Source organism: Panicum virgatum, chromosome 1K (assembly GCF_016808335.1).
Source record: "Panicum virgatum strain AP13 chromosome 1K, P.virgatum_v5, whole genome shotgun sequence".
Classification (NCBI taxonomy): Eukaryota; Viridiplantae; Streptophyta; class Magnoliopsida; order Poales; family Poaceae; genus Panicum; species Panicum virgatum.
Window position 1 is genome coordinate 40,514,473 of NC_053136.1, and position 68,852 is coordinate 40,583,324.

At 49.8% G+C, this 68,852-nt stretch overlaps 5 protein-coding genes across 10 annotated transcripts; 3 read left to right on the forward strand and 2 right to left on the reverse strand.

The window, feature by feature from the left end:
* The first annotated feature begins 14,283 nt into the window (after window positions 1-14,283).
* On the forward strand, window positions 14,284-18,084 carry LOC120708018. Of its 3 annotated transcripts, none has more exons than XM_039993102.1 (6): window positions 14,284-14,468; window positions 15,447-15,502; window positions 16,361-16,552; window positions 16,762-16,812; window positions 17,436-17,500; window positions 17,594-18,084. In XM_039993102.1, the coding sequence occupies exons 1-6, from the start codon at window positions 14,416-14,418 to the stop codon at window positions 17,669-17,671; spliced, it is 495 nt and encodes a 164-aa protein (XP_039849036.1). In that variant the 5' UTR covers window positions 14,284-14,415; the 3' UTR covers window positions 17,672-18,084. The 3 variants fall into 3 exon arrangements, with proteins under 3 accessions (XP_039849036.1, XP_039849045.1, XP_039849051.1); XM_039993111.1 differs by having other exon boundaries at window positions 15,447-15,478; XM_039993117.1 differs by lacking the exon at window positions 14,284-14,468 and adding an exon at window positions 14,546-14,575 and having other exon boundaries at window positions 15,447-15,501.
* A 711-nt stretch (window positions 18,085-18,795) lies between these two features.
* Window positions 18,796-26,688, forward strand: LOC120708002. 3 transcript variants are annotated; one of them, XR_005689216.1, is made up of 9 exons: window positions 18,796-19,104; window positions 19,215-19,309; window positions 19,515-19,635; window positions 19,733-19,851; window positions 19,936-20,122; window positions 20,232-20,378; window positions 20,714-21,052; window positions 25,210-25,281; window positions 26,419-26,663. XR_005689216.1 is itself a non-coding variant. In XM_039993090.1 (8 exons), exons 1-7 carry the CDS (start codon window positions 18,868-18,870, stop codon window positions 21,002-21,004), a joined length of 1,197 nt encoding a protein of 398 aa, XP_039849024.1. In that variant the 5' UTR covers window positions 18,796-18,867; the 3' UTR covers window positions 21,005-21,052; window positions 26,419-26,688. The 3 variants fall into 3 exon arrangements, 2 of the variants coding, with proteins under 2 accessions (XP_039849024.1, XP_039849013.1); XM_039993090.1 differs by lacking the exon at window positions 25,210-25,281 and having other exon boundaries at window positions 26,419-26,688; XM_039993079.1 differs by lacking the exons at window positions 25,210-25,281; window positions 26,419-26,663 and having other exon boundaries at window positions 20,714-21,143.
* A 1,780-nt stretch (window positions 26,689-28,468) lies between these two features.
* LOC120708048 (receptor kinase-like protein Xa21) lies at window positions 28,469-32,852 on the forward strand. The gene is made up of 3 exons (XM_039993141.1): window positions 28,469-28,829; window positions 28,987-29,652; window positions 32,447-32,852. Exons 1-3 carry the CDS (start codon window positions 28,596-28,598, stop codon window positions 32,597-32,599), a joined length of 1,053 nt encoding a protein of 350 aa, XP_039849075.1. The 5' UTR covers window positions 28,469-28,595; the 3' UTR covers window positions 32,600-32,852.
* Window positions 32,853-34,087: 1,235 nt separating this feature from the next.
* LOC120708037 (protein PIN-LIKES 2-like) lies at window positions 34,088-36,275 on the reverse strand. Its single transcript, XM_039993129.1, has 2 exons — window positions 36,104-36,275; window positions 34,088-35,838 (listed from the first exon to the last, which is right to left on the reverse strand). The coding sequence occupies exon 2, from the start codon at window positions 35,665-35,667 to the stop codon at window positions 34,324-34,326; it is 1,344 nt and encodes a 447-aa protein (XP_039849063.1). The 5' UTR covers window positions 35,668-35,838; window positions 36,104-36,275; the 3' UTR covers window positions 34,088-34,323.
* Window positions 36,276-37,876: 1,601 nt separating this feature from the next.
* Window positions 37,877-42,675, reverse strand: LOC120708057 (wall-associated receptor kinase 3-like). Of its 2 annotated transcripts, XM_039993160.1 has the most exons (6): window positions 42,210-42,392; window positions 41,783-42,127; window positions 41,452-41,539; window positions 40,106-40,634; window positions 39,391-39,546; window positions 37,888-39,284 (listed from the first exon to the last, which is right to left on the reverse strand). In XM_039993160.1, exons 1-6 carry the CDS (start codon window positions 42,245-42,247, stop codon window positions 38,035-38,037), a joined length of 2,406 nt encoding a protein of 801 aa, XP_039849094.1. In that variant the 5' UTR covers window positions 42,248-42,392; the 3' UTR covers window positions 37,888-38,034. The 2 variants fall into 2 exon arrangements, with proteins under 2 accessions (XP_039849086.1, XP_039849094.1); XM_039993152.1 differs by having other exon boundaries at window positions 37,877-39,284; window positions 41,783-42,675.
* Window positions 42,676-68,852: the final 26,177 nt, after the last annotated feature.

Sequence of the window (68,852 nt, forward strand, 5' to 3'; positions counted from 1 at the left end):
CACCGAATCTGATTTTTGCATGTCGAAGTCCTCCGATCGCGGGTTTGCATAATCCCTTAGTGATTTTTCTCCTTCCTCCACGTGTTGAATGAGATGGGCCATCTAGACAATCAAAACAAAAACAAAAAAACAAAAATTTTCTAGAGAAAAAGGTTAGGTGTTAGTAACCAACAAAATTAATACAAAGTTAAACGTAGCAAAATCGCTTGCTCCCCGGCAACGGCGCCAGAAAAGCTTGTTGACGCTCCTTAGAGCGCCAATTTACGTACCGCAAGCGCACGGATTGTGTAGCTTTTCCCTTAGAGTATTCCCCCAAGGTTTATCAATCCACAGAACAAGTGTATTACTATGCTTAACTAAGCACTAATGATGTTGGTAAAAGATCTATATTGAGTGTTTGAGTGTGAAATAGATCTAATCTAACCAATCTAATCTAGACTAGTGAGCAATGATAGATGTGTGCAAAAGATATGAAGAGCATTTGTCCATAGGGTTTAGGATCACTAGAGATGTAATCGCCAAGCAACGAAGAACGGATCTAATCTACCAAAGGTGTGTTCCAAGATCAAAACCTTTCCCTCCCGCATACTGTCACTACACGAGGATAATCGGTAACGAATCAACAAGAATATGATAGTTGATATAATCTAAGTAAACCATGCAGGAACAAAGCAAACCCAAAGCCAAGTCGCGAACTATTAAGCATCAAAGCATCATCAACAAGAATCGTGATAGATCAATCTCATAAAGGATTCGGCAATTACAACTCAAGATCTCCTTACAACCCCATGAACAAACGAGGATTTTACCCCATGAAGCTAAGCGAAGCGTAGTCGATCATGGTGACGAAATCTTCGGCAAGGGATGGATCCCTTGCTGTCCTCCAACTTGCAGCGGCGCCGAGGGACGATGAGGCCTCCGGTGTCGCCTTTCTCTTGTGTCTAAATCGAATGGATCTCTGAAACTCATCTCTGGATGCTCTCTCTGCGATCCTTCTCTTTGACGGCGGCTTCGGGGTATATATAGGTGGTTCTGGTCGGTGGTTTTGGTAAAACACAGATTAGGGTTGACACATACTTCGCGCTGAAGAAAATTGAGGCCGATTGGGCCCCGGAATAGGCTAGGCCGGCCGGCTCAGAGGGCCCTAGGCCAGCCGGCCTGGGCCCTTTCTGGCCCCTTTCGGTCCCATCTTTCGCGTGCGGCCTCTTCTCCTTATTCCTCATCTTAGCCCAGTTGTGACCATGCGTCAAAACATCTCCGAAAATGTCCAATTTCCTGCCAAAACACAACATGCTCCAAAATCCAGGACAAAATCGAAAACGGTCAAGTTCGGGTGCCAAGTGGCGGGTTAGTACATGAATCATCCCGAAGAAATTACCAAAACCACTCCTAATCATATAATAAAATGGGTACTTAAGGAGCACCAACAGCTGTCCTGTCAGAGTAGAGTCTAGCCTCTGTAGCTACGCGTCGAGATCATGATGAAGCGCCGAACTACTGACTCAGTCCACTGTAGCAGCGTGCACTGTTGCTCCAATCAGTAGCTGGTCATCATGACTCGTCGCCTATGCGCGCGGCGCTGAGTCTTTAATGCTTGCCTTGGTAACTGACGAGCTGCCTCGGTAATTGGCGATCCATAGTGTGGACTGGCAAAAGCTGCCCCGTGCCCAGCGGCAGTAGAGCACGCCTCAACCACTCGTACTTAATGCGGGTGGGTGAGGGAGCTTCCAGCGGAAGACTTGCGCCCGCGCCCGCGTCTGTGTGACACGTGGTGGCTCCGGACCCCTCCCGAGCAGCTAGCTGAGCTGAGAGCTCACGGGGGTCCGGATAGGCACGTGGAGGTCCCGGACCCATCTGCGGGAGTCCGGATGGCACGTGGAGGTCCCGGACCCACCTGCGGGGGTCCGGGTCCGCGGCCACAGGTGCTGAGCATTTCCACCTCTGGGACATGTGGTGACACCAGACCCGTCCCCGAGCTAGAAGCGGGTCCAGGACCGTTGGTCCAGTGGGATGGAGTCGGACCCCAGGGGTCCGGCTGCTCAGCTCCTTAGGGCGTAGTTACGGATAACTACGCGAGTCTTGGCATAGTAGGAGTGGGTACCCCAGTTGCAAGGTACCGACAGTGTTGGTCTTCATCTTCACGGGCAGAGAAGCTCCTTTGCCGCTGCCCTGATTGCAGTGCCACGGAGCAGATGTCGATGGCCACGGAGAAGATGAGGCGCTAGCGCACTGCTAGCCTGCAGCTCGACGAGGAAGCCGGGGGTAAGAACAACGACGCCGCTGCCGTCGCACACTTGCGCTGCCGGTGGCCGCCTGGCCGGTGGGTGCTGGCTTTTGTGTCGAGATGCGCTGTCGGCCTCACCCTCATGGGGGGAGGATGGGGACTTTGGGGTGGCGGCTGGATTGGGAAGCGGTGGTGGCGTGCGGGGGCGCAGAGGGCGCGGCCGGTGGCAGTGGGCGATGGCGCGGTGGGCGGCTGGGGCTGGGCGCTGTGCCTGTGGCGTACTGGCGTGGGGGGCGGCGCGGGGTCTGGTCTGAGGGCGCGGCGCGGGGGGCTGCTGCCTAGGGTTAGGGGCTAGGTGTTGGTGGTGGGCTGGGCTGCAATAAATACAATGAACTAATATACTTGGGCTAATGGGCTGGCCTATTTTTCGGGTAGATCGGGTATTTCGGATAAGGACCTAAAACTCGAATTACCCGTATTAATTTTGGGTACCGTGGGTTGAAACCCGGATTAGGGTTCAAATTTTTCGGGCTCAGATTTTTCAAGTTCGGGTTCGGATTTTTCGGATTCGAGCTTCAGTTTCGGGTGTTTTTTCCAGCCATACCCATGGATTCCTCGCCTCCTCGGTCATTGCAGACTTGCAGTTCCCTCGACAGTGACATCGGTGAGGCGAGCACATCCCATTTCCACACCCAACACTCCGGGCCAACACATCAACGCCCATCTCAGCCCACTGGTCATCCACCTGACGGCCTGAGTCACCTCCACTTTCCTCCTCCTGTTGACGCAAATCTCGGTCAAAACACGAGAGCACTCGAACGTGCGAGTCGCAAAGGGACCGAAGAGCAGCAAGGTCACTGTGACACCCCAGGCGTTAATTAGATAAACCAGGGTCATTAGCACCAAATCATGCCTCCTTAACCCAGAAACATTGAAATAGATGTGTATGTATGTGTGTCTAAGTGTATAGGTGCATAGGTCGAAAACTTTAAATAGTTTTTAAACTGATGCAAGTTTGCTTGTGAAATTTCATAGGCACCTCACTAAAATAATAATAAACCAAAGTCTAGTTGAAGCCATGGGAAGAAAGTGAGTTTTTGCACATGAAATGATAAGTCGATCCACATTACATTTTTCTCCCATAATTAATTTCAGAAAATGCTGAAAAGATCCGAAAATACAAAGTGCAAACCATAGCTTAAATTAATTTTTGCCCAAAACAAAAGTTGTAGAGTTTCATATAACAAACAACTTTCATGTTCAAAGTTTTCAAGTTAGCACACAAAATTTGGAGAAAAATTCGAAAAACAATGGGTATAGGGTAATTTCTTTTGCATTTAAATTTGAATTTGTAACCTTCAAACGAAACCTCAAATGGGAAAATGCTTGAAACAAAAGTTGTAGATTTCGACATTTTGAGCAACTTTCGTATTCAAACTTTTTCAAGTTTCAATTGAAAATTTTGAGAAAATTTAAAGTCAACTCTCTGATTTCTCTCTCTCTCTCTTCTCTCTCTCCCTCGCTCTCCCTGTTCTCCCTGCGCACGCGCAGCCACTCGAGCGCGCACGCCCGCGCTGCTGCCTCGCTGCGCCGTGCCATCAACACCCCACTCGAGCACGCGCCGTGCCCTGGCCGTCGCTGACTTTCCGCTCCGCCCGCGCACGCCACGCTCGGCGACAGCCGTGCCCAGCCAAGCGCCGCTCGCGCCACGGCCGGCCTCCCTGCCCCGAGACCGACGTGCCTAGCCCCTCTCCTCCTCCTGCTCGCCCATAAAAGCCAAGGCAAGCCTCTGCTCACGCGCCCGCAAGCCACAGCTGCCGCCATTGCCGTGCCGCCGCTCGACCTCGCCGTCGAGCTGCCCCCTCCGCTCGGCCTCCACCCCTGCCCACCCCGGAGCAGCTTCACCACCACCCACTCCACCTCCCAGGGCTGCCAAACCACCGCTCCTTGCCCCCACCGAGCCGGAACGCGCACGCCATCGCCGGTGCCCACCATTGCCGCCGCCCCTCCCCCTAGCTCAACGCGGAGCCCCCTCCTCCGCTCTCCCTCGGCTCCAACCGACCTCGGGAATGGCTTCACCTCACCCCAACGGACCTCCCAAGCCCGCTCACTGCCGCCCCAACCCTTCAGAGCGCCGCCGCGGCGGCTTGCCGTCGCTGCCGCCCTCTGCTCTCCGTGGCCGGCGCGCCACAGTCCACCCAAGCCCCTACCGAGACCATCTACAAGTGCGGCTCGAACTCCTCTCCATTTCCCCCAACTTTTCCCTCGCCTCCAGGGCTGGACCTCACCGAAAAACGCCACTCAAACCTCTCCCCTGTTCTGTCCAGTCCGCTAGGGACCTTTCCTGAGAAGAAACAGAAGTCCAGGGCCTCTGCGCAAAAAGAGATCCTTTTTCCTTTTTGTTTTCCAAAGTAGTGAACTTGTAAAATCGATATAAATTCATAGAAAAATCGGAAAAATGCAAACTCAATTGATCTGAGTTCCTTGTTACTAGATCTATTACTTTCATTACATGCACATATTTATTTTTGGCCTATATTTTAATCTAGGAAAAATATTAGATTCCATAGGCTATAATTATTCTAGGAGTTATACTCGGTATCTATGGGTGATTTTTGGTTGGTAGCTACTTCATACTATGTTTAGCTCTGTGTAAAAAATTGAGCACCATATAAGACTTGTAACTAGATGAAACCCTACTCTTTGTTGGATCTAGCATAATACTTTGCATTTTTATTATTGATGTTATAATAAATATTTATGGATGAAACTTTTTATGTACACTTAATATCCTGAAATAACAGTGCAGTAAAAGTTTTTAAAGCCATCACATGCATCTAGTTATGGTTTTGATTTAATCCATGTTTAATAGTGCTATTTCATGATAAATAGTTCTGTTAACTAGAAAAATATGAAAAATTCACAGCATACTTTACACCATATTAGAAATATTCAGAAAAAGTTTTAACACCAGAACTTGTATATATTGTTACGTATAAATAGGTTTTGTTTCAAGCAGTGTCTAATTGTTTTATTTTTCACGATTAATTTGCTGAGTAAAATTTGTTGAAACTTTTACAGCATGATTCTTAGCATATCTGGAAAACTCTGTAAAATCATGAGCACCATTACTATCATATTCCGTCTTGTAGAAATGAATCTTGTTTATAGAAGAATCTGTGTATTTTAATTTTCATGTTAGATATGATTAATGAAAATGACTGAAACTTTTATGGTAAGCTTTTTGTTTAGTTTTGTTCTCTGTATAAAAATTTCAACACCATAAACTCTTCCTAGTAATGAACTAATTTTCTATGTGAAAAATGACAAAAGACAAAAATAAGACATCCAACTTGCTCTATAAGTTTAAGCCAAGTTAATTACTACTCTATAAACGATTGCCCAAGTAGATGTAAATGAAATATTTTACAACTTTATAGTGAAGTAAATAATAAATTGTTACGATCACACAACTCATGCATGTGTATTTCATATAGATACGCCTACTCTCGCCGACGGTACGTACGAGCTGGTGTCGGAGTCCGAGAGTGAGCAGCGTGAAGCCCAAGCTAATCTAACTGAAGCCGCCGAAGACCCGAACCAAAGTTCGGAAGAGCCCAAGGCTAACTTTGCTTAGCAAGGCAAGCCCCGGAGCATGTCCTATCTATTATAGATTTAAGCAACTGCTTATATTTCTATATACTTGTGCATTTACGTTTACAGGAGTTGATTGAAACCTTAGTTGCATGATCCTAGGTACCTATGCTTGAACACTAGTTGGTTTAGGTCGCTAGTTGGCTAGGCTTATGGTTCGGTAGAAGTCGAGTGATTTCCTGTCACTCGCGAGAATTATAGGAATTGAATGTCCACTACATATTGCAACTATAAGGCTCACGGGCAGGGCTGTGGTACTTGTGATGCCCCGTCTGTTTAGTGAAAATGGATAAGGCCGCAGTGTGTGGTAGTGGTGGTTAAGCGTTTGAACGTACTAACCACATGCCGAGAATATGGTAATCGGTAAGCTTAAGTACTGGATTGAACCGAGGCCGGAACATACTCCCCACCGTCTTGAACTCGTTCACATCTAGCTAATGGCGAGTACAGAGTCGTCGTACTGCTGTACTTGAGGGTGGTGGGCCTGTTCCGTGAAGCGGGAATTGAAGGGAACTGTTACATGGGTGACTCTGTTCCCATGCGTGTGTTTAGGTCTGCCTGGCCAGATTAATAAATTCGATTCGAATCATCCGCCTCTCACGGATATTGGGACTGCTTAACCCTTTTGCCACATAGAGTAAGAAGTGGAACAATGAGGATGATGAATATGGTTGAATGATGAAAGATAATTGTTTCCCAACATATATGCTATTGGATAGATGCTCACCTAGAATGGTTAATTGAACTAGAATTTGGAAGCTAAAACCTGAAATTAAGGATCTACTCTTTACTGCTTTTCGGCAAAACAAACCCCTCAAGCCAAAAGCCTTGCATGTCTAGATTAAGGGCTAAGTATACCCTTAGTCGGGTAAGCCTTGCTGAGTATTAATATACTCAGCCTTGCTTGTGGCTCAACTTTGTTTTCAGGTGATACGTTTGAAGATCAGATAGCTAGCTTGACTTGGCCGTGTACTTTACCTCCTGGTTGGTCGGTAGAGTGGGATACGCCTCCGGCCAACGATGACAATGTCGAGTGATGTCATGTACGGGCTTCATCATGACATCTTGTATCGTCGTTTAGAACTCGCTTTATTTCCGCTGTAGTTGAACTCTGAACTTCTTTCAATTTGAACTTCAAGTATCTTTCTGAGATTTCGAACTTGGTTTGTAATAGTTAAGTTAAAACTCTGTAATGTAATGTAATGTAATGTAATGTATTTGTGAAATGTTGTACTCTCTGGACTCACCTTCGTGTGAGTTGCATGTAAGGTTTGGGTTTCGAATGCAGATCATGTGGTTTTATCGGGACTTTACCCGACTGGACTGTCGGATTACTCCGTTTGAAGTGCGTGTTAGCCGGGATTACCTTTATGGTGATGGTTAGCGCACTTGAGCCGGATTAATTCGGGCGGTACTGCCATAGTCACACGGACCGGTTAGACCGGTTGAGCAAACCGGTCAGACCGGTTTCTAGGGTTTCGCTGGAATCGGTCGTCTCGAGGGATAAGTATCACACTTACATGGTGAAGAGCGGCAAGGTTTACGAGCAAACCAGCAAAGGATAACCAACGCGCTTACGTGACGAAGAACGACTAGTTTACGAGCAAACTAGCAAAGGCCGTCGAAGCTCTCGCCCGGGAGGGACCCCGTCGGGGCGTGAACGTCGCCGGACGTGCCCTAGGTCGACCAGCGAGCTTAGGACGCCATCAATGGCCGTGGAGATCACGATGGACAGCAAGGGAGATTGGAAAAGACTAGGGTTTAGAGGTAAAAAGTAGATGTATTTTGTATTGTTCGATTGGGTGTGTCTCAATCGGCCATAGCCCTTTATATTTATAGGGTGGGAAGGTCTGTACCCGTGGGAGGTCAAAAATTTGTTACAAACCGACCTACAATCAAATTACAACTCTAATTCGGACTAATCTGCTAAAAACCGGTCAGACCGGTCCCTAAATCCGGTCAGACCGGACTCCTCGTGCTGCACAGCAGCCAAAACCGGTCAGACCGGTCCCCAAATCCGGTCAGACCGGTTTTGCCCAGATAGGCGAACTTCCTGGTGCCATAACTCCTACACCCGGACTCTGAATTAGGCGATCCATATGTCCGTTTCGATCGTCTCGACGAGGGCTTCGTCTTGGTGCATTAAAACCCATGATTTGACCTCATCTTGATACCTTTTGTGCCCATCTTTGTCTCATTGATGAAAATCATATCCAGAATATCCCAAAATGATCTCCATATCCTGCACAATGGTCATATATGCCAAACTTGTAAAATAATAAGAGTTAATATTGAATTGGCTATTTTGGCCTTTATCTTGCCTACTTCAGGTCATGCCAATTTTGAGTGTCAACATATGCCCTCCTGTTTCTTGGTAAAGTTTACGTACCAAGAAACATCTCTTTTGGCCAAAATCATAGAAGACCGATGACTAATACTAGTACATCATCTATGTTTTTATTCTAAAACCAATAAAACTTCATCGGCCATGTTACTTGGTACTAACCAGGATAACAATATCATCTTTGCTGTTTTCATTTGCACATGATGAGTGAGATACAAGCCTGAGTACACACCACCTCGGCTATGAATACTTGATGCAATGGCTAGAACCATCTTCACCACATATGCCTAAATCGACCAAATCATTATGAAAACAATCGGTCTTTGCAATGCTCCTCAACTTAGCATACCTATCGGACAATCCAATGCACTGCCGGACTGTCCGGTAGCTAGAACCGGACTGTCCGGCGTTGGCAGAGTCAGCCAACATCGGTCTTGCCCCCCGAGCATCAAAGCCATGCCGTGATTGGGGATAAATACTTAGCACGATGATGAGAAAAAAATTCATCGGCTATGTCAATCACTGAGAACAAGGATACTTTTTGAACTATATAACTTGCTCACATGGAAAATAACACATTAGCCAAATCAATGATACACAAACTCGAATTCAGACATTGGCTATATGATCAACATAATCAATTTACTTGAAATCAATCGGCTATATCAATTATGCATAGGTGTTGCAATTTAAACAACAGCCGAATATTAACAAGCAAATATAACGAGCATGCTCATCCCAAGAATAAATATAACCGAAGTGAAGCATAACAAGTATTATGTAAACAATAACATAATTACCAGCAACTAAAATACTTCGGCCTTATAAAAGTAGCAAACATATTGCAATTTATCTATATGCATAATAATTCAGTTGCATCCCTCCATAGCACGAAGACATATATGGATTAAAATAATGCCACGAGGGATAACCGAACATACCTTGGGATGACATACCTATATGTGGCACGACTGCGAAATATGGATGATGCGATGACCAATAACTCTGATGATTTGGAGCAAACATTTCAGTTGAGATCTTGGCCTTCTTCTTTTTGCTTGCATCCATCTCACTTTTCACACAAGCACCATCCTTGCTTTGAGCTTGAGAACTCCCTTTAGGAACCCAAGTCATGTTCCTTTTCTTCAACTCACATGTACTGAGTTTCTCTAGCTTCTTCTTGTGCCAATTTGATAAACCGAGTGAGCTTCTCGGTTGTGATTTAGTTTTGGACAGCAACACGTCTTTATCAACATTTGGTACATTAAAATTCCTCGGTTCAGATTTAGTGCCTACAATATTGCTAGCTGATTTTTCTACTGTTTTGGCACTACTAGCCGAAGTATCTAATACTTTATTCGGCTTTGCAACATATGAATTCAGATCTGAACCTTTACCTTTTCTATTATCCTTCTTCACCACATAAACTTGCTTGACCACTTTATTTTATTTTGAGCTCCAGACCGATTTTTAGGAATAAAACGGTCTTTGTTATATGGTTGTTTTCCAAAATCAGAATTGCTAGGAGCTGAATACTCTACATTATGTGGTCTAAAATGTGAAGAAGAATATGAATTTGAATCATACCAGCCCCAAGATGAATAAGGATGAAAGTACGTTGGAGCTGAACCAAACTGCATTGGCATTGGCGGCCCAAAAGGAGAATATGTTGCTACTGCATGAAACCCTTCTCCTTGCCAATCCCAATCTTCAAATCTGCGCATTGGAGGTGATCTTGAAGACTTCAAAGGTGTTTTTGATGACTTGACATTGCCGGTTTGATCAACACCCTTTGCCTCGTTCTGCCTCAGGTACTTAGCCAGAAGTTGCTCAAAAGTAATCTTCGGCCTCTTACCTTTCTGCTGATTACGACCTGTACCTCCAAAATATTTTAAATTTGGCATATTGGGCATATCTGGTTTAACATGCCCCCCACCGGACAGTCCGGTAGTAGCTGCCGGATAGTCCGGTGTTGCACCGGATAGTCCAGTGGACATCACCGGACAGTCCGGTATTCCCTGGCTAGCAGGGTGAATCGGTCCCCGATTCAGTGAAGAAACACTCTTCTGCCCCCCAGTACTTAATGTCTTCTCTACAACCTTGGAGGAGTCATTGCAACTTGTAGAATTCATATGCACATCACAAACACTACCTCCACCATCACTTGGGGGACTCGAACTGCTTTCCTCATCAATCGTCTTTTGATCTTTGGATGAATTAAGACGATTTGGTTTACTACTGCCATCACGACCAATTGGACTCAACTGGTCATCTTCCTGATTCTCAGCAAATCTCAATCGTCCTTTGTTTATAGCCGATTGTATTAGCCGACGAAACATATTGCAATTACTAGTGTTATGATCAAAAGAATTATGCAACTTGCAATATGTCTCTACTTCTAAGCTCTGAGGTGATGGCATGACTCGGTGATCAACTATTCTAATAAGATTATGCTCCAGCAAGGCATCAAATATATGATCACTCAAAGTCAAATCAAAAGTATACTTAATTTTCTTTAGCCGATCCTTTTGTGGAGACGGCTTTAGAGCTGGGCAAACGAATGGTTCAGATTTCTCACAAATCCATTCGGCCATACATTTGCTTCTTGGCACAATGATTTAGAACTAGCTAAGATATTATCATCGGCCTTCTCGACACAAGTCATCTTTGGTTTTCTTCTCTTAGATTTAGGATTACCACAAACAAACCAAGTAGATAAAAACTTTGGCAATAAAGATGGATCAAACTTAAAAGTCAACATATTACTATTATCGGCCTTTCTAATTCGAATAGAACATCGGCCGATCCCTTTTGAAACCATCTTATTGTTAACAAGCAAATTACCAATCTCAATCGATCTTTCAGAATTATGCAAGATAATATCACTAATGGATTTATCAACAGAAGACACATGATCAGATTGAGAACTAGGTAAAGCGCTTGTAAGTTTTACCTTGTTGAACGTGCTAGAGAGACGCGTCGGCTTCACCCGAATCATGTCTCGTCCTTCCTGATGATGGCGGTGATGCTCCATAGCCTCCCTCTTGTCTTTAGCTTTTGGATCCACAACAGATGTGGCTGCCTCTGTGGTCTGAGATGTTGAATCAGGGCCTGCTGCTGACAACATCTCAGCACCGGACAGTCCGGTAGGTGCCACCAGATAGTCCGGTGCACCGGATAGTTTGGTGGTGGCCACCGGACAGTCCGATGTTTGGACTTCATTCTGATTAGCCGCCTGGGCAGGAGCTTCAGCGGCTTTCAGTTCCCGTTGTCCAGGAGAAAGCAAAGGATGTGTCTCTACTCCAGCAACCGAACATTGTTCGATTATATCACATTCTCCATTACGATCACCATCCTCTCTAACACGAGTCAAACTAGCCAAAGTAATGGATCCTTTGGCTTTAGAGAAATCTAGCTGAGCTGTCCCTTTATGCTTGACACGCTTTTCTACAACTAGATCTATTTCTTTTGACAAAACAGATCCGGAACAAGAATTAATACTCACATCCGAATCATCTTTAACATCGTTAGAAAAGCGGTCATGAAACTTTTGCTCTAACAGGGACCACGTATAAATCTCATGATCAGATAATGATTTAAACCATAAAGACGCAGCTTCAGCTAATGACCAAGGAAACAAAACAGATTTCACAAGATCTGTAGCACCTTCCAATTTTTCTACATATTGATTGATATGTTCCCAGGTGCTCGCGCCATCCCCTCCATTAAACTTGACAAATTGTGGATCATAAATTAAGGTGCAATGCTTACGAAAATCAGGCCAAAGCACATCCATATCAAGCTCAGATGGAGAAGGTGAGTCACTCAATGACAAACATGCCCCTGCTGAATTCTCATGGGTTCGGCTAGAGTTAGGAGTAACATGCGAGGCCGAATCATGAATACTGGAAGTCACATAAGGTGCTGAATTCTTACTAATTCGGCTGGCATTATGAAAATCATAGGAAGCCGAATTATTAACACTAGGAGCTGCACATGATGCTGAATTTGCATTAACCCGGCTGTCATTATTGAAAACATAGGAAGCCAAATTATGCATATTAGGACTTAAATATGGTGCTGAATTTTCAATAATTCGGTCAGCATTATTGGAAGCATGAGATGCCGAATCATAAATATTAGGATTCGAATATGGTGCTGAAATTTCATTAATTCGGTTGGAACCAGTAATAGCATAAGAGACCGAATTATGACTATCAGAGCCATATTGTGTAGCATATGACATTTGAGAACAATTGGCCGGAGCGCTGGTATTAGCATGGCCAATTTTCTCATTCATCGGCATGCCCCCCGAGGGGTTCACAAATTGTATGTGTGCTGCCGATGAATAAATAGGTGAAATACCTCCATGTATATTATAAGAATTAGCGGCATGAGATGTTTCATACTGAACGGCCGAACTTACCACACTAGTTTGGCCTTGGTAATTATACATCGGTACTTGACCTTGTTCCACCGATGCGTAATGATTTATGTGTTGCATGTTACTAGCAGTAGAATTAAATCCCAAAGCAGACATATTATGCGACATAGGCTTTTGCATACAATTTTCAGCATTATAATATGTAGCCGACGCAATAACATATCTACTATCATGACTAGCAACATCAACACGAGAATTCATGGTGTTTGCAAAATTAATGCTAGAATTACTCAACTCATTTGCAAACTGTGCCTCAGGCGTGTTGTAGTAATATTGTTGTGGTACATATGAATAACCCGCCATGTATACTTCTTAATAGGTCTTGATGCTTCTGGTATTGTAATCAATAAATCCAGATATATTTGATAATCCAAACAATCAATAACCAACACTTTGTCTTATCTTTTGGTCTTTGATATACAGCAGCAAGCAAAGTAGAGTGCAATCGGCTTGAGCAGCCTGATGCAATACCACAATTATATTTGCAATCGGTCTAAAGAGACCAGATGCAATAACAAGGGCGAACCAAAATAGTAGATCAATTAACACAGGGCTAGGGTAGAAAAATTCGGTTACTTTAATAACCAGAATTATCTTCCCCAGCGGAGTCGCCAAAATATGTTGACGCAAATCTCGGTCAACACACGAGAGCACTCGAACGTGCGAGTCGCAAAGGGACCGAAGAGCATCAAGGTCACACGGACCGGTTAGACTGGTTGAGCAAACCGGTCAGACCGGTTTCTAGGGTTTCGCTGGAATCGGTCGTCTCGAGGGATAAGTATCACACTTACGTGGTGAAGAGCGGCAAGGTTTACGAGCAAACCAGCAAATGATAACCAACACGCTTACGTGACGAAGAACGACTACTTTACGAGCAAACTAGTAAAGGCCGTCGAAGCTTTCGCCTGGGAGGGACCCCGTCGGGGCGTGAACGTCGCCGGACGTGCCCTAGGTCGACCAGAGAGCTTAGGACGCCATCAATGGCCGTGGAGATCACGATGGACAGCAAGTTAGATTGGAAAAGACTAGGGTTTAGAGGTAAAAAGTAGATGTATTTTGTATTGTTCGATTGGGTGTGTCTCAATCGGCCATAGCCCTTTATATTTATAGGGTGGGAAGGTCTGTACACGTGGGAGGTCAAAAATATGTTACAAACCGACCTAGAATCAAATTATAACTCTAATTCGGACTAATCTGCTAAAAACCGATCAGACCGGTCCCTAAATCCGGTCAGACCGGACTCCTCGTGCTGCACAGCAGCCAAAACCGGTCAGACCGGTCCCCAAATCCGGTCGGACCGGTTTTGCCTAGATAGGCGAACTTCCTGGTGCCATAACTCCTATACCCGGACTCTGAATTAGGCGATCCATATGTCCGTTTCGATCGTCTCGACGAGGGCTTCGTCTTGGTGCATTAAAACGCATGATTTGACCTCATCTTGATGCCTTTTTGTGCCCATCTTTGTCTCATTGATGAAAATCATATCCAGAATATCCCAAAACGATCTCCATATCCTGCACAATGATCATATATGCCAAACTTGCAAAATAATAAGAGTTAATATTGAATTGACTATTTTGGCCAATATCTTGCCTACTTCAATTTTGACCGTCGACACCTCCCTCTTGCGACTCTCATCGGGGGGCAGCAGGGCAAGGAGGATTGGAGGGAGGCGCCGCACCCACCACCGACGGGTCCTTCCTCTCTTCTCCTTCGCCCGCCCCCTGCTACCTCGGTGCCCTCGCTCGGATGGCGGACACCAACCCGGACGCCATCAAGAGATACACCCCGCCCGTGCACAGGTGAGCTCGCGCCGCGCGTCACCATGGGCTGGCCGGGTTCCCGCAAGATGCAAGCTGTGCTGATTTGCGGGGGCATTTCCTGGTAGCTTGGCATGGCTGCGGAGAGGGTAGGCTTCCGTTGGATTTGACCAGTTCTTGGAATTTCTTGGGCCGTTGTGCATAGATTTGAGCGGTCAGCGACCATCTGGCTTCTAATGTGGAGCAGCTTTGATGGCCTTGATCTGAGATAGCACCTGAGGAAGTGTGCGTTGTGAATAATTGCTGTCACATAGACTCCATAGATCAAAATCCTCTCTTTTTTCTTTTTGCCTTATTATTGTTAGTACCTACCGCCCGTCTTTTGTTAGCTCGGGCAGGATGTACTAGCACGAAAGGGGCTTTTGCAAACGTGCAATCTTTGTCACTAGCAAGCTACCGTTTTCAGTTTTCTGGTTATCCTTTGGTATGCTGATCTAGCCTAGCTATTGATAGTGTGAATAAAGGATTAAGGTTGGGTGACTTTCATCCCCACAGGCAACTTTTTTCAGCTTTGCTCAATCCGTTCAGTTTGCAGTTCATGCATCTATTACTAGATCTGATTTCTGGCTTCAAAGGCACAATCTTATATTTTCTTGGCAACGTAAACTGCTACATGCTGTCATCGTCCATGCATTGGTGATCTTGCATAGCCAGAGGTGGAGTTAAGTGTGAAGAGCAAGTCAATTTTTTGTAGAAATTTTGTGCATTCGCTGATCACTTAGTTGTCAGTTGATATAGCATCTTAGTCCTTTCCGTAGGAGTTAGGATTTCTGATCTAATTATGCGATGTCTGCATTGCTTCTCATTATCTGTATGTTGTTTGAATGTATAAACCATCAAATCAATACTTGGATCCTTATTTTGCTGTATAGATGAACATTTTCGTTAGCTTTATATCTTGGTAGATGTCTATGCTTATGATCAAAGCTTATGGCTATCTTTATTCTCATTATTGTTCAGGAATCGTGCAAACAATCGGCGGAAGTCTGGAGGTACATTCCTTCCAACGCAGTTAGTTAAGTTCCTTTATGCTTTTCAGGCACTTGTTCTGAATAATTTTCGACCAATTTAGTTGATATGATCTGATTCATTTACTGGGTTTTATGGTGCATTTCTTTAGATGCAACCAGTTGGATTTGGAGATGATTTTAGGCACATGCAATTTTGCTTTGTGGTCTGTTGGTTTGATGCATAAGGTCCCACTGTTGTCCAATTTAGGCAATATGATCTGATCCAATATCTGGGTGATACATCATACATTACTATACTTCTAAGTTAGTCCAGGAATATGTTTATAAAACTCCACATAGTCCAACATCTGGGTTCGCTCTGCTGCAAATGGACAGCCTATTACCATAGTTTCAGCTTCATAATTCATAATACATAAGGATCATTTAACAAACTAACATTTTTCTGTGAACCTTACACACCAACAAATAAGCCAATGCATTTTTTTGCAACAGTCAACAATAAAAAAAGCTAAATTGAAGTCACCCTCAACAATAGTGTCTATAGTTACCATTTTAAGAATAAAGTTGTTATTTTTGTCTTGTGTGAACCCACACTAACCAACAAATTAGCCAATATGTTTCTTTACAACAGGAAAAAAAATGTAAACTGAAAAGTCACCTGCAACAGTAGTATCTATGGTCAACATTTTAAGAGTAAAAGTTTTTACTTCTGTTGTACTGAATGATCATCCTGATAAATTTTCAGAAACCTTAAGTTTGCATTTTAGACTTTTCTGTTTCCTATAATTTTTCTATTAGTTATCATGTCTCTTAATAGTTAATATTCTACTGCTCAATGTTAAGTTGTTAGGCAGTTCTGTTCAGGTTACTTGTTATGAGACTAATTGTTGTTCCACCAAACAGATAGGGCCGATAAGGCTAATTACTCCTACAACAATGATGGAGAGAAGAGCCATGTTCCTTCATTAAAGAACCTACCTCCAATTTTTCCTCACGAAACATTTTTCAGCAATGTTCAGAATGACTACAATCAAACAAGATTAGTGCCTTTGGAGGGATGTTCAGCCAGTGAGGCATCACAGCTTCTCAATGACCGTATGTTTCTCTGCAAAACTGCACACTCTTACTAGAAAACTTCTGTGGTACAAGTTCTTACCTTTTGGCTGCTCATAGTTGCTGCATGCTACTGTGTAATACATGTATTTAGGGGTGGATACTAAGAAAGTTTGAGTGGTAATAGTGTTTTGATTTGCTTCTGTGTTCAACCTAGGAGGGTGCCTAAAACCTTGATTCTGATTTTGTAGGTTGGACTGCTGCAATGAACTTGTACAATGATCAAACAATTGACTGCTCTGGTGAGTCCTCTTGTTGCTATGAACTTTAAAATTCTTGATGGTAGCCGATAATGCAAATACTTGAGTCTTTAGTGTTGAAGAACCACTGTGGCAGTGAGAAAATTAGGACCTTACCAGTGATGCACAACAACTTGAAAGTAGACATTATTTTTATGTTACGATATGTCGGTATCATAGCTCAATGCATCAATAATATTTATGTTCTTGTATCTTGCCTCAACCTATTGCAGCGGCCCTTAAGAATTGAGAAATTCATAGTAAGTGTATGTGCGTATACTTTGTGGCAACTCTTAGAATTTAGATGCTCATATTGGGTAGATAACTAGAGAATAGAGATGCTATGGTGTTATACCATGCTCTGCAACATTAAACAACAGTAGTCAAGCAAAATTGGGAATACCATTCTTTTAGGGATGCTACTTGCTACCTGGAAAGGTGTCTCTTGGTGAACTGGAGATTTTAATAACATTTTATGCCCATTATAAGTACTATATTCTGTTGAACTCAGGGTATCAACTTGACACCTCAGTTAGATGCCCATGTCTGTGGTGCCCATATGAAACAATAAAACAAAAGGTGCACCTGTTAATGCTGTTAACTGTCTTATCTTGATGTTTGTCCAGAGAAACCAGTAATGTATTCTGGATCTACTAGTTCATCATGGGGTCACCTGAAGCTTCCTCATCAGGTATGAATTGGAGTAAAATCCTTGCCGTGATTTTCCTCCTGCATTTCGTTTTGCAATATCCTAATTGCTTGCTGTGGATTATTGGGATTATAGATGAACTTCCTTGAAGAGTTGCGTCATGCAGTTGATGCTCATACGGAAATTGCATCACCTGTCGACTCCTGGAACTAATGGAAATCAACATCCACATCATTACTGGTTATGACTAATTTATGGAAGGCGGTCTATTCGCCAGTTCTATGTACTTGTATCTGATCCACGCATGCTGTGCCAAAATGCTTTCGTCTAACCTGTAGCTGCTTGGGCTTCTTCTGGAATCAGCATTTGTAAGGTTGTACCACCATATCCTGGCCTTATGGATGAAAATCAGCTTGTTGCATTATGTAAATGACACACCGGGTACTCACACCACCGAAACAGCTTGGTGGTTGTATGCTAGTAGTTGAAGAATCGGTGGTTACCATCCATTTTCTCGACATCAGAGTTTTTGCCATTCTCTAGAATTTGTAGAAGGCAACGCTTATTGAAAACCTCAGTTTCAATATTTCAAGTTTATTAATGGTGCTTTTCTCTGCACTGAACCACTCAATCTTCAGAACTCAAGGTCGGCGCATGGTTAAGCATTAGTGGCAAGTAGTATATGTTAACTAAGGGGGCATTTGGCTTACAACCTTGGCCGTCTTCTCCAGATTTATCGTCTGCGCACCACTCCAGCTGTGATTATTGCGGGCAAGAACAATGTTGTGCATTTAGGATAACGACGCATGAGGGCAGGGAATTTTTGTAATGCATTCAATGCACCTTCAGTCCAACATTAAAGTTAGCATGATATAGCTAATAAGGTTAGTCCAGTCTCAACGGGGTTTTATGTATAATTTTATGACATTAAATTTTATGCTACATCTTCAATTTTGTTGACATAGCAAGGAGAGATGAGAGAAGTTTTATTTGTATAAAACTCATCTGACACAGTTATTTAGTTTTTAGTCTTGGTAACTGTGTAATGAAAGAGACTGACATTATTCACACCAAAACATATGACATATTAGGGTTTAGGGTAATATGACATAGATCGATATTTAATATTTTATTCTACACATCTTCTACGATTTTGTCACCATGCATTTTTAAGTCCAAATTTACATCTTCCGTGGGAGTACAAAATCTCAATCAAGCCTCACGAAGTACGTTTTCCAGGAGATTGTACGACGCGAAATACGTGTTCCAGGTGCATTGACGCCTGACGTATAATAAACAACAAGATTAAAAGAAGATTTCGTCTTCATCGTCCCTGGGCCCTTGGTGGGCGATAAGGCTTAACGGAAAACAACAGCAGAGCGCTCTCCCGCTTTCCCACCCCACTCGCCATGGCCGAAACCTTCGCGGGCCTCCGCATCGTCGCCTCCGCGGTCCCTCAGCCTCAAACCCTCCGCAGCCGCCTTCTCCGCGCCGCGCTCCGCGGAAGCCCGTTACGGGGCGGCCGGCTGCGCGCCCGGGCCGCGGTCGCGGGGCCGCCGGAGGTGGACGACGACGATGCGATGAGCTTCGACAGCCTGCACCGCTTCTTCGACCTCAACATTGGGAGATGGAACGGATCCTTCTACGTACGCCACTCTCCCCCGCGCGACTCCTCTGACCTTGAAGCTTGGCTTCCTGTTTCCAGATTCGTGATTGCGCTGAATGTTGCTTGCGCGTGCGCTTTTGTTTGACTTAGCAATTCGACGCGCATGGGAGGGTGCTGCAGGACATTAGCACGCGGTTGTCCGTGAGCACGTACGGGGAGGACGACCTCATCAGCCTCCTGCAATCGTAATGCTCCCTCCCAGTGATATTTTTTTTGAGGGGACCCAGTGATATTTATGACTACATAATCATGTCTTCAACTTGTTTGTTTCGAATTTCTAATTGCGCATAACGTTCCTTGTTTATGTAGGTTCTTTGAGCAATAATTAATTATTCAGTTGATGTGCTTTGAGGCCCAAAATGATATATATTTATTTTTTGTGATTTTTAGGCTGTATATCAAGCAGGCTTCCTCTCAGATATCAGTTGTAGATGAGGATGATTCTGAACCGGAGTGGGTAGAGTACAAAATCAAAGAGACAAACATGTTCACTGTGGACAAGTATCAGCAGGTGCACTGAAATTTGTAGGCTTCTTATCCTTTCTTATCTTGTAAATTATGTACATCTCTGAGCTTAGATAATGATTGGTTATTTTTTTAATGCACAGATAGGGTTCTTTCCTGAAGCGAAGGCATTTGCTCTGAGGTACCAGACTGCAGGAATGCTGGAGACTGTCCTTAGGGTTGGAGTGCTCGGGGAAGATGATGCTGGTGAAGAATCCCCCAAGTAAACATTACTGGCCACAAACTTAAGTGTTTACTGAGTTGCAAAGCTCTTATATGTGTAACATATCTGTTTTATCTTCATCAGAAACTTGAAGATACCTTCTCGTAAGCCATCTATTGTATGTGAGAATTGTCTTTACTCCCTTGAAGGCAACGGTCGAGTGAGGGCTTTCCACATAATGGACCCGAAGGGAGTGCTCGACACACTTCTTGTTTTCCATGAAAAGCAGGGAGTGCCACAGGCACTTGTCGACTCTTCAGTTGATCCTAAGGTGAGTCCTTTTAGTCAATTGCTGAAACATTTGTGAAAAACAATCTTATGATGGGGCACAGGATTGTGCTGAATGAACCCAACATTTTATTTTATTCCTTTGTCGCTAGAGTGCCAGCAGTGATAGGATAAATGCACTACTCGGAAGATGGGAGGGGCGTTCTGTGACCAAGAGGAGTGGGGTGTATGGAGCAACCCTCGCTGAGGCAGATACAGTTGTTGTCCTCGAAATGGACAGCAATGGCCAGCTGATTCAGGTACGCTTCATAGCTTTGGTCTGATAAATATATACTTATGCACTTTGTACATGCTCTCATTGTTTGAATCGTAAAATGGCAAAGGTCAACCTAATGTTTTGGCGAAATGGACCTAATCAACTGACCTTTGTGCATCAGCATGCTTCTGCCCTTTCCTTTAACTTAGTCAAATCTTTGTTTACAAGAAGCATGCAAACATTTAGTCGGACACAGCTTATGCTACGTGCCGTATTTTTTCAGCATAAAAAAGGCTCTTAAAGAATAGAAATGGTTACTTACATCATTGCTAATTTTTTTTCAACTAAATGCGAATATGTTGCTACTTCTGTTCATAGGACACTATATCAACAAAATCTGGAACTAGCACGACAATAACTGTCAAATGGACAGGATCAGCAAACAACAACTTGCTTCAGTTTGACAGAGGATACGAAATGACACTGCTACCTGGTGGAATGTACATGGGATATCCATCAGACATCAGCAAATGTGTCGCCCAGTTAGACTCTTTCCATCTGGAGTTCTGTTGGATGGAATCGCCAGGAAAGAGGCAGCGGCTTGTGCGCACTTACGACTCTGCTGGTCTCGCTGTTTCATCAACCTACTTTCTGGAGAGCAAAGTATGAACCACATCTTCCACACGGACCACACCCAAACCGAATAGCAACGGTTTTGTAAGTTCCCTAGCAACCTCATTGATTAGTTTTGCTGTATGTTGCTCGGTACGATGGTACATGATAATTGAGTATATATTATCACTTGTCAGACATCATTGTCTACGCAGAACACAGAATCAAACGAGTTCTTCATTCTTCTTTTTTGCTCATTCTACCCTTTCAAGTGCCCATGTGATCTAAACTGAACATTAAAGCATCCTTCAATCTACATGGGCAAAATAACCAAATTCGTCCCTGAACTATCGCGCTCGGCTCATTTTCGTCCCTAAACTATGAAAACGAACCGCCGTCTGCGTCGCTCTCCCTGGGGTAGCTCGGGCGGACCTGCCTCGAGCGCAGCCACACCCCACCCAGCGCCCCTGCCCGTCTCGCCGCCGCCTGAGCCACCACCGGAAGCCCGTGCGGCCGCAATGAAGGCGGCGGCGGGGCTCCCCTCCCCCTCGTTCTCTCCTTCCCTTCCCCTCGCCCTCTCTTGGTAGCTTGCCATCCATGGCGGTGGTGGCCGACTCTGGTGTCCAACGGCAAGATCTGCCTCCCGGACGGCCGGATCCACTCCCTACGCCGCCGGATCTACCCTCCTTGGGCCTCGGTGCAACAGGGGGCGCGGGGGGGGGGGGGGGGGGGTGGCGGCGCCCGCGCAGCTGCGTGCGGCAGGTCGCGGTGGCGACGCCGGCGTCCTGTGCGTCCTGTGTGTCGTGAAGCGGCAGCGGCGGCACCTTCCGTGGTTGGCCCGCTTCGAGGTGTAGCGGCGGCGGCGCTCGCGCGGCTGTGCGCGGCGGGGCACGGCGGCGGCCCCGATGTCTTGTGCGCGGCGGCTGTAACATCTCGTAATTTTTATGGAGTGTTAAATTCTCCAAAAATGCGAGTTTTCAAAAACTTTTTGTGTGGAAGTGATGATAGCTAGAATAATTTAAGAGTGCCTTCTAATTCTCCCTAAATTCCCAGAAAATAAAAGATATTTAAACATAAGGACCCTATTGCTAGTGTGATCCATTTGGAGTTATTTGGTTTTTATTGAGTCTACCTTGTTTCAAATCCCTTCAGAATATTTTCTTTTTGTTTGAAATTGTGTGGATTTCAAATTTGAATTGAGCCATTCAAATTTGAAATCAAATGCTAACCCTAACTCTACTTTTGGGCCGAAACCCACCTAGACCCGGACCTACCCAACCCAACCTTCCTAAACCTCTAACCCAGCCCAGCTCTACCGGCCTGCCAACCCCTTGCACCGGCCCGATACGTCGCGCGCAGCCCAACCCGCGCAAAACCCCGCACGGCCTGCTTCGCCACCCCGCCGGCCCGTTTCCTCCCTTCCCCTCACGGACGGCCCGTTGCCAGCCCACAAGCCGCAACCAGCCCAACACCGGCTCGCCACCCCTTTTCCCTTTCCCTGAGCCGCTGACGGCCCGGTCCCACCTGCAGCTTTCCCCTCTCCATGTTCCCCTTTCCCCTTTGCCTCGCCTCACACCGCGCGGACGCCGCCGCGGTCTCACCTGCTCCCGCACCCATGCGTGCGCCTGTCCTCGCCTCGCGACAAAGCTTACAACCACCCGGTCGCCGCACCGCGATGCCCGCTGCAAAGCGCTCAGCCTGCCCTGTCCCCTTTTGCTTGCGCGCCAAACCCCACCGCGAAAGCCCCTGGATGGCCGCCACGTTGCCCCGAGCTGCAGCCATCCCATCACTGCCGTCCTCGATGTCCGGGCCTGCGCCAAGCCCTAGCCCGCCTCCTATAAGACCCCGAGCCACCACTAGGGAGGAAACCCTAGCCAATTGGGGTTTTCTTCCCACCACAGCCGCCAATCGAAGGGAGCGAGCCGGGAGTAGAGGAAGGAGGAAGGGAGCAAGAAGAAGGAGAGGAGGAGGAGCACCGCGAGGAGGACGCCATCGAGCCTGCGCCCCGATCGGCTACTTCGACGCCCCTGCTCGGCACTGCTCTGCGACACCTCGCCCCTGCTCCGACTCACCGCCGCGTCGAGCCTGTCCTCCCCGAACCACCAGGTAGGCCTTCGCCGCTGCCTCACGCTCCCTTATGTTGCTGCCGGCCTTTGTGCCGATGAACCACCGTAGGTAGCCCAGAGCCTCGTGCCTAGCTCGCCCCATCTTGTGCAGGAGCCCGTCGATGCGCTGCCGTGAAACCACACAGCCCGCCGTTGCCTACCCTTGCGCCGCCGTGGCCACTAGGCCGGCACGGCCGCGCGCGACCTCGGAATGCCGATGGATCGCGCGCGTGTGCGCACGCCCATGAGCCCGGGGCAAGGCCGAGCCTTGCTCGTGCCGCGCCCCCATCTGGACCGGCAACCATCACCCTTGACTCTGCCTCGACCGCCGCCTAGAGGTCTCAACGCCATCGGACCCCGCCGGCGCCGCCAGATGGCCGCGTCGCCGTCCGCCTTGCCCGCGCGCACACAAGCTCGCCCTGGCACGCTCGAGCCTCCTTGCACCTTGTCCCTATCCCCGCGCACTGCGTCTCGCCGCCGTCGCGTCGAGACGACACCGTGGTATGGTGGCCGCGCTCACCACCGTGATGTCGCGGCCTGGCGCGCGCGTGCACGCACACGCCCTTGGTTCCGCTCCACCGTGACCTCGCCGTTGCACAGCACGTCGCTGCTGCCTTGTAGCATCGGACCAAGCCGCTGCTCTGCCGTCGCCTGCCGCCGCGGCCTTGGCTTTCCCAAGTGCCCGCGCGCACCATCCTGACCATGGCCGCGCCGCCCCGTTCCACCTTTCCCTGTCCTTGGCCTCACCCGGACTTCGGCAAGCTCCGCCTGGCCTTCGCCTTGCCCGCGGGGCGTCGAAGCCATCCGTCGCCATCCGCCTTGTCCCCCGCGCGCGCCCATGTCATGCCAGCCGCGCCGCCGATCTTCCGAACCGCCCGGTCCGCTCTGCCCTGCTGCCCAGTTCGCCGCGGCCCGGCCTCGTTGGAGTTACGCGAGCGCCGCGGCCAAGCCTCGACCTTGGTCTGCCCTGGACCAGACTCGTGCTCCCTGCCGTAGCCTTTCTAGCCTTGTCCCGTGAGCTCTGCCGCCAGCCGCCCCATCGTCGCCGCCGTGGGCCCGGAGTACCGGATTCCTCGTGCGCATCATGCACGCTGTCGCCTCACCGTTGTTTGCCTGTGGCCTCGCCGTCGGACCCGCCGCCGCACCACCTGGCCTTTCTCTGCTCCACCCCAGCCTAGCCCTTGCCTTGTTCTACCTCGGCGCCGCCACCAGGAGCTTGCTCCACTGCCGCTCACCGCCGTTCCGCCTAGGACGAAGAAGCCAAACCCGAGCCGCCGACGACCCTCCGCCACGGCGCCGAAGGACCGCGAGCACGACCGCGCACAGCAAGAAGACCGCACCGGATCTGAGGGAAGCCACAAAGGATCCTGCAGACACTGACAAGTGGGGCCACCCTGTCAGAGAGAGGAGAAAAGAACCTGCCCGCGGGCCAGAGCTGTCAGTCGAAGAAGGAGAAGAGAAGAAAAGAAAGAGGAGAAGAAAGAAGTGGGCCGCCGGCCCGTTTCGTCGAGCTGGCCTTTGAACTGAGCCAAGCTGAGCCCAGTAGTTTGAGCCGGCCTTCCGAGCCGCGCGCCGAACCAGCCCGAGGAGCCAAGCCGAAAACCGAGCCGGCCTGTGAAGCCTAACCCCGAGTCGGCCTGCAAGCCGAGCCGGCCCGTTGTACCGTTTGAGCCCAGTAACCCTTTAAACCCTTTTCTTTTTCTTTTACCCTTTTAACCCGCGGGACCCACGTGTCATCCTCTAGTGTGAGACTGACTAGTGGGCCCCACTGACCGCGAACCCCGCTGACCTGGCTGTGGACCCGTTGATCGTTGACTCGGTCAACGTTGACCGAGTCAACCTGACGTCATGATGACGTCTGCAGAGCCTGACCCCGTGCTGATGTCAGCAGGAGACGTGGCACTCTCAGGTGCTGCCACATGTCAGCCTGTGTTTTTCTTTTTCCGAAAACCTTTTATTAATTCCAAAAATTGTTTTAAGCTTCAAAAATTCATAATAAATCAACCGGAGCTCCGAAAATTATAAAACCAGTTTCATAATTCTTCTAAAATCATGATCTACGCGTTAGAGTAGGATTTGTTGTGAGTTGGATCTTATTTGAGTAGTTTTGTGCATTTTTGCACTTTGGCCTCTATATCAATCCATAATTACGAATAGGTCCTGCTGCTGAAGAGAAGACCGACGACCAGGACTACCAGGAGTCTCAGGAGTTCTACGAGGAGCACTCAGGTTCACACCCATCTACAACTTGAATACATATTAGGCATTACTTGCTAGAAATGCTATTGCTCTACTTGTGTGTATGTGAGATAAGCCTGCATGGCCTACTTATACCGTACTCCTTGCATCCCTATTATACCTTGATTGATTCTTGGATGCTTTGGCTACTATGAGAGTGTTTGGGTATGGGATTTCATGATGTGAGTCTTGTCATGCATGAGACCCACTTTGTGAGGAGCCAGAGATAGGGCTTTTAGCGGGGGCAAGCTACTGGCCGGGAATGTGTATTGGGCACATTCTGGGGAGGACCTGTGGCGGGTGCGGGAAGAGAAGGAGGGGCGATATCTGTTATGGGTGCCCAAGGAGAGGCGAGACCTGTTATGGGTGCCTTTGGCGGACCACTGCGGAGGACTGCGAGGAGTGCTTGCCCCGGCTTCTTATGGACATATGTGGTATCTGAGATTTGTAGGACTTTTCGTGCACGCCACTTACCCACTGTGATGGTGGATCCGGTCCGAGCTAGCTATGCGCGTCACCAGACCTATCTGGAGTAGGGTAGTGTGAGGGAGGCCCGATGGGGGAGGAGCATGGGCGCTTGGTAGAACTTTGGATGGCAGGGGAAGAGCCACACAACTCCAGAGCGCCCCAACCATGAGGGGGTTGCATCCCAACCTGGGGGGTCAGGATGGTGCCGTAGCGGTTAGTCTCGCTCTTCGGAGTACTTCGGTAGGCCGGTGCCTCGGAGATAGTCAGGTCGCTCCTGGCTGGATTCGTGGCGAGTGGGTACAGGTGTACAACCCCTGCAGGGTGAAATCTATACGTATAGCCGCGTACTCGGTCATGTACATTTTTCCTACACTTCTGTTATTTCATTTAGAGTAGTAAACCCTGATTTCTACCTCCCTCTAGTCCACTTCCCCCTGTGGAGTCAGCTGAGGTGCAGGGAGAGGGAGTTCCTGCACTGACCTGGAGTTTGTAGTTGACCGGTGCCGGTATGGCTCGTGTCGGAGAGTGACAGATGACTTGTATATATACTTGTGCTTGCATAGGAAACCTCAGCCTACTCTTAGCTACTTTTTATATCTTTGCATCCACTTAAAGCTTGCATACGGATGATGACGTGAACCTATTCCGTCTTTGGGATAGTTTGGCAAGATGCAGGATCCGATCCGGAGTTCGACACCAACAACGACGGATGGTACGATTGAAGATTAGAAGCCCGTGCTACGCTCAAGTGCTGCCTGTGGAGATGAAGTTTGAGATGAAGGATGGCCTGAAGACCAGTTACCGCTACCGTTTTCCGTTTGTTCCAATTTAGCCCATGGGGCTTGTAATAAATTCGTACTGCAAAATCCTCTGGATATTGTAATAATTAAATTTATATTTGAACCTCTTTTAAGTGAGTATGAACTGATATACTGTCTGAAATGAGTTCTATATGTGATAGCTACTGATCCAGGGACTATCACGACGATACAGGGATTCGGGTTTTTTCGAAAACCCGGGTCGTTTCAGCGGCGACGCCGGCCGTGGCCTGTGCTTGTCGTGTCGCGGCGGCGACGTCACCTCCCGTGGCCGGCTCGCATCGAGGTGTGGTGGCGGCAGCTCCGTGGTGGCGTGTGCCGAGAGCGGTTTGCTCGGGGCGTATGATAGCATCGCCGTGGTAGCGTCGTTGGCTGCGACCGTGCGATGGTTCACCAGCTACACCATGGTGGTGTGGCTGGTGATGCCGGCCGTCTCTTTTCACCGCAGTGTTGATGCGGGTGAAAACCCATCCCACCTTGGGACGACGTCGATGGCGCCATTGGCGTCATTTCCTTCCTGAAGACGATGTCGAGCATCTCTGGGTCGGACATAACTCATGTATGTGGCCATGGGCGTCGGTTTCCCATGTCGGTTGTGGCGGCCTCAGCGTTGGTGGCTGCCGGAAGGGATTTCTTCTCTTTTTTCGTTCCTTTCTCTGTTCTTTAGGGTTGTGTTGGCTCGTGTCGGTGTCCCAATCCGACCAGGCAGAGTTCGTAGTAGCTGAAGTCGATGTCCCAATTCGACTGGGCGGAGTGTAGGTTGTGGTGGCTCGTGTCGATGTCCTAATCCGATCGGGTGGAGTGTAGGTTGTGGTGGCTCGGGTCGAGGTCCCAATCCAACCAGCCAAAGTCAAGTGAGTGCCGGTTGATGTCCCAATCCAACCGGCTGGTTTGTAGTTATGTTTGTGCGGTTTTCGGCCCAGTGTACCTGTCAAAAGGATTAATTCTCTTCTTCTTATTAAGGGTGCGTTTGGTTCGCGAAAAAGTTTGTGTTTTGGCACTGTAGCACATTTCGTTGTTACTTGACAAATAATGTCTAATCATGAACTAATTAGACTTAAAAGATTCATCTCGTGCTAATCAGTTAAACTGTATAATTAGTTATTTTTTCAATTACATTTAATGCTCCATGCGTGTGTCCAAAAATTCGATGTGACGGGTACTGTAGAAATTTTTTTGGGAACTAAACAGAGCCTAAGGTTCAGGATCTTTAAAAAAAACTATAAAAACGTTCACTTCAGTTCCTTAACTATCCAAACCGGCAAGAGACCTACTACAGCCAATTGTTGGCACGGCTGTGGGCACAAGGGCACCAGGCCGGCATCGAACGGTGGAGTACAAATTGAGAAAAGCTCGTTTTTCTTGCTTAATGTATTTAGCTAGTGTTTTCGTCGTTACCGTATATTGTAAATTGAAAATGAAATCAGTTGATGAACTTTAAGAGTCCAAAATACGGGTAGGCTCCATTATGAGCGATTGAGCATTTTGTTTTGATTTGAAAACGGGGATACCCAACTTCAAAATCCTGACTCCGCCACTAGTTCATGCTTGGCACCTCGATATCGAGCTCCTGAGGTGAACGAAGCTCACCATGGTATTCTGCGAGGAACCTGAAATGCTCATGAAAACTCTGGCGATGAATGGTGTCTTTGAGTGCTCCTGTTACTTTATCAACCATCCCTGTCCATTCCGCCTCGCGAAGCAGAGACCTACCGTAGTCGCTGATCTGCTCAGGTCACCAACAATCTCATAGAACTGCATAGGTGGCATCATGTGGTAGACCAAAGTGCACACAAGAATAACCGCAACCCACTGAGCAAATGAGACATAAGCAATGCCCTTGGTGTCGCACGCAGGAGCAGGACCAAACTGGTGACCATTGGTATGGCGGACTGAGACCCCCGATGACCACCGTGAACCGGAAAAAATGTGGTGGCGGGCGGCAGATCAGGGCCACTATGTGCCCAAAAGTGACCCCAGTTTTTCAAAAAAAGCAAAAAGCAAAAGCTTACCAAGACTATGGGTCAAGTCGCCGCTGCATGCAAAAGCGGTGTGATTGGGCGACTGGAAAGTGCGATGATGCAACAAGCACGAAGAAACAGCAATATATGGTGGCGACTCGAGCCTTCGGGCGAGCTAGCAAGCAAGCATCCCATTATTTGCAGCGGGCACGCATACTTTGTCTTCTCGCTCGGCCGAAAAATAGAGGAGATACAGTTCGAGTGTTGCCGGATATCAAATAAACCAAAGCAGGTGCGGATCTCTTGTCCCAGGAATGGTTGTTCCTTTCGTTCAATTTACCCCGGGCACAGCTCTTCGATTTTCTTCTTCTTTCTTTCTTTCTTTCTTTCTTTCGGTTTCTTGATTTATTCGTCTTGACCCGTCTGTGCTCGCGGATTTGGTTTCACAGGTTTTAGAAACCTCCCAAAGCTCTGTTCGGCGCGACAAGTGGGAGATGCTTGTGTTGCTTGTGTTGCTGCTTCTCTGCCATGGACTCGGCAACACCCATGGCTCACAGGACGACCACGCCGGCGACGGCGACATGCTCTCGCTGCTGGATTTCAAGAGGGCCATCAACAGCGACCCAAATGGAGCCCTGGCCTCGTGGAACACAAGCAACCCCTTGTACAGGTGGGCGGGGATCACATGCGGCCGGGCGCACCGGGGGCGTGTGATCACATCACTGGAACTTGCAGGCCAGGGCCTCAAAGGTGAAATCACCTCCTCTCTTGGAAATCTCACGTCTTTGAGGACGCTGAACCTGTCCATAAACAGCTTCTCCGGCCGCTTGCCTCCTCTGGGCCGTCTCGGCAAACTGGAGGTCCTTGATCTGAGCTGGAACTCGTTGCGCGATGCTATTCCTGATGGAATTGTCAACTGCTCCAGACTTCGTATACTTGACCTCTCTATGAACTCCCTAGTCGGTGAACTCCACTCTAAAGTTGGCTTACTTTCTGATGATCTCTTAGTTTTAAACCTATACGGGAATAGACTCACAGGAACCATCCCACCATCCCTCGGCAATATGACTCACCTAGAACAACTCGATCTAGGAAATAATAGTCTGTCAGGAAGTATCCCCGCTGAGCTTGGAAAATTATTGAACTTGTCGATTCTGTCTCTGGGTGAAAATAGTTTATCAGGCGGCATACCTCAATCCCTGCTTAATCTGTCCTCTCTACTGGGTCTATCCTGGGGTCAGAACATGCTAGGAGTGTTGCCGCCAAACATTTGTGACGCGCTCCCTAATCTCCGATCGCTTGATTTACGTAGCAACATGTTTGATGGTCACATCCCAGCATCCATAGGCAACTCCTCAAACATAGAGGATATACTTTTATCACGTAACAATTTCTCTGGTCCAATTCCTCATTCTTTCGGCAAGCTTTCAAAATTGTATTTTCTTAACCTCGAGGAAAACATGATTGAAGCAAGCAGCGATGAAAGTTTGGAATTCTTACATGAAATGGGAAATTGTACTCTTCTAACATTTATTTCACTATACGATAATCAGCTACAGGGAGGGATACCGAGTTCAGTTGGAAACATGTCTGTTAATCTTCAATATTTCTCATTGGAACAAAACCACCTCTCTGGAACAGTCCCCCCAAGCATAGGGAACCTTCATGGCCTAACATACTTATCGCTAGCTGGTAACGATCTTGCTGGTACAATTGAAGGAAGGTTTGAAAAGATAACGAATTTAGAATATTTGAATCTGGAGGCTGTAGCGAAAATGACCTCTCATGTCATATTTCAATATAATGTTTTGGCGATTGATGACACACACAATACTTGGACTAATATGATTGTTAAGATGATCATGTTGGAAATATTTCAGTTAAGATATATTGTGATCTTCACTATTAAGGAAGCGTTTAAACCATCTAAACGCGATTAAGGAAACCTAATGATAAAACCCTAATGGGCTATGATTAGCAGGTCCATTAGGCCCGTTTCCAGAGGCTGGCCCCCAGCCCCACAGTGCCTATAAATATAAGGTCGTGGTTAGCACCTTAAACACCCATTCACGTCATTCTAAAACCCTAGCCACCGCTAGTCTGATCGCTAAGGGCACTGGAGGGGTTTGGAAGGCCAATCACTCCCGTTTGGCGCCCGAAGGATGCCGATTCGCTGCTGCATCTTCTACACCGACAAGAACGCCTACTTCCTCTACGGATCAGGCGTAAATGGCTGCTGCAACTGCTAACGCTGGTATAATGATTACTAATTTATTCCGCATTAGATTGATTTGTCATGAACTAGGTTATGTTAAGATTTTGGGTTATTAGCCTCTAATGTTTAAGCCCGGCTAATTCTATCAGATCATTCTCAGTCTTTTAGGTTCAAGTGATAACAAAGAGAAGATAGGCGTAGCTAGGCCCGAAGGGCCGCACCTACGGTGGTTCCGCCCCTCGCGGGTCTCAGCGCAGCGCCCTGAAACCTTTTCGGTCCAAAGGACAAGAATTGAAGAGATCGTGAAGAAATCCAAGTCGAAAAGATCAAAACGAAGACAATTTGCTATCACCGGTTAAACCGATGATGAGCAAATTGCACTCATCGGTGCAATGAACACAGGAGCTGCGAGCTAGGGTTTGGCACCGGATTAACCGGCATTGGGTGTTTTACACTCACCGGTGTAATGGACTTGGAGGCCGAAGAAACAGCTGGAGTTTTACAGGCACCGGTTAAACCAGCGATGAAGACAAAGTGAACGTCGGTGTAATTGTCCAGAGAGTTAGCTTTTCAGGAATCATGGGACAGTTACATTCACCGGTTAAACCGACGGTACGTCGGTTAATTGCCCGTACAACTAACGGCTAGTTTTTCAAGTGGGCAGATTACCTTCACCGGTTGAACCGACGATGGCCATTGGAGGAGCATCGGATTAACCGGCGTTACAGCTTTTTCTGTCAGCTTTCCTCCAACGGCTAGTTTGGGGGGTTTGGGCTATATATATGCCACCCCACGCCTCATTTGGTGTGTGCTGGAGTTGCTGAAGCCTACTACACTTGAAGAACACCTCCAACCACCATAGAACATCATTGTACATCATATAGGCTTAAGCACACTTGTGAGAGTGCTTAGTGCTTGGTTAGGCTTAGCTCTTGAGAGAGTAAGCTTGAGTGAAAGCCTTGCTGCGGCAAGCATCTTGTGTACTCGTCGTGTGACCCTCCGACTTGGTGTGGAGCGGCAACGACACTTTGTGCGGGGAAGGAGACCCTTCTTGGTGAAAAGCTACGATAGTGAAGACGGTGTCGTTGGTGACGCTTCAAGAGAGACGGTGGCGGTGGCCTTGTCTTGGTGACTTGGCACCACTTAGCCTTTGATTGCCGAAAGCCTTGGTGGCAAACGCAAGACGGTGATCAAGCGAAGAGACTCGGCATCACACTTGTTCTTGTTGGACAAGTGGCCGTGGATGTAGGGAGGGACTTGGTGTCCTAACCGAACCACGTTAAATCATGTGCCTTGGTGTCTTCACGGGAGTTTGCATATTCTCCCCCTCACCTCTTTACTTACCGTATTACGTTTCCGCATTTACTCTATCTTGCATGCCTTTACTTTCCTAGTTAGTTTGATTAGGATTGGCTATAAGTTGCAAGTCTTTTAGGGGTAAGTAGAGAGTAGCATATATAAACCTTAGTCATAACTAGCATGTGTAGGATATGTTAGGATTATCTCATGCAAATAGATTGAGTCCTAGAATAGAAAGCGATTAGCGACCCTATTCACCCCCTCCCCCTATAGGGTCGGACACCCCGGTGATCCTTACAGAGGCAAACAATTTCGCTGGGGCAATTCCACCATCTATTGGGAATCTTACTAACTTGGAAGTGCTCGACATTGCTAACAACAGTCTCAACGGCAAAATACCACGTACCTTGGGGAATCTCCAACAGCTCACAGTGATGGATCTTAGTCACAACAATCTCGAAGGTGATATACCATCCAATTTGGGAGACCTTGGTCTACTCCAGCACCTGGATCTTAGCGACAACAAAATTAAAGGTATCATACCTTAGGAAATCATTCTGTATGTGCACAATATCGAGCTCCACCATCCAGTAATAGTCGTTTCAAGGTTCAGTACGTGTAGATCACAAGTTTGCTCCAGCAATCTCACTGCGCTACGGTAGACTAGAAGCGAACCTCACATGAGAAATACATGTAATTCACTGTGAGCTGATTGCTCTGATGTAAAGATCCCATAATCTCATTTTTGTGGTACACCTTCCTGGTATATGTTAATGACACGAAAAGCGTTTCTTGTTTGCTATATTTGCATAAACCTTGAAACTCTTGTTAGGCCATGTTATTTGACGGATCAAACTAGCAGCCCTGCATTAGGATCTAGTCATCCCACAAGTGACCTCTTTCTTTTCAACCTTCGCACGCCAATTTTCATAATAGGAGTGCAGAGAAATACGGCTAGCGGTGACATGCTCCCGCTGCTCGATTTCAAGAGGGCAATTCGCGCCGGCGACCGGCACTGAGCCCTGGGCTCGTGGAACGCCACCACCCCGTTCTGTCAGCGGGACCGCGTCCTGTGCTCCTGGAAGCATCAGAGGCGTGTCATGGAGCTGCACCTCGGCGGCCATCGGGCCATGGCCTGTCAGGCTCCATGGCCTTCAACAGCTTCAGATGCTGAACCTCAGCCACAACAATTTTGAGGGTGCTATACCATCCAACTTGGGGAACCTTGGTCAACTCAATCACTTGGATCTTAGCTGCAACAATCTCCGAGGTTTCATACCTTAGGAAGCCATTGCAGCATGTCCTGAATGTTGACCTGTGTCATCCTTATATGATTTTGAAGGCCCAATGCACAAAAATGACAAGTTTCTTCTAGAGATTGGACCATGCTTGGTGAACTTGAAGCAAACCTTTCAAAAGAAAATACAATATTTACTTGTCAGCGGAGTTGTCTAATATAAATATTCCAGAATCCCTGGTAAACTTTCCAGTGATATGTTAAAACAACTGACGAAAAAATTCTTTTTCTTTTTGTTATTTGCATAAACCTGTTCTCCGAGAAACACTAAGTGTTATATGATACAATATTACACAAATCAGAACACCTGCAGCACTGCAAAGAAATAATGTTGGAACCTTTGAAGGTCGAAACTGTATACACATATATAATTTTCGAGTTCCAATCCATTTTTTCAAAGAAAATAAGATGAAGTACAGCATGCTTCTGATAATCATGATGCTGCACAAACAATTGCAACCAGCGCATGTATTATCGCAACTTAATCAAAAGAAAACTAGAGAAATCTCCCATGCTACTACGGACAGGAACTTCGCTCCTCTGGGGCAAAAAGGCTAATCTATCTACAGGTTGGGAGGATGGCTCCCAGAACCATAGATAAATCACACCATTGTTGTCATATAGCAAGATCTCCTGATGGTTTTCAGTCTTTCACAAGAAAAATGAATCAGGCAAAAATGTAATTCACTACTATATAGTTCTATTAAATATTATCCAGGCAATAATTTTTATGCTGCAATAGTATCATGAAACTCACAGCAATATATTGACCAAAATGAACAGACAATAAATGTATATCCTGTTCTCAAACAATACATGTAATTGAAATATAGATAACTACCAAACTATAAACACTTTTCACTGATACGAGACAAGGCTGAAAAAAAAATTCTTCTAGTACTCCTTTTCCAAGCCATCATTACCCCCAAGATGGTTGCTATATATATGCCAGATTAGGATGGATGGCCATTGTCTTCAAATGAAAGACATCAACTTGAAGTATACGATCAGGTAGAGAGAAAGAGAGAACACTGCGCAAATATGCTGCCAGAATAGAAGAGCAGATGCTTCCTTAACACCATATCCTCTGAGGCTGGCAATTGCTCCAAGCAGGATAGCGCTAGGCATGGAGTACTGAAGCGAAAGAACAAAGCGGTACATACGGTCTTGCTCAACAAGTAGATTCAATTTGTCTGCTAGCGTCACAACACCAATGCCAATGCATGGGAGCACCAAAAGCCTTGCCACAATTATACCGACGATAGTCCTGATGCCCAAGGCATTATCCTTTGGGCCTTCCGCAAGCATGCCTCCTAGAATTAACATCACTGAGGGAACGACTGCAGCAGCTAGGATATCCAAACTATCAGTGAAGAATGAGAGTGGTGCATCAACCCCAAAAACAAAATTTTTCAAGACAGGAACCATGCCGATGATAATGGCAAGTAAAGAGGCAATTGTCGGTGGCTGAAGGACGTGCTGAATTGGAGTCTTTTCAGCTACAACCCTGATCCTTCTGACCACTCTTGGCTCTGCCAAACATCTGAGCGACTTAGGACTGCTTGGTCCAGCACCAGAAGTTCCCTCTTCAGTAAAATCAATATCAGGAAACGTGTTCTGTGAGGAACCTGAAATGCTCATGAAAACTCTGGCGATGAACGGTGTCTTCGAGTGCTCTGTTACTTTATCAACCATCCCTGGCCATTCAGCCTCATGAAGCAGAGACCTGCTGTAGTTGCTAATCTGCTCAGGTTCTTCCTGTATCTCATTACCCTCACCAACAATCTCATAGAACTGCATAGGTGGCTCCATCATGTGGTAAACCAAAGTGTAGACAAGAATAACTGCAACCCACTGTGCAAATGAGACATAAGCGATGCCCTTGGTGTCACATGCAGGACCAAACGGGTGATCACTGGTATGGCAGACCGATCCAATGATCGCAATTGGGAGATTCCCTGTGTTACCAAACCCAGTCATGATCACCGTGAACCGGAACAAGTGTGGCGGCGGGCGGCAGATCAGGGCCACTATGTACCCAAGAAAGCACCCGATCACAGTGCTGATGAGCACGTTGACCGGGATGAACCACCAGCGCAGGACGTTATGAATGGTGACCGACTTGCCGAGGTGGACGAAGATCAGGCAGGGGAGGAGGAGCGCGAAGACGAGCTTGCTCAGGAGCTTGAAGGTAGCCCTGGGCACGACCTGGACCCGCGGGTTGGCGAGGAGCAGGCCGATGACCGTCAGGCACAGCAGCTTCATCAGCGGCGCCACGGCCGACACCCAGTCGCCATGGAAGGTCACCTGCGGGTCCATTGACCAAAACACTGCCGCTGGTAAAGCTTCCTGCCTTTCTCCCACTTCAGTTCTCAAAACAGATATTCCCCTATTTTAAACTCTGAAAAATACTCCCCTTTTTGTCTGTGCAACCAAACTATCTTTCTCGCGCAGGTACAGCGCCCAATCAGATGCAAAAGCCTGATATTTCTGCATACCAATTAATGGAAATGATTCAGCAACGGAGAAAACTACGAAACGACATTATACAAAATTACTAGCAGGTAAGGATAAATCTAGCCAGGAACCGGTGGGGATCTCGCAAAGCACTCAGTAATCAACTCATGTTCTAAGCTTCCTACTCTCAAATTTCAGGTCTCGGCAAGATTCAGGCAATCAATCCGCAAGAAAATCAGAAACGGCAAAAGATCACGGCGACGGAACCGGACTCTGCAAGATTCACGGCAATACTCACACGCAGTTTGGATCCGGGAATGGACGAGAGGGAGGTAGGTGGCGCGCTGTGCTCTCCCTCTCCGCGACGCGCCGAGGCAGCTCCGGAGCGAGAACGGCGAGCCGAGAAGGAAGAGAGAGAGAGAGAGGGCAGAGTTGCGGCGTGCAGGGGTTCTTGCCCTCTTGGTCATTGAGGGGTGGGCTTGGTATTTCCCATGGCTTTGTTGATAATTGCTGGGGTGGGGCCCAGCGGTAAGCGACCCAGTCAGAGGCGCGATGTGATCTGCCGATTTTTTTTTTCCTCCAGAAGCCACGTGAATTTTGGGGCTGTGAATGTGATGGGGACAGAAGATAAGCATGTGGCCCCGATCAGAATCAGATCGGTGATGATTCCGTTGCTCCTCCCATGTTACTCGGCCAAGATGAGTAGGCTGTGTTTGGATCTCGGATGGGGGAGGGCGAATCGAATCGGACCTCGGATTCAAATCAAGGGGGACTGAACTGTTATCCCAAATTAATTTAAATTTTGTATTTTGTTGAGAAAAAACTATGAATACGGCAATAGAGTGGATCTTTCACGTGGGCCACCCAAGTCAGCACACCATGGCTACAAGCAAGCAAGCTCGAGTGCGAAGTCAAACGTTTGTAATTCGCTCCGCAATTCAGCGTCGTATCAGACAAAAATCTCGTGCTGATCTCCCCACTATGAACTCTTGAAACTTTAAAGCTATCACAATAAACCTTGCCCAGTTCATCAAACTCATTTTGAGTCACCTTTTCCCTTGCCCAATTCGTCAAACTAGACAGAGGGCCTGGTGACGGCGGAGCAGCTCTGGATGTTTGATATAGCTAGGCATGAGTTTTGAAACATTTTTTTCGTTTGTGATTTTCTCGGTGGAATAACTTAGAGCAGCACCCGTATATGAATATGATATTTTTGATATGTGTGTGCTGCTATGAAAACAATTTGTGGGAAAAGTGATTGCCGATTGGATATAAGTATGGTATCACGGATTGATTTTTATCCAGTCTTTGGGTGGGCGTCAAGTTTAATCTCAGAGGTTACCACATATCAATTGCAGGTGCTTGATTGGCGCTTTGGTCTCCTTGGGCTTTGGCCGGCCTGGCTTCTTGTCATTTGTCGAGCAGGTCAATTCCAGGCCTGTTTGCGCGGATGATCTCTCTACTGATGAGATGCAAGAAAGGGCTCTTACTTTGCTGGTCACGGAGGCGGCTACGAGTGGTCGATCCGGTCTCCCGGAGGCCAAGGTGGCGCCCGTCGCTTCGTCCGAGCCAAGAGCTGATTTGGCTGCTGAGATCGCCGCTGTCTTTCGAGCGACAGCGGGAGACCTACGCCGGCGCGCCGGCGAGGGGGCACAGAACGAACGGACGGGACGAACCAGCCACGACCAGGCCCGGTGCGTGAAAGCATCGCCACGGGCCAGGTCGGAGCGCACGGGTGGGCTCTGCGCCGCTGCGATGTACTCTAGTGTGTGGGTCTGCGGTGCCGGCCTGGCATGGCAAAGCTGCTAACAAAAAGGCCCGTGATCCTGGGCTTTTGTCTGATCAGCATTCTAACGGCCCGCATAAGATCGGAAATGGCCTCACTAGTTGTCATCACCCAACCAGACTAGTGGCGGAATGTGTTCTTAAATTCTGAACACCTCGCAGGCATATCCATCACAGATAACACAAGCATAGCAGAAGTGAGAGATGGCCTGCCATGCAAATCCCCGAAGCCCAAACACAACGGTCAAGGGTATCTTAGCGAACATATGCATCACAAATTCTAAGCTTGGACAAAAGTTGACCAAATGTATATATATTGCAACCAAATAGCATACTCCAGTATAAAGGGAACAATATTACAGATTTCTTTGTGGAAAATATGCAGCAACTCAGGTGTTTCCAATATAGCACTTGCCTCTGTTATTGACCATGTGTATGCTATAGTTAGCGTGGCAAACTGATTGAGGATGCAAATTCTTTCTCTAGACTGTAGCCGCGAGAGGTCTCTTCAGAAGGCAATGGGGTAGTAGCATTTACAAGATGAAGCTGTGCATCAGAGTTTCTATCTTGTGGGCACAAAGAATGCTCAATCTCACCATTATTTCTTGGTAAATGATGTATTTTCCTGAGCCTCTTAGTTCTTATGAACTGCAATCTCATCTCAACTTCTTTCATAGTTGGTCTCTCTGCTCCTTTGGTCTTCAAGCATGCTTGTGTGAGTGAAGCAATATCATCAATTTCTCCTTTCTCAGCTTCTTCCACAATTTGTGGATCTATTATTTCCATAAGAGCGCCTTCCTGAAGTCCTTCAACGAAGTAATGAGACAAGCTTTGTTTCATACCAGAATCATTGATGAAAATTGGCTTCTTTCTTGTTAGAAGCTCCACAAGTATCACCCCAAAACTGTACACATCACTCTTCTCAGTTAGTTGGCTTGTGTAGTAATATTCTGGATCTAAGTAGCCAAATGTTCCTTGGACAATGGTCACCACATGAGTCTCGTCAAGGGAAACAGATCTTGAAGCACCAAAGTCAGAAACCTTTGTGGTGAAGGTGGCATCTAAGAGTATGTTGGAAGATTTCACATCTCTATGATAAATTGGTATTGCAGCAGCTGAATGCAAATAAGCAAGTGCCCCTGATGCCTCTACAGCGACCCTAATGCGATCATCCCATGACAATAAGCATTTATCATTGACATTGTCACGAAGGAGGTCATATAGCGTGCCATTGGATATGAACTCATATACGAGCAAGGGCACCTCTGTTTCCAAGCAGCAACCAAAAAGTTTCACCACATTGCGGTGGATTATTTGAGACAAAATAGCAACCTCATTGATAAATTGGTCTATCTCACTTTGCTCCACAAGTTTGGATCTTTTAATTGCTACCACATTTTGATTTGATAAAATTCCTTTATAAACTGTACCATGTCCTCCACGACCAAGCACACGGGTAGCATCGAAGTTGTTGGTCGCTTTCTCTAGTTCCTCTAAGGAGAATATCTTTGTTTTGTTTGTGGTGCTTTCATCTGAGATTAGTTGCTCCAACAAGAGGCCTTGATTTTTCCTGAAGTATGCTCTTCGAATTCTCTTCTGTTTGTGTTGCTTCCAGTTGCCAGCGAGTGTAGTTGCACTTCCACATAGTGCAAAAATTATGGTGCCAAAGCCAATACCAATTCCAATTTCAATACCTACACACAGAACATTGCATCATGTATCCAATGCCATTAATTTTCTACAGCTAGATCATTTTGCATTTGGATATCTGAAACGTAGATATGTAGGGTATAAAGTCACCTAAAACAAGATTCTGCCTCTTAGTTGCTCTGACACATTTTCTCATATTTGTTGGCTCAAACACTTCACCATGGGGACAACTCGTGCAACTGTATCCTCCTGGGGTATTATGACATACCCCTTTGCAATCATTTGGCTCTAAGCACTCGTCAATGTCTGCAAATTAGGCTCTGTTTAGTTCCCTTCAAAATTCCAAAACTTTACAAGATTACCCATCACATCGAATGTTTCAACGCATGCACGAAGTATTAAATGTAGCTAAATAAAATAACTAATTACACAGTTAGATTGTAATTTGCGAGACGAATCTTTTGAGCCTATTTAACCCATGGCGGGACAATAATTATCAAATACAAATGAAAGTGCTACAGTGTTTTACACCCAAATCTTTACGCAACTAAACAAGGCCTTAAATAAACGTGAATGAAGAGAACCATCGTCAGGTATTGAAATCACGGCAATGGGGCTCTGCAAAATAGTACTAGTTAGTTAGAGATACATTCCTATGTTAATTGCTCAACGAATAATACTTCTTATCTAGAATTTTCTTGTTTCTCTAGCATTTGGTAAGGAGCTAAACAATGGATAAGGCAGACATATATCAGTACGAGAAAGCTAGAAAAGGCAGGTAAGGTATTCATGGTGAAAGACCGAAGGTTCTGAATTAAAAAAATACAATAGCAAAAATAGACTACAGTTAATGTCAGAGAGAGACCTGTACAGCCATCTTGTACGTATGGATTCCCAGCAAAGCCGCTCAAGCACTTGCAACGGTACCCTAGATATAGTGTACCATGGGTGACATTAACACATTGGCTGTGGGCGCTGATACATGCATAAGTTGTGGTCCTATGCGAGGCTGTTCTGCATGTTAAGTTGGCAACAACCCACCTCATCCTGATGTCGAATTCTTGGGAGAACTCTATAAGATTTCTCATGGCTTCTCTTGGGATCCTGTAATCAAAGTCACCATTGGTGGTATGAACTACTACCACCTCGTCGTCATTGCTGCTTGAATCATTCAGCATGCTGGTTACACCCAGGTATCCATCATCTACTAACAATGTGGTCACCTGATACTTTGTGCCATCTCCTCGGTCAAGAACAAGGAACTTATCCGACACGCAACTAAGTTGAAATTTCTGGTGTGCAAAGCAACCTTCTTCTAATCCAAAAGGGAAAGGGATGGACATGTTTCCACATGACCTCTTACAATTTCCTTTAGGATGGGGGTTGTAACCTGCTCCAGAAAAGAGTGATACGGGAAAATTATGAATGCATCAGAAAGAAGTACAAAAATTAGATGGTGTCACTGATAATTAAGGTATGTTCATACTTATAGTGAAATAAAGAGGGGGGGGAGTTTTTTTTTGCTAAATTCAATATAGACGTAGTGTTTTTATGAATTGAAGGATTAAGGTATTCAGAATGCAACATTATCGTTTCCTTACTTGCAACTGCAATTTTGCGAAACCGTAGTTGTGCCACTGACAATTAATAAGAAGAGTGCAATTATTTTAGTTTTTTTCAGATAGATCATTGGTGTCATGGAATGACATCTATGCCCCCATTTATCGAGCGCATGGAATTAACTACACTTTCTAAAAAATTATAGATAGAAGCTAATTTGAATATTCAAATCAAATCTGACAATTTAATTATACAATAGGTTGTCCAATTCTTAGCATTTTCTCCTTTATATATTTTTTTCCAAATGCCAGAATTACACTTTTCTGGGGGGGAGTATATAGTATAATTGCTAACTAAAGTATATCACAATGGAATAAACATATATTACTAAGTACGTATCTTTATGAGTATTCTATTAGAATTTTTAACAAACGAGAGAGTGAAAAGCAAGCAATTTTGATTATTAGCTATATGCGCCCTAGTTTCTTATAAATTTACAATATTTATATCCCTTAAAAACTATCAGAGCATGGGTTGATGCACGAGTAAATAAATATATCAAGACCAACGACCTTTAAAAGTTCTAATCCTTGTAATATAATAATCTAATAGGATGTCATGACAGACGGTTGTGGGCTGTCGCAGTGTCACGATGCAGCCATCCAAAATGTAGGGGTTATTGCCGGGTACGTCAGAATTGCAGTAGCAGTAGTAACCTCCCCGGCTTACAGTCTGGCATCAGGGTTAACCATTTCGTTTTCGTTGCAAATCCCGGTGTTTAGCGGAAACGAAATTTCGTTCCGAAATTTCGGTAAATTTCGGCGAATTTCGGTGACTTTTGGCCGAAATTTTTTGAATTTTGAATTTTCAAACGAAATTTTCCGAAAAATACCGAAATTTTTTTTCCCGGTAAGTAGCGAAAACGAAATTTTTCGCCGGATTTCGGCGAAATTTCGCCGAAATTTCAAACCCTGTCTGGCATAAGCTACCGCCGCTGCATGCATAGGTTTCTTTATTTGCAGATGCAATTTCACAACTTGGCTGGTCCGTGGCGAAAATACCCAAAACTGGCGGAGTACTTTCATTTATCCAGCTCGAGTAAAGGTCGCTGGTGTCAAATTCATAATGTTCGGCGAGGAAAACCTTGACGACAGAGGGCTCTTCAGCAGATCGTGCTACGACGCCGTCCCTGCGGGACAGCGTGAATCGAAATCCACTCATGTATGCCGGGAAATTATTCATTGTGCAGCAGCCCACCCCACTGCAACCCCCATCCGCAGCTTCCGCCTCTTTAACCATGAGGGCCTTGTCGCCTGGGCACATATTACTGCAATAACCGAGAGTGAGGTTTGTCCCAGTATCGAACAGGACGACCTCGACGTTGCAGCCAACAACATACAGGGCGTTACCAGGGTCGATGACGAGGCCCTTGGCAGGCGACTCCCATGACCTGGTGTAGCTGGTCGTGCCTGGCGTCATGGTAATGCTGAAGCCGATCAAACCATAGACCGAGCCGTAGGATGCCACGTCCCCCGCGTCAAGGATCTGAGTGGTGCTATTGGCCCAGAAGAGCCTGGGAGGCCGGGTGGTGGTGTCGCAGGTGAGCTCGAAGCCTTGCCGGAAGCAGCCGGGCGCGGTCCCCAATGGGTAGGAAATGCTGACGTTTCCGCAGCGGGTGGGGCAGTGAGCCAGGGAGGCATTGGAAGGGACAGACAAGATCCCTCCTCCTGCGCCGCCCGCGACTCCAGAAGCCTGCTCCGGCGCCGCCGGCGGCACAGCTCCCAACAAGCACACCAGCAGGAGCTGCATGCTGCTGAGTATTGCCGCGACAGAGCTCATCGTTGCGTGGCTGTGTTCTTGGTGCTTGGAGTTGGAGTTAACTTGATGCCGGTACGGTCCACTGTTGCCCCTACTGGTACTGGATGAATATAGCGGATCGAGTGCCCCGTTGACCAGGTTAGTTGAGGTCATCAGACGCTACGGTCGCTGCCGGGGTCGTCGCACGTCACGAGTATAGTTGGCCCACACTCGCCACATTGATGTGCTTAAGCGAGCGACCTGACAGTGGCTGTACAGCCACCTAGCTAAGTTCTGAATTGGCATGACTCTGCTGGCCGCACCTCATTTCTTGACAATACGCTCGGTTCCGAATTGGCATGACCCTGCTGGTCGCACCTCATGGCGCTGTTTTATCATGGAGAGCTCTTGAGAAAAGTTTAGCAAGTTGCAGTGTCAAACGGCTGTGTCGTCCTCATTCCAGCAGAGCAAATTGCAGCGTTTCTCCAGTCCAGTCGTCTTGAGCGGCTTCGCTATTGGCCCAGAAGAGCCTGGGAGCCGGGTGCTGTGGTCGCAGGTGATCTCGAAGCCTTGCCGGAACCGGAAGCAGCCGGGCGCAGTCCCTAACGAGTAGGAGAACGTGGAGTCCCCGCAGCGGGTGGAGCAATGAGCCAGGGAGGCGTTGGAAGGGACAGACAAGATCCCTCCTCCGTCGCCGGCAGCGGCGACTCCAGAAGCCAGGTCTGGCGCCCGCGGCACAGCTCCAGACGAGCACAAGCCAGCATGCCGGCGAGCATTGCCGCGAGCCCGCGAGCTCATCGTCGCGCGGCTGCGTTCTTTGGTGCTACGAGTTGGTGATGGCAGCAGTACGGGACGAGCACCGTTGCTAGCTGGTACTGGATGCATATGGCAGTTACGCCCGTTAGTTACGACCCCCCCCCCTTCCCCCCCCACGTATTAATAACCATCAGTGTCAGTTCATTAAACTTGTTACGGTCGTCGCCGGGGTCACCGCGCGTCACGAGCAGCAGCCCCACCATGCCATGCCCGCGATGATGTTTAAAGCAGCGATGGTCACCGTGACTTGAACGTAGTAGAGCCAGCTAAGCTAGCTCAGCTATGCACGGTCGTTTTTGTCCTCCTCAAAATGAACGCTCAATTCTGAATGGCCATGCTGCATGGTTTCTGGTCACTGGTCAACAACGCTTGTTTTCATCTCATGAATGGGCACTTGCTGGCTGCTGCGTTACATCCTCGACAGCTTAGTTTTGTAAGCCTAGCGGCCGCGGACGGTGCTGCTGCGGTCAAGCTACGCCCAGACTCCGGTGGATAGATGTGAGTGATGAATGGTAATAAGTGTGTAGTAGATGCCCTGCGAAGCAAGCTATTGCATTGCACATATGGGTCGATCTGCAGCCTGCCGGGTTTTAATTGGGAATGGACCGAATGGCTTCTCGGTTCAATAATCTAGATCATGGCACACCGGCCGTCATTGTCTCATTGAAGAACTTATATGTTGAAACTTGGCAGTGTTAGGAAACAGAACGCTACACTAGCAATAATTCCTAATTCTACCGCGTTCATCAAGGATCTCATGTAATCGCAGCGCATCGGAAGTAGAGTTGGAGTATGACGGAAGTAGATCTAGCTAGGTACCTCCCTGCCGAGTAGGGTCTCTGAGTTCAGGTGCCTATCCTGCTCGACTACTATGCCTAGACTACCCAGCGGACAGGCACTCGGCTGGACGACAGAAGGGTCCTTAGCGGATCAGGATTAAGGCTCGACATAGATACCCGGATATCTAGGGATCTTAACCGACCGGCTTCCTTGTAAACAACCCGTGTAGATCTTTTCCTTTACTTGTAACTCATGGCTCCTAGACTATAAATGGGACATGGTGGGATCCATAGGAAACACAATGCAACACAATCCGCTTCATTCATTCATCCCGCAAGCCCTAATATAGCAACCAACAGGACATAAGGTATTACGCTACTCTAGTGGCCCGAACCTGTCTAATCTTTGTGTCATCACGTAACCATCGACCTCTTGGCTCCAGAATCCTTCACCTGAAATATAATGTCGGGCATTACCCCTGGTGGACTTGCCGGATAAGCAATCCGACAGAGTAGCTCGCCCCAACGTTGTCGCGCGCCGATGAAGAGAAAGCAGATCGCAGCTCGCGGTTCCTCCTCCTAGTCCCACATAGTCCCACCGATTGGCACCACGGTAACGCAACAACGCCTCATCGGAGTCCACACGTACGGGACGAGAACGCCGATCGCCGGTGTGCTAGCACCGCGTGCTCGGCTAGGGTTTCGTGGTGAGGTGGAGAGGCGGCAGTGGCTAGGGCTTATAGCGCGAAATGAATGATCCGCCCCTAGTCCTACTTCTCATTATAAAGACCCCACTAATAATGAGCCATCACACAGAAAGCCCATTAGGGTTCTAATCTTTCTCGAATCAATATCCGGTTCATGCATGATTGTCTCTTACATATCACTAATAGGCAGATAGGGTAAAATGCACCGTCGCTACTTTCAACTTGACTCCAGATATCATCCAGATCCCTAACTCCGCCGCGCTGCCTTGCCACCCGCCCACACACCACCACCCACCGCTTGTCGATTTCTCCCCCCTACCTTCTCTTCTAACACCAGCGGCCATTGGAGCTCCCGGACCCCGGCAATCCCGGAACCCTAACCTCACTGCCGACCTCGACCACCACCCCGACCAGCGGCGTGACCTCTCCGCCGGCCGCTCCCCCCCCCCACCTCCATCCCCCAGCCCCCAACCCCGAACCCCTAATCCCAATCGGCGGCAAGCGGCGGCGCAAGAGCAAGGAGGAAGAACCGCGAGCTCTCCAGACGATGCATCCAGATTTTATTGCGCGAGTGATGTATAGCTCTTGCGCGGGGAGGGGGGGGGGGGGCTTTGGTGGGGCTCGGGTGCTGTTCCTTGACCTCATCGTAGCTGAATGCAGCAAGGTAGCCAGCAAGTTAGTAGCTTCATCGGCCACAACTTTTCATTTTCATTAAGAAAAAGCAACCTGCTCCCAGTATAGAAAACTCCTAAACCCCGGCTATGCAGGCGAGAGGAATTTTTTTAGAACTAGCTCCATAAATTCGCTCCTACGATGATTTAAAAACGGACCTAGCTAGGTGCTACTCAGACGCTCTAACAACTAGGCTAGAGGCCCTTTCACGACAGCAAAGAAAACATAAACTGCAAAAGATCACAGTGATGGATCGGAACCGTATTTTGTAAGATTCACGGCAATACTTGCATGGAGTTCTGATCCAAGAATGGACGAGGGGGAGGTTGGTGGCGCGCTGTGCTCTACTGCTCTCCCTCTCCGCGACGTGCCGAGGCAGCTCCAGAGCAAGAACGACGAGCCAGGAAGGAGGGAGGGCAGGGTTGCAGCGTGGAGGGGTTCTTGGTTAGTCGGCCAAGATGAGTATGCTGCGTTTGGATCTCGGATGGGGTGAGGGCAAATTGAACTGGACATCTGATTCAAATCAGGGGGAATTGAATTGTTATCCCAAATTATTTAAGTTCTGCATTTGGTTAAGAAAAACTGTAAACACAGAAATAGAGTGGATATTCCACGGGCCAAGTCAGCACCGAATTTGACATGGCTGGTTCCTCTACCAGCCAGGCATGCCTACCCCAACCAAGCTCTGGTGCGAAGTCAAACGTCGGTATTGGCTCAGCACCGTATTAGCAAAAACCTCATCTTGATCTCTCTACCATGAATTCTGTGAAGCTAAAGCTCTCAAAACAATCCTTGCCCAAAATTAATCAAACCCATTCCATGTCAGTATGTCAGCTTTTCCTTGCCCAATTGGTCAAACTAAACGCTTGATCTGTGCGAATGTTCTGAACATAGGAATTTCAAACTAAACGCCTCTAATCGAACTAAGCAGTAGATTTATCCTTTGTTTCGTGATTTTCTTTATGTGATAACTTGGAGCAGCTCCCATATATTTTATATATGCGCGCTGCACTGCTGCTACCAAAACAGTTTTGGGGAAAAAGTGATTAGAAAACGTACCAATTGGATGTATGTAGGGTATCACGGATTGATTTTTGTCCTATTTTCGGCGTCAAGTTTAATCTCAGAGGTTATCACATATCAATCGCAGGTGCTTGATAGGCGCTTTGGTCTCCTTGGGCTTTGGCCGGCCTCGCTTCTTTGTCATTTGTCAAGCAGGTCTATTCCAGACCTGTTTCCGTGGATGATCTCTCCACTGATGAAAGGCGGGAAAGGGCTCTTAGCTTGCTTTGCTGGTCACGGAGGCGGCTACGGGTGGTCGGTCAGGGGACAAAATGATGGTACCGGGGGGCCGGAGGGAGAGGTGGCAGCCGCAACGGCGCGAGCCAAGAGCTGATTTGGCTGCTGCCTAGTGGTGCTTGAGACCGCAGCCGTGTGGCGAGCGACGGCACGCAGGCGAGGGGGGAGGAAGAAAGCAGGCAACCAGCCACGGCTAGGCCGGATGCGCGAAAGCATCACCACGAGCCAGGTCAGAGCGCAGGAATGGGGTGGGCTCTACGCGGCTGCATGTCTGCCGTGCGGGTCTGCGTTGCCAGCCTGGCATGGCAAAGCTCCTAGCAAAAGGGCCCGTTATCCTGGGCCCTAGTCTGATCAGCGTTCTAACTCAGCTTGCAGGGGTGGGCTCTTAAATGGGTAGGCAAAGCCGCCCCGCAAAAAAAAAAAAAGCACAGTTGTGGCTCATGCCGTCCAGCTACAAAACTTCCGTGGCCCAATACATCCCACCCCACCAAAACCCGCGGACAACAGAGAAAACCCTCAAGACCCGCAAGAAATCATGCAACCCCTCGCACTTAGTTTTTTTTACATATTTACCATTATATCGGATGACACTCGTCCGATTAGCACTCTTAAAATGACACATATATATTTACCACTCTTGTCTCGCGGCTCCTTCAGTTTTACCACAATTGCCTACGTGGCACGCCACGACGGTACGACACGGTGGCGCACAGTCAGTAGGTGGATGCGAAATGTCCTCCATGCCCCTAATCTCCTCCTATCTTCTCTCTCTCCGACAGCTGGGTCCTGCAGCTCCTCTCGCTGCCAGGTGGGTTCCACTCGTTAGCTTCATCTTCTACCTCCAGCTCGACCATCTTCTACAATAGCAGCAGCAGCACAAGAACAGGGCATGGAAGGGGAGAGTTGACTGAGACTGGCGGTCGGCCGTCGGCGAGCGCATTTCGCCGGACGAGGTGCCGGCAGCGCCACCGCCCGAGCCGAGGGATGGTTGGGTAAGGGGCCCGGGGCCAGAAGGTGTCGACGTCGTCCTCCATGCTCCAGCGCTGTAGGAGAAGGGGCGGCCTCGGCGGGCGCTAACACCGGTGCCGGCGGGGAGGCTGTCGTGCTCGGTGCGGGCAGCAGGAGGCTGCTGGTCGTCCCAGATGATGCCGAGGAGGGTGTGGGCCGCGGTGGACAACGAGGGCGGCGCAGCGAGGCCTGCCTCTCGGCGGTCATGGCGGAGGCAAGCGTGACCACTGCCCGGCGCCCCGCCGCGAGGTCGTCCTTGTCGCGGAGCTTGAGCAGGTCGCGGAGGTTGCACGATCCCGCCGCCCCCACCGCCGGCGGCAGCCCCACCGCGACAAGCTGGTCCGCCAGCGTGACGCTGTGCCGCATCACCCGGCCACTTCTCCAATGCCGTTGGGTTGCGCCAAATGGAGGCGGCAGACGGAGCCAACTTTATTCGGCTGGCATTCCTCCACGATGGTGCTGGAGGATGGGGAAGAGGAGGGGGGGGGGACCCTTCGACGAATTGGACCCTGCAGTTCAACCGGGTGGTGCTGGATTGGATCAACATTTGGGATCGCAAATAGGAGGGCGAGTTCACCCAACTCAGATTCTACTTCAGCCAACTTGACCTCACCAAGAAGTGTAAGCAGTTCCTTAAATTTTTAGCTGCATAAATCCTTTGCTGTTTGCCCTGATGATTAGTCAATGTTTAGTTGATTACTTCTTGCAATATTAATTTATTAACACATCCTTTGGCTTTCACTCATGTATGCATAACTTCCTATACAATGTTGTGAAAAAAATTACTTGTATTGTCGCTGAACTTGGTAGATATCTAGAGCTAACTATCAAGTTATGTTTCATAAGCATTTACAGTGATGAAAACCATATACAAAACAAATGCAATCAGCACAGCCTGGCAAAGAAATGAGTTATTGAGATTCTAGCTTGTGCAGGGCCTAGGGTACATTGACTAATCCAATGTTGTCAATGGCAAAAGTATTTGGACATTCTACAGTGGTGGATGATGCACTCTACTAAATACCCTGTACTCTCGCGCATGGCAAGGGATCTATTTGTTGACACCGTTTTTTGACACGTGTCAAGGAAGGTAATGTTGTGAAGAAGAGGTTGCCGATTTGAAAGAAACCAAAACATGCACAGTGGCAGAATCTGAGTCGCAGTCGACGGGCCGAAGGAATATTCCAAGAAGATGCTGATATGCACGTTTTGGTAACCGGCCGATCGAAACCTTGCCGATGAATCAGAGAAAAGGAAAGAGTTTGATTCGACTAGGATTCTGATGATTCGGTTATAATTTTTAGTATAGTTTATTTTAGGAAATCTTTATTTTTTAGTCAAGTAATGTGTTTGCCGTAATCGGCTAGGACTTGTTAGCGTTGGGCTATATATATTAGATGTACGAGACCGAAAAAAGTTGATGCACATCCAATACAATAAATTTTTATAATTTCCTTGCACTTTACTTTTCCTGTCGGCGACTTCGCTATTTTCTTTTTCGGCGAGTTCTTTCAAGCTGATCAAGGATGTCTCGCATTCGAGCGACTTGATTTGCTGGTAAGTTTTCGTTTTACCGAGTATATCTGAGCTTTAGCTTCCGAGCGTATCGCTGTGGCTTCGTTCAGATCTATTCAAAAGTTATCGAATTTGTCTAGGCTTTGAATTCGGGCACATCGCTGTTTTCTTGTTTAGATTTATTCACAATTTATCGATATCAGCTAGATTTGTAGGCTTTTTCTGTGTTTTTGGCCATTATCATATCTATCTGCTTCGAAACACGTTAAATCGGCTATAGGCTTTGCGATATTATTACATTATCATAAAGGCTGATTTAGATCTATTTCAAGCAATATCGAGTAACATTATCTAAGTTGCACATTCGTAGCTTTGATCTTGTTACGCACGTGCAATCGGCTCATTCGAGCTGATTTTGTCGTTTCCCGCATTGGCTGATCTGCCGACGCGCCTATTTATCCCGCACCTGCATTTAATATTCTTTTGTCGTTTTCTCTATCCGCAGAGCTTGCCGATACGTTTGTGCGAGAGATATTCGGAATCTCAGCTGATACGCTCTCAGATTTAACTTTTGTTTATCCCTTGTCAATTGCAGGTCAAATTAACTCGCACGCTTGGTTGACTTTTCGGAGCTTGGCGAACACTTGCCCTTGGATTGCAGTGTGTTGATTTTTGCGTCAATACAATTTTGCAGTAGCTTTTGAGTCGGCATTCTCTACTAGTGGGAGAGTTATTAGCGACTATAGAAGCCAGTTGACAAGCAAGAATGTAGAAGCATTAATTTTCCTCCGGGACTAGTTGAGAGCAGTAACCTTATGTTAATTGTTTTTTGTAACATGCTTGTTCAAGATTGTAATTCTAAAATATATGTTGATCTCTTCATCTTATTTCAGGTCATACTAACTTCAAGATTGCAGAAGGTGATATTAGTCATGATGAGGGTCAGTTAGTATAAATGCTAATAGGTATTTTCTTCTTGAATACTCTTGTCATTTACTTTTTACAAAACTGTCTAAAACCTGGCTTGATCACAGTAAATGGATGAACATCTGTTATGCAGCAGAGTTGCTTATGTTGCCCTACTATGAACATGAGAGAAATCTTGTAGCTAGTTAACTTCTCTATTGCGGTGACCTCTAATCGCCTTCACTGCATAGCAAGTTAATCTACTGAAAATAGTATTCGTGTCATATCTGTAATTTTTGTATACTGAAAATCAGTTGGCTTTGTCAAACCTTGTTAATAATTTATTCTATTGATCTTGTTGTCTATATTCTCAACTCTGAATGACTATATCCAGATGTCAGCAGTAGTAACCAGTACACTTTGTCAAACCTTGGTAATAATTTATTCTATTGATCTTGTTGTCTATATTCTCAACTCTGAATGAATATATTCAGATGTCAGCAGTAGTAACCAGTACACTTTCTTCATTGGTGTAGTTAAGATTTCACATCACATTCTTATCTAAATTTTTGTTTTCATTTCGAGGTGCTTCCAGATTTGAAGGAGTCCGCTTGAAGGAAGAAATTTTGCAGCAGCTACTCTTTTATCTTTTTTAACTTTAAAGTCCTTTTATCTTTTTTAACTTTAAAGTCCTTGTGAAATACGGTGTTCCCTTGCTGAAAGAAGCTAATAATTAGATGTGGTTCATCTCAGATTGATGAATATGACTTTTTGAAAAAATTCCTAGTTTGGTTATCCAAATATTTTTGGGAGGATCTAATACTTCTTGTTTATTCTTAATGATGTAATCTAATCCTAATCTGATTGATGATAGAACGACACAGTTGTTCTAATTATTAATGCCCTTGTTTTGGCTTTTGTTTTCATTCAGTATTTTATATTGTTTTTCAGTAAATACAGATGATACTTATTGGTTGATTAAATGGACTAGTACTGGGCAAGCAAGCAAGCAAGCTAGCTGCCTGTCCGAGCAAGGGACCCAACTAGTAATGTTGCTGCGTGTTTCCTCGTCCCAGATGTTGATGCAAGAGGCAACACAGTAACACACGGGTTTATCCTGGTTCCGGCCGCGGGGTCGTACGTCCAGCAAAGGAGGTGTGCGAGGGCACTGTATTATCTTTCACCGGAGGTGCCTGTAGTAGGGGGTACATGCGAGGCGAGAGAGGGAGGGAAGCTCCCAAGTCTCTGCTAGAGAAAGAGCTAATTGAGGCGTGTGCCAATATCGGAGGCTCAGTGGTGCTGAGTGTTGCGTTCTATCGAATGGATCTAATCGCGACCCCCCTAAAGGAAGCCCGCCTCCTCCTTTTATAGACACAAGGAGGGACGGTGTACATGCACAGGGGATCGTGGAAGTCGTCGTCTTTTCCCCGAATCGCGGGGGTGCAGTGGTCGAGCACTGTGGGAAGTACACTGTGGGACATGGCGTCGGGCGTGGCAGTTGTCCTGGGCATCGTCCTCGGCCTTGCGGAGGTCGCGCCGGCGTCTTGACAGCCCCAGCAGGCGGCATGGTCGTCGCTGTAGGGCGTATCGTCTTCCAGGTGTGCGTGGCGGTGTTCCACGGGCCCTGCAGGCCAGGGTCTTGCATATATATGTGCGCCAGCAGTGGTGGGGCAAGTGGCGGTCCCGGGCTCCCCTGGATGGAGTGCTAGCGCGTGTGCTAAGAGGGTCCGGGGGTCACGTGGAGGTCCCGGACCCCCTCGAGGGGGGAGGTCCGGGCCTATGGCTGCGAGTGCTGAGCGTCCCTCCTTGGGGGACACGTGGCGACGCCGGAACCCTTCCCGAGCAGGGGACGGATCCGGGGCCGTTGGTGTGGTGTGGTGGAGTCAGGACAGCAGGAGTTGGCAGAATAGTAACGGGAGCTGTGCCGAGCATGTCTCGTACAGCGTCGCAGGTTCCAACAGTGTTGCCACAGCGTCCGGCATGGCGGAGCAGTGACCGGAGTTGGCGGACGGGACTCCGGTCATAGCTACTGGGGGGAATGGCGGGCTGATGCCGTCTGACCTGGGCGCTGTGGAGGAGTGGTTGACATTTAATGCCTCCGTACGACGGGCGGGTGAGTGGAAGGGCCGTTTGTCCTCTTCGCTGAGGGGTGGCCTCGAGCGAGACGGAGATGATTCGCTCCGCTCGAGGGTAGGTTCGCTACCCTCGAGCGAGGCGGAGATGCGGGGCGCGGTCGAGGGTCTCGATGGGAGCCCTCGAGCGAGACGGAGATCACCCCGCGGGTCTGAGGGGGATGCGGATGGGCCGTGTGCTGGGCTTCTTTGAGTCCTTTCCCTTCTTCCAGATTGGAAGGAGGGCGTAGGCCTTCGTGGGCTCAGTTGCCTAATTATGTGTTTGTGTTTTTAGGGTGATTTTAGTACCCCGATTAGGGTGCCCCTAATCGTGGTCGCCGACAGTAGCCCCCGAGGCTTTGGTCGAATCAGGGGATTCGGTCAAAGGGTATTTCGGCGATTTTATCCCTTGACGTGATCGATCGGTGCTGCGCTCCCGCTAGGTGCACCTGGGTGCCGGCCCGGCGGATGTGACAACTCGTCGGTCGGGGTAGTGCGTCTGTGGAGAGAATACTCCGAGGTGCGCGCCCCTTTTTGTTCTGTTCCAGGGACGAGACGCGTCAGCGTGCTGAGCGGGCCAGGGCCACGATGGCGCCATCTGCTCTGCAGCCGGTGCTTTTGTCGCGCTGTCCCGTGCTCAGGGTCTTGGCCCCGCTTTCCCTGGTCGCCTTGCGATGTGCCGTTCGAGGGCAGTCGGCTTTGCTTTGTTTTGTCCCGTCATGTCTCAGCACGATAACTGAGGGTATCTTTCGCTCGTGGGGAGCCGCGCCGTCACGGGCGGTCCAAGCCTTCGCCCTTCGACAGGCTTGAAGCTTGGCGCCCGACGCAACTATAAATAGGTATCATGGGACTCCCTTTCCACTTCAACTTCCCTGCTCTTACTTCTAGCATCGCTTAAGTCTCGTAATGTTTTCCTTTGCCTTTCACGACCGGCCCCCAGATGGGGTGGCCTGGCTTTTTTAGGCTTTGATGCTAGAAGAATGCTTGCGAGAGGCGGGAGAAAGCCGGAGAGGGCATGCGCACCATCCCTTAGCTTCAGTGGGATTAGCAGAAGAGCATTGGGCCCGTGGGGTCCTGCTTCTGCGATGTCCCGTAGTCTGAAGGGGGGTTGAGACGCCTGACCATGGCGTTGGTGCCAGTTTTGGTGGCCGTTCTTCGCATCGTCCCTCCTGGCGACAATGTCGCTCTCGGGGAGAGGGTGTGGAGGGTGATGTCCGCCAGCTTGACCCCCCGTAGGGTCTTCGGTGGATGAGATGCTAGAAGAAAGCTTGCGAGGAGGGCATTCCGCTAGACCCGTGCGGTCTGGGGGCTGCTCCATGCAATCCCGAGCAGCCTGGCCATCGCTCTGGCCAAGGACTCGATGCTCTTCATCAGTGCTCGCTCCTCCACAAGACAGGGAAAATTGCCACGTAGGTGGCAATGTGTTTGTACTTTTCGATGGCTTTAAGCCGGTAACCCTTTGTAATCTTTGTTCACAAAGATCAATGAAGTCTCCTTCTCCTTTGCGGAGAGGACGACCGAAAGTATATGGGTGGGCACCACCCTTGCCGGGGATTTTGGTCCTCGAATGTGTGAAGTTTCCTCTGTGGGGGCGCGTCAGCGCACTCGCGGGTGTAGCCCCCGAGGCCTTGGAGGAGTGTTGGCACTCGTCCAAGGGCTATAAACGTCGTCCTGCTTGGTTGCTTCACTGAGGTGGCCGTCCAGTGTCTTTTTCAGCCGGCATCGGCACTCCTTTCAGCCGGCCTCGGCGTTTTTCATGCTGGTACAACGACCCAGTGTCTGGCTGAACCATCTGGCAGGCGCGTGTCAAGAGTGGGGGTTTTGGTTAAACACATGGAATTTCGTAATCGACGGTCGTCGATCCATTCGACGGTGCGGCCTGAGCCGCGGTGTGCGAGGAGCCCCCGAGCCCCGGCCTATGTAAGGGCGTTCGAGGAACCCTCGACTTTTATTACGGCCCTCGTCGCCCTTCCACAGGGAGGAGGGGTGAAGCGCACCATGCTACCCATGCCCAGGCCGCGAGCTATGGCTGCTTCAGTGAGTTGTTATCGGGTAGTTCAAGTGGACGTCCGTGCCCCGTTCGATAAGGGTCGGCTCGTGGTCTGTGGACACGTCATATAAAGCGCTCGCAAAGGTTCGCTAGGTGGGGCTCAGACCCAATCGATAGGGTCCGAGGGCTCGATGCTCTCCCTCGATGGGATCCCCCTACTAGGCACCCTCGACTGGCCTTGAACACTGCGTAGGACGTCTCGAACTCCGTGTTCGAGGTTAGCTTGTACGGCACGTCCATGCAGTCCCTGACTCTGGCGATCTGGGGCGCCTGTCGAACCCTCGACGGGCCAGGCTAAGAACCCCTGATCAGTAAGGCCTCGGAATAAGGTTCCCTCGAGGGTGAAGAGCCCCCGAAAGGAATATTCCGTCACGGTTCGCAAGCGGCGCGGAGTCGCTGGTCGTGTGCGCGGATCTTCCGTTGGTCATGGGCCACGTGGCCCAGTTTGTGCGGTGCAGTACGGGCACGCCTTTTCAGGCGACTACCTCAGGTAGACGAAGCGGCGTGGGCGGCGGCTGATGGATGGAACAGCGCGACAGTCACGCCGCGCCCATCGGTTACCGTGCCGTAGTTATGGCCGAGTGCGCGCGTCGGAGACTCCGCGGTCACGGGGCCCATCCGTCAGCAACAGCGAAATCTACCACATTCAATGCAGGGGATTCGTGCCGTGGTGGCGAATCGTTGTGGTAAATAAAAACGAGAAAAAGGGGATTGTTTGGGCTCACCTGGCCATTTTGCCTTCATCTCCCTTGCCTTCTCCGCCTCCCCTGCATCCTGAGCCCACAGCCGAGAGCTAGAGGAGGAAGAAGGAGAGAGCGAGAGCGCACCTTAGGCACCACAGAGCTTGCCTTCCCACATCCCCCCGTGATTCGAAGCAATGTCGGACGTCCGGGAGCCGTTGCCGTGGGGGAAATCCACCGCCACGGAGGCGGTTCTGGAGCGGCTGGTCGCCGACCAGCTGCTACCGATGAACATCAGCTCGGAGCGGCCGGCGTGGATTCCCCCGCTGCCGGAGGAGACCGAGCCGAATCCCCCCGAGGGCTACGTCGTGAGCCTCGTGCATCTCCACGAGCGTGGATTCGGCATCCCCGTCAGTAGATTCATGCGGGCGTTGTGCGAGTACTACGGGGTGGAGCTGCACAACTTCGGCCCCAACTACAACTCACAGGCGGTGGTCTCTGTCGCTGTCTGCGAGGGATACCTGGGGATTGAAGTGCATTGGGATCTGTGGATCCACCTGTTCCGCGGTGAGCTCTTCGTCGAGAATGTGCGGGGCCAGCCGAAGAGGTTCGTGTGCGCCGGCGGGCTGAAGCTCCATTTGCGCCCAAGCCAGAAGAACCTGTACATCCCCAACAAGATGACGACGAACAACGCCGTGTGGACCCGATGGTGGTTCTACCTGCGTAACTTCGACAACAAGCTCCCGGCGTTCACGAACGGGGTGCTCCGGGAGAGACCAGCGAAGTGGGACTGGGGGGTATCACCCCCAGCACATCAAGCCAGGCTTGAGGTGCTCACCGAGGCGTTGGTGCACCTAGCGAGGAAGGGGTTGACGGCGGCTGCCGTCATCGCGAACTTTCACCGGCAGAGGGTGATTCCTCTCACGGAGAGGAGTCTGCCGATCTTCGGTCTCACCCCCGGGGTCCCGGCCTCCGGGTCGCGGACATCAATGGTGTTGCTCCCCTGAGGCATCGCTGCCTGGAGGGCGAGGAACACGGCGGCGGAGTTCCCCGACGATGCAAACAATCTCTGGGAGATCAAGATGCGCCCCGAGCCGGGGTACCTTTCAGTGGTGAGTCTCGATTTCGATCTGTTGCCGACTTGTGCTGTTCCTTTCCCCACTCCCTGACTCTGATTTGCTTGCATTTTGCAGGGGGTGAGCCGCAAGTGCCACCCCTCGAGGCCTCCGATCCCGGAGGAACGTGAAGTAAACCGCCTGCACGCAGAGGCGGTGAAGAAGAAGAAAGACGCAGAGAAGGAGGCTGCCAAAAGGAAGAGGAAGAGGAAAGCAAAGCATGACAAGGCGTGCAAAATCGCACGCGCGCAGGGGAAGCCACGACCCGCTATGCCCGAGTCCACGGATGAGGAGGAGGACACCTCGGATGCCGAGGTCAACCTCCCGGGTGATGACGAGGCGGCGACAGGCGCAGATTCTCCGCCGGTCTATCAAGAGGCTGGCGATGAGGACGAGCCAGTGACGCTGCGTGAGGCGGGGCCCACACCGGGGTTGTTGGTGGACCCGCCCCTCGCAGGGGCGGAGCGGAGGTCGCCCGCGCCAATAGCGGGATGAAGGTCGCCCACGCCGGCGGCGGGCGGAAGATTGTCTACGCCCGCGACAGAGCGGAGGTCACCCCTGCCGGCGACGGGTGAGGGGATCCCCGTGCCCGCGATGTCGACGGGAGGTGACGGGTCTGCGGCGAGCGCGGAGACGCCCGCGCAGACGGCCTCGAGGCTCCAGGCCGATCCGAGGACGACACCCTCGGATCAGTCGTCGAGGGGCGTCAGTGTGCCGCGGGCCCGAAGGAGTGGCACAGGCAAACGCAGTATGAGCGCCTGGTCCGGGTGAGTGGTTTTGATTTTATTCTTTGCGTTCATTTAATCGATCCCTCAATCCTGCTAACCTCAACCTTCCTTCCCCGATCTCCAGCTCCGGGGCCGTCGCCAAGGATGCAGCCCCGCTCGCGCCGGCCAAAGCCCTCAAGACCAGGGCGTGCGCCACGCCGCACACGGCGCCACAGCCCCCGCCCGTCGTAGATATTGTGGCGGAGGCCGCGAAGCTGCGGGAGGCGATGACTCGAGGGGCCCAAGCGGCCCAACAGGCTCGAGCGCCGGGGAATGGGGGCGATGGCGGCCAAAGCAGCGTTGAAGCTGCTGCTCAGGCTGACGCCGTGAGGGAGGCCGGCCGGGGCGGCGCAGATGACGCCACCCGGCCGGACGTCGAAGTTGAGGCCGGTCGGAGCGACGCGGATAGCACCGCCCCGCCGGTTGCAAAAGAAGGAGCTGGTGGGGATGCGCAGGAGCGCCCCGCCAGGCAAACGGAGATGGAGACCCTCATCCCCAAGCCCCCGAGGGCTGGGGTCGAGGGCGTTGTGGAGAAGGAGGAGTCGGCGCCGAGGGCGCCGGTGGCGGAGGAAACTCGCGTCTCGGTGCCTGCAGAGGCCCGGGACGAGGGTATCGTTGCGGCAACGACAGCGCAGGCGGCACCAGAAGGCGTGGTGCTGGTGGTGCAGCTGCCAGATAGTAGTGAGGAGTTCGGGGAATCGAGGGACATCGACCCCGCTACTGCGGCAAGCGCCGCTGACCGGATCGCCGAGTTTACGTCAGCCTGCGAGGAGGTGCTCGACACGGGGACATCCGAGGGGCCCCATCACGGGGCAATCATCCAGTCCGGAGTCCCGCCAGAGTTTCTCCGTGATGAACAGGAGGATGAGGGCATCTGGCAGGCGCAGATCGAGGCCGGTTCTCAGATTCTGAACCACCTCGATCGTGCCCTGGAGCTCCATAGGACGACGGATTACCAGATCAGTCAGGTAAGCGGCTCCCTCCAGAGAATCGTTCGTATTTGGCCCTTATTTTGTGTATTTTACCCACGCCTTTCCACTTGCAGCGGCTGAGGGACATCTCGCGCAAAAAGAGCGCCGAGATGACCTGACTGTACTCCCAGGTGCGCTGGCTTGGGCAGCACAATGCTGGCTTGGTGCTCCAGAATATCGACGCCAACACGAAGATGACAGATCTAGGGGCGCGTCAGCAGGCGCTAGAGGAGGAGCTGGCGCGGACCGCCGGCGAGCGTGACATCCAGAGGGCCGCAGCAGAGTAGAAGGCTCAGGAAGCCGAGGCGCAAACCGTCGAGCTGCAGCGCACTAGGACGGCTCGAGCAGAAGGAAGCCGAGCTCCAGCGCGAGAAGGCTACCATCGCCACGCTCACCGGGACCCTCGAGGAGAAGGGCAAAGCCCTCGAGGAAAAGAAGGTGGCCATCCGGAATGCGGAGGCCGCCCTCAAGGGAAGGAGAACTCCTTGTCTTCGCTCGAGGAGGCCGCCCGAGTCCAGCGGGAGGAGGTGCAGAAGAATATCGGAGGTGTGTGCTCGAAATTTCGCTGTTGTTGTATTCTAATTTTTCGCAGCTTATCTTGGTTCCTTTGATCAGAGCTGAGGCAGAGAGTGGCAGATGAGACTGCGGCGAAGGAGGCGGTCAACACCGCGCTCATGGCGGCACAGGCGGAGTACACTGACCTGGAGCGGACTGCTGTGAGCGTGTGCCAGGAGCTCGAGGGGGAGGGCGCCGTGTCTGGTAGCTCAGTGATCAGCCGCATGCGAGCGCTAGGTGGCCGGATCACCGAGCACGCCAAGAACACCTTCCGCCTCGGTGTCCTGCGTACCCTCGCTGTGGCCTCGACGCACTATATCATGGATCTCCAGAGGGTGTCGTCAGGGTATGTCGTTCCCAATGACGCCGATGCGGACGCCGCGTCGGCCATCATGGACGACGCCGACATAGCTGTCGAGGAGTTCGCCACATTCCTGGCCGGGAAGCTCGAAGCTGACATCCCCCCAATAGCCGAATTCGATGCTGCTGCAGACCCGCAAAGGGGGGGGGATGATAACCTGTAGGGAGACTGGCCCCGGAGCCCATGTAATGAATTAGTACTTGTCGTAATTGTACTTGTGAATTAAGAAATTTGTTATCGTAAATCGACAGTGTGGCCAATCAAGGCCTTGTGCATTCGAGCCCTCATTTTCTTTACTCTACTTCCGTGTTCTCGTATGCGACTTTGGTAAACTTCTGCGAGGAATTTCGCGTTCATAAGCGACTTAGGCGTGGGGTGGTGAGGGGGGTGCCGTATCCCGGAGGCGTAGGCGGCCCCACGACTCGGCCGACTCCATACCGTAGTTGCTTATGCCTTGCGCCTGTTTTTTCCAAGTGTACGAGAAACTTAGAGACGGAAATTTTTCGAAAAAAACATTGGCGATTTTTGGGGACGTTCGGGGGTTCCCCCTTAGTAGCCCCCGAGGGAGGCTTGGCTTTGCCGAGGGTAAAGCCAGGCGTACCTCAATGTTCATGCGCATCTGAGTCCCCGAGGGTCCGGAAGGTTCCCAAAAAATAAACAAGTGTAACACCCTAATTTAAATTTCAGCATTTATTAATAAATTCAATTGGCTTTATTTAATTTTCTAAGGTTTATTGTGTTAGTCTTGCATTTATTCTAGTTTTTGTTCCTTAAGTAATTAAAATTTATCATAGGTTTAAATTTTTGTGTTGCATTCATGCTGGTGCATAACTTTAATTGTTTGAGTGTGGTTGAATTCAAATTTGTATTTGAATTCAAACCTTGTTTGAGTTAGTAGGAGAAAAGTTTAGAAATAGAAAAGGCAAAACCCTTAACCCAGCCCAAACCCTTAACCCAGCCCAAACCCAGCCGTCCAGCCCAGCCCGCGGCCTCTTCTTTTCCCAGCTGGGCCCGCGTCCCCCTCGCTCCCCCTCACCCCGCACGGCCCACACCTCAGGCCCAGCTCGCGCCAGCCTGCTCCCGCAGCTCCCACTCCCGCGCCCTCAGCCCAGTGGAGCCAACCCCACAGCCCGCTCGCCACGCCCAGCGCACGCGCTCGCGCCAGCGCGGCCCAGCTCCGCACGCCACGCAGCCCGGCCTGCCCCGCGTCCCCGCCGCTGCTTCCGCTGACCAGCCGGGCCCGCTCTCCAGCTTCGTCCCCTTCGCAGAGCAACGAACCGCGCCTGTTTCGCCGGGATCCCCGCCGCGTAACGGCCGAGCACGCTCGCCCAAGATGCCCGGGACTCCTTTAATTGGCCCCGCAGCCCCTGCGCCTCCTCATCCCACCTCCGCCGCCGCCCGAGAACCCTAGCAGCGCCCGCTCGCGCCCGAATCAACCCGGAGCAGAGCTGCCGGTAAGCGGCCGCCGTCCGATTTGCTCACCGCCTTTAACCCTCGGGCCGCCCTGACCCTCAGACCTGCTTCACAGCAACGCCAAGGCTCGACCTGTGGAGCCTGGACGCCCAGAGGAGCCCTCCATCGGCCAGGCCCCGAACTCCGTCCGAGCGCCGCCCGCGACCCTCGCCGCCGTCGCCCCGCCGCTGCGACCTCGACCGCCCAGCGCCCTCGGTGAGCCCCCGGAGCCTCCCTTGTTGCTTTCGCTAGATAGCTTGGCCCGTAGACCGCTTTAGCGCCTAGGACGCCGCACGCCGGCGATGCGCTGCCGCGCCTTCCGCCCCTCGCCGTGGCGAGCCCCGCCCAAGCCCGGCCGAGCCATGCTTTCGCCTCCAGTGGCTTGCGCATGCCACGTGGATGCCAACCGACCCAAGCTCGGGTCGGATTGACCCCCGGAGCGCCGGATGGGCGAACTCCGGCGGCTCCGCGGCCGCGCGCCGCCGCGCTCCGTGAGCAGCGCCGCCGCCCCGCGCGCCCAAATCCCCCCAGCCGTCCGATCCGGGATCTGCGCTCCATATTAGATCAGCCCACCGCGTCGCTCTCAATCGTCGGATCGAGATCCAGCGGCCCACGTTTGCGCGTACCGGTTCGGCCTGTCGTTTTTGTTAAAGAGTCCCTGGACTCTTTGCTATTCAACCCGCGCCCCTGGCTAGTTCAAAACTATTTCCAGTTTAGTCCTGTTTTATTCACATAGGCCCCTGCACTTTCCGGTATTAGTACCCGCCGTCCAGAGCTGTCAGTTTTGCACGATAGCCCTTAGATCTAATTGTTAATTACGTTTAGGCCCTCGGTTTTAGCAGAAAAGCCCCTGGAACCCTGTTTTTATTACAAATAAGCCCCTGAACCTTGTTTTTTAGCCCAGAAAATGCGTTTTAGCTCCGTTTTTAGCGTTCTTTATGTCCACGCGATCGTTGTATCGTGTAGAACAGTCTTAGAGTAGTTTAGTGTGCTGTTTTTATGTATTGATGTACTGTTTCTTAGTTTTTGTTAATGTTTGTTTGTATGCTTATTGTTGTGCGTTGTTTTGGCCATGTGTTCGTGAGTAGACGTTGATCCATCTGAGGAGCCCCAGTACCAGTACCCGGAGCAGCCGTCTTCGGAGCAGTTTGAGCAGCAGCCAGAGCAGTACGAGGAAGGCAAGTATAACATGAACAACCCATCACTTTTAAATACATTTCCATACTGCATTTTTAATACTGTATGCCTATAAGGACTTTCCTAGCCACTTTATATCCTTTATATATACCTTTGGGGTTGCATTTTGGTTAGTTGTGCTAGGTTGCTGCGCTATAACACATTTTGGTCCTTTTTAATTAAATTGATTAATGGTTTACTTGAATTTAATTCTGAGAGTGGCACTCTGTGTGGCTTGAGTGACTCACGTCTCGTTAAAATTGGCTTTTGTTAGAAACATGGTTTAGGGGGCCATCACGGTGCTTAGTGCTTGGTTGGCCACTCTCCATAAGGACCGGTTCATAGAGCGACAACCTGGGACAACAGCGCTACCACAAGGCTAGAATGGGATAGACTTGGCGTAATAATTAGATCTTTTTGGTTTGGAGTAACTTACCTGCGGGGCAAGAGTAGTAAGCTTCAATGGTCCCTGCTCCTCCGGCTGGTCTGTGCTTGGTTTGCGTACCTGTGCTTGTACCCCCGTGAGGTGGGCCCCATCGTCGCCGACCTAACTCTCGCGGTTACGCCTTACCAACGAGATTCTTTTTAAAGGCCTCGTAGTGAGTCGCTGGCCATCTCACCTAAGGAAGTGTGATGAACAACTGGCGTAGCTCACGACTTGTGGGTAAAGATGTGCAACCTCTGCAGAGTGTAAAACTGGTATACTAGCCGTGCTCATGGTTATGAGCGGCCCAGATCCTCCTTTTGATTAGTGGAGTTATCTCCTTCCGACGAGGGAGGTGCTTCTCGGGGTTACCTTGGTGGCTTGGTTTTGGTTTGGTTCTCAGTAGTTTCTTAATTAATTCTGATTAATTACTATGTAACTGGGTTAATGGTAATTCATCAACTCGTAGTAATTAGCTTTAATAAAATTTTGCCAACACTTAAAAGCTAATGCAGTTGAGTCAGCCAGCCTAGAGCCTCATAGTTTGTGTTATACTTGTTGAGTACAAGTTGTGTACTCACTCTTGCCTCTTCTCTACTTTTTCCTCTTGGCTACGCTACTGCTGCTCAGTTCCTGCCGACACGAGGGAGTTCGTCCAGCGCTACCAGGACTACGAGGACTTCTAGGTGTTCGTCTCCCAGTCGACGTCCCTGTGGCGCCCTGCTTCAGCTTCGGAGAGCTTTATCGTATTTTGTACTTCGCTTCCGCTGTATCAGACATTTTGTCATTAATGTAATAAATAACATTCGTATTCGCTTTATTATATCTTTTTACGTGATATGTGCTTGATATACTGTTCATTCTGTTGTATATACGTGTGACTTGATCCTGGCACGTATATGATTGTTCGGTTTATGTTCTTTTATAAACCGGGTGTTACAGAGGCCGGGCCCGCTTACATCTGACTGCTTTCTAGGACATAGAAAGTCCTCACAGACCAACACCAGTCTTTTCTGCACACTTTGTCCTCACTCGTGCGCACCCGAGAAGAACTTCCCGGTCGGTCACCCATCTCAAAATTTCTCCGGGTCAAGCACGCTTAACCTCGGAGTTCTTTGGAGACCGGCTTCCGGAAAAGAAGTTGCAACTTGTTGGTATGAGTATCCTATTAATCATATTAAGCCCTGGGCCGGGGTATCACATGCTCACCCCCTTAAGAGACCGACGTCCTCGTCGGTCAATCCCAAGCCAGGAACGTCCTCTCTTGGCCACGTCCCGTACGTCCAGTGCCAGCAGCCCATGTGCCACGTCCGTGCGTCCAGTGCCAACGGTCCCTGTGCCACGTCCATGCGTCCAGTGCCAACGGCGCATCCCAGATGCCCACGCACTGACCCGCCACGCGCCCGTGCACATGCCGGTGGCATCTGCGCCCCCACGCGTCCGTGCTCATGCCTCCGCACTTACGCCCGTACGTGCCCGTGAAACCGCGAGAGTCGGCTCTGATACCATTCTGTAACGTCCCGCCTCCCCGAGGCCGGGCCCGCTTACATCTGACTGCTTTCTAGGACATAGACTGTCCTCACAGACCAACACCAGTCTTTTCTGCACACTTTGTCCTCACTCGTGCGCACCCGGGAAGAACTTCCCGGTCGGTCACCCATCTCAAAATTTCTCCGGGTCAAGCACGCTTAACCTCGGAGTTCTTTGGAGACCGGCTTCCGAAAAAGAAGTTGCAACTTGTTGGTATGAGTATCCTATTAATCATATTAAGCCCTGGGCCGGGGTATCACAACAAGTAAAGCATACTCCTTTATTGTTTCGGGAAATCGAAAATGCGAGTACAAACGATGTACAAATAGCTCGGAACTCTAAGGATAGAAGCGACGTAGCTGCTGTATGTTCCAAGCATTGGTGAAGACTTCGCCATTTTCGTTCGCCAGCTTGTACGTGCCGGGCTTGAGCACCTCGGCGATGATGTTTGGGCCTTCCCACGGTGGTGAGAGCTTGTGGCGGCCCCTGCTGTCCTGTCGAAGCCTCAGCACCAAGTCCCCTTTTTTGAGGTCTCGGCGCCAAACTCTCTGCGCTTGATATCTTCGCAAAGACTGCTGGTAGCGCGCAGAATGTAGAAGCGCCACGTCTCGAGCCTCGTCCACTTGATCCAGCGAGTCTTCACGATCTCGCTGGTTCTGCTGCTCTTGATAGGCCTTGAGCCTTGTTGACCCGTACTCCAGGTCCGTGGGGAGTATGGCCTCCGCGCCATAGACGAGGAAGAACGGGGTAAAGCCCGTAGCTCTGCCTGGTTTCGTCCTCAGGCTCCAAATAACCGAGGGTAGCTCTGTGAGCCACCTCCGGCCAAACTTGTTCAGCTTGTTGAAGATCCTTGGTTTCAGTCCTTGGAGGATCATGCCATTAGCACGCTCCACTTGCCCGTTCATCTGTGGGTACGCCACAGCGGACTAGTCCACACATATGTGGAAGCTGTCGCAGAACGCCAAGAACTTCTTGCTTGTGAACTGGGTGCCGTTGTCGGTGATGATTGAGTTCGGGACCCCGAACCTGAAGACAATATCAGTAAAGAACAGAACGGCTTGCTCGGATTTAATCTTGCCGATGGGTCGAGCCTCGATCCACTTGAAGAATTTATCGATTGCTACCAACAAGTGGGTGAAGCCCCCGGGCGCCTTCTGCAGCGGGCCGACGAGGTCCATCCCCCACATGGCAAATGGCCATGTGATGGGGATGGTTTGCAGAGCGTGGGCCGAGAGGTGCCTTTTTAGAGCATAGAACTGACAGCCTCGCAGGTCCGCACGACGTCGGTGGTGTCGGCGACCGCGGTGGGCCAGTAAAAGCCTTGTCGAAACGCGTTACCCACGAGGGTTCGCGGTGCGGCGTGATGACCGCAGGTGCCAGCGTGGATGTCATGGATCAGCTCCTTGCCCTTGGGGATGGGGATGCATCGCTGCAAGACGCCCGAGGGCCTGAGCGCGGTCCGAGGGTAGGGTCCCTCGAATCATCTAGTCGAGGTATTGGGTGCGCTAATCTTGCGAAGTAGGGGCCTCGTCGATCTCCATTGCTTCGGCCTCGTCCGTGGAGGAGGTCTCGAAGTCAATGTCCATGGGCTCGGCCTCGTCCGCCGGGGTTTCCCGCCGGAGGGCCCGGCGTTCGAGGGGCCTGGCTCCACCAGATCCTTGAATTCGACGGAGGGCTTGGTGATGTCGCGAGCGAAGATGTTCGGGGGGACGGTGGTCCTCCCTGACGCTATCTTGGCTAGTTCATCGGCATCCTCGTTGTACTTGCACGGGACATGATTGAGTTCTAGGCCGTCGAACTTGTCTTTGAGGCGGCGCACTGCTTTGCAGTATGCCTCCATCTTCGGGTCGTGGCAGCTAGACTCCTTCATCACTTGGTCGATGACGAGTTGAGAGTCACCGCGTACGTCGAGGCGTTTGACGCCAAGCTCGATGGCGATGTGGAGGCCACTGAGGAGGGCCTCGTACTCCACCATATTGTTAGACGTAGGGAAGTGCAAGCGTATTACATATCACATGTGATTTCCAAGGGGTGAGATGAAGAGGAGGCCAGCACCGGCGCCGGTTTTCATCACCGACCCATCGAAGTACAGGTCCAGCATTCAGCCTGGATTTGAGGTGGGGGTAGCTGAGTGTCCGTCCACTCAGCCACAAAGTCAGCCAAGACTTGGGACTTGATCGCTTTGCGGGGGGCGTAGGTGAGAGTTTCTCCTATTAGCTCCACGGACCATTTGGCAATTCTTTCCTCGGCTTCCCTGTTGCGGACTATCTCTCCCAGAGGGAAAGACGAGACCACGGTGATGGGATGGGCCTTGAAGTAGTGGCGCAGCTTGCGCCGAGCCAAAACCACTGCGTATAGCAGCTTCTGAATCTGCGGATAGCGTGTCTTGGTTTCTAACAACACCTCGCTAATGTAGTACACCGGCCGTTGGATAGGCAGAGCATGACCCTCCTCTTGTCTTTCGACAACGACCACCGCGCTGACCACTTGGGTCGTTGCGGCTACGTACAGATAGAGGGGCTCGCCATCCACGGGTGGCGTGAGAATGGGCGCGTGAGTGAGTGATGCCTTCAGCTTGTCGAGGGCTTCTTGGGCTTCGTGGGTCCACGTGAAGCGCTCGGTTTTCCTCAGGAGTCGATACAGGGGTAAGCATTTCTCGCCGAGACGCGAGATGAATCGGCCGAGGGACGCTAGGCATCCCATGACCCTCTGTACCCCCTTTAGGTCTCGGATCGGTCCCATCCGAGTGATGGCCGAGACTTTCTCAGGGTTGGGTTCGATGCCCCGCTGGGATACAATGAAGCCCAAGAGCATGCCTCGAGGGACTCCGAACACGCACTTCTCGGGGTTGAGTTTTACCCCCTTTGGCCCTTAGGCAATCGAATGTGATCCTGAGATCGGCAACCAGGTCGTCCGCTTTCCTGGATTTTACAACGATGCCGTCAACATATGCCTCTACGTTCCGCCCGAGATAGTCCCCGAAAACATGGAGCATACACCGCTGATATGTAGCTCCGGCGTTTTTGAGGCCAAAGGGCATCGTGACGTAGCAGTACATGCCGAAAGGTGTGATAAAAGAAGTCGCAAGCTGGTCGGACTCTTTCATCTTAATTTGGTGGTAACCGGAGTAAGCATCAAGAAAGGATAAAAGTTCACATCCCGCAGTTGAATCTACGATTTGATCAATGCGTGGCAAAGGAAAGGGAACCTTCGGACATACTTTATTTAAACTAGTGTAGTCTACGCACATCCGCCAACTCCCATTCTTTTTCTTCACTAATACAGGATTAGCTAGCCAGTCGGGATGGAATACTTCCTTGATGAATCCGGCCGCCAGAAGTTTCTACAGCTCCTCGCCGATCGCCCGGCGCTTGAGCTCGTCGAAGCGTCGCAGGCGCTGCTTCACCGGCTTGGAGTTGGGTCAGATATCAAGGGAGTGCTCGGCGACCTCCCTCGGTATGCCTGGCATGTCCGAGGGGCTCCACGCAAAGATGTCTGCGTTGGCGCGGAGAAAGTCGACGAGCACCACTTCCTATTTGCTGTCGAGGGTGGCGCTGACCTGCAACGCCTTGTCGTCGGAGCGATTCGGGTCGAGGGGCACCTTCTTGATACCCTCGATGGGTTCGAAGCTGTCTGCGTGTTGGTGCGTTGAGTCCAAGGCCTCACTTGCCATTTTGTCGAGGGTGGCTGCGAGGGCCTCATCCTCCGCTTGAGCCTCCGCGTGCTCAACGCACTCGACATCGCACTCGTAGGCGTGCTCGAACGAGGAGCCGACGGTGATGACACCCTTCGGACCCGACATCTTCAGCTTGAGGTAGGTGTAGTTGGGGATGGCCATGAACTTGGCGTAATAGGGATGACCAAGAATGGCGTGATAGGATCCCCGAAACCCCACCACCTCAAAGGTGAGCACTTCCTTGCGGAAGTTGGCTGCCGTGCCGAAGCAGACGGGTAGATCGATCTGGCCGAGGGGTTGGACTCGCTTCCCCGGCGTAATGCCATGAAATGGCGACTTGCTGGGGCGAAGCTTGTTCAATCCAATCCCCATGAGCTCCTAGGTGTGGCCGTACATGATGTTGAGGCTGCTGCCTCCATCCATGAGCACCTTGGAGAAGCGGGTGTTGCCGATGATGGGGTCGACAACAAGCGGGTACCATCCCGGGTGTGGGACGTAGTCGGGGTGGTCCTCGCGGCTAGAGAAAATGGTGTCCTTCGACCAGTTGAGGTAGGATGGCGTGGCCTTGGTGACGGAGAAGACTTCCCGGCACTCACGCTTGCGCTGCCGAGAGGTCATGTTCGTCGTTGGTCCTCCAAAGATGAAGAAGGCGTTCTCTACCGGGGGGAACTCGTCATCTCCACCTTTGTCGCCAATATCCTTCTTCTTATCCTCATCGCGATGCGCGACACAGTTGTAGTACTTCATGAGCATCTCGTACTGCTCGAGGGTGTGGTTGATCGAGCCTTTGTGGTAAGGGCACGACTTCTTGAGCATGTCATCGAATAGGCCGCCTGCACCTCGAGGGGGACCTCGAGGTCCTTTGCGGTCCGAGGCGGCGACGAAGGCCTCGTCGGAGTCTTCCGCCTGCCCCGGTCCACGCTGGATTGGTGGGACCTGCTTCTTCCCTTCCCTCCCCCGCTTTTGTTTCTTGGCGGGGGCGTTGATCTTGGGGTTGCCGCCCTCTGCGGGCGCATTTTCCTTGCGCTTGTTCGTCTTGTCGTCGAAAATGGCACCAACTGCCTCCTCGCCGGCGGCGTAGTTGGTAGCAGCGTCGAACAACTCGTTGGTGTTGGCGGGACGGCTTCGCGCAAGCTCGTGCACCAGGTTCCTGCACGTCGTGCCCTCGAGGAAGGCGTTGATGACCTCAACGTGGGTGACGCTGGGGAGCTCGGTGCATTGCTTGGAGAAGCGCCGCACGTAGTTGCGCAGGGACTCATTGGGCTTCGGTCGACACCCTTTGAGGTCCCAAGAGTTCCCAGGGCGTACGTACGTGCCTTGGAAGTTCCCCACGAAGATCTGGACTAAGTCAGCCCAGTTGTGGATCTGGTCCGCGGGCAAGTGCTCGAGCCACGTTCGTGTGGCGTCAACAATGTGAAGGGGAAGGTTGCAGATGATGACCGCGTCTTCCGTCGCACCGCCCAGCTGGCATGCTAGGCGGTAGTCGTTGAGCCAGACTGCAGGATTGGTCTCGCCCGAGTACTTGACGAGGGTGGTGGGCTGTCGAAAGCGCGGGGGAAAAGGAGCGGTACGAATCTCCCAGCTGAAGACACGGGTGCCCGGAGGCTCCGGTGACTCGCCCCTGTCGTGCTCGGGGTCGAAGCGTCCATCCCGTCGAGGGGTGTACTTCTTGCCGTTGATGATGT

What these genes read in the sequence shown, in the direction of transcription:
- LOC120708048 (XM_039993141.1), top strand. Translation starts at nt 28,596, where the DNA reads ATGGGTCAAGTCGCCGCTGCATGCAAAAGCGGTGTGATTGGGCGACTG. An exon ending in TATCAAATAAACCAAAGCAG is followed by an intron (nt 28,830 to 28,986) that starts GTGCGGATCTCT and finishes TTGGTTTCACAG; the next exon opens with GTTTTAGAAACCTCCCAAAG. An exon ending in ATAATAGTCTGTCAGGAAGT is followed by an intron (nt 29,653 to 32,446) that starts ATCCCCGCTGAG and finishes CTCAACGGCAAA; the next exon opens with ATACCACGTACCTTGGGGAA.
- LOC120708037 (XM_039993129.1), bottom strand. Translation starts at nt 35,667, where the DNA reads ATGGACCCGCAGGTGACCTTCCATGGCGACTGGGTGTCGGCCGTGGCG.
- LOC120708018 (XM_039993102.1), top strand. Translation starts at nt 14,416, where the DNA reads ATGGCGGACACCAACCCGGACGCCATCAAGAGATACACCCCGCCCGTG. An exon ending in TACACCCCGCCCGTGCACAG is followed by an intron (nt 14,469 to 15,446) that starts GTGAGCTCGCGC and finishes ATTATTGTTCAG; the next exon opens with GAATCGTGCAAACAATCGGC. An exon ending in ATCACAGCTTCTCAATGACC is followed by an intron (nt 16,553 to 16,761) that starts GTATGTTTCTCT and finishes CTGATTTTGTAG; the next exon opens with GTTGGACTGCTGCAATGAAC.
- LOC120708057 (XM_039993152.1), bottom strand. Translation starts at nt 42,639, where the DNA reads ATGAGCTCTGTCGCGGCAATACTCAGCAGCATGCAGCTCCTGCTGGTG. An exon ending in GCATGCAGCGGCGGTAGCTT is followed by an intron (nt 41,540 to 41,782) that starts ATGCCAGACAGG and finishes TGGTTAACCCTG; the next exon opens with ATGCCAGACTGTAAGCCGGG. An exon ending in GAGGCAGAATCTTGTTTTAG is followed by an intron (nt 39,285 to 39,390) that starts GTGACTTTATAC and finishes TTCTGTGTGTAG; the next exon opens with GTATTGAAATTGGAATTGGT.
- LOC120708002 (XM_039993090.1), top strand. Translation starts at nt 18,868, where the DNA reads ATGGCCGAAACCTTCGCGGGCCTCCGCATCGTCGCCTCCGCGGTCCCT. An exon ending in CTCATCAGCCTCCTGCAATC is followed by an intron (nt 19,310 to 19,514) that starts GTAATGCTCCCT and finishes TGTGATTTTTAG; the next exon opens with GCTGTATATCAAGCAGGCTT. An exon ending in ACTCTTCAGTTGATCCTAAG is followed by an intron (nt 20,123 to 20,231) that starts GTGAGTCCTTTT and finishes CTTTGTCGCTAG; the next exon opens with AGTGCCAGCAGTGATAGGAT.